The sequence below is a fragment of the Dipteris shenzhenensis genome, chromosome 8 (genome assembly GCF_047967505.1).
Source record: "Dipteris shenzhenensis isolate YYH24624 ecotype China chromosome 8, Dip_SZ_1.0, whole genome shotgun sequence".
NCBI classification, from domain to species: Eukaryota; Viridiplantae; Streptophyta; class Polypodiopsida; order Gleicheniales; family Dipteridaceae; genus Dipteris; species Dipteris shenzhenensis.
The window spans coordinates 36,125,198-36,196,894 of NC_141603.1; the positions used below are offsets into that span (position 1 = coordinate 36,125,198).

A 71,697-nucleotide genomic window follows, 5' to 3' on the forward strand; every position below is an offset into this window, starting at 1 on the left:
CAAACTTTTCCCCAAAATAATTCCAAATTTTCAATTCTTATATGAGTGCTTCACATATAAACTCGACTTAATCCTAAGAAGAACATTTTGCAAACTCACACCCATAGATCATACTAGGCAAGGTAACAAATCAAAATACAGGTTGGCCATGCCATATACAATTAGGGGGGCTGTGCATAATTCCTAGTCCAAGACTTGTTGAACATAGTGTAACCAATGCAAATTAGGGGAATATGCCTTAAATTAATCCCTTTTGACCAAGATTAGTCAATAAAGGTGATGACCATACTGTATCACTATATTACTCCAATCCAAATTTTCATGGAAGTCATAAATCACAACCAATGTATCCCCATCTTCCCAATATACACCCAAATCTAGATTATGATGTTAAGCAGTTGTGCATATGGGAGTGGGTTCAGTAGCCAAAGTGAATCATCCCCACCACTTCCCTATGTAAGGGGACACGTGTGTGTGGTTCAGTAGCCAAAGTGAATCATCCCCACCACTTCCCTATGTAAGGGGACGTGTGTGTGCGCGCGCACACGCACGTGCATGGGAGGGAGGTTTGAATTCCAACAAATAGTTGTACATCACATAAAGCTTGAAATGCATGATTGAGAGAGAGAGAGAGAGAGAGAGAGAGAGAGAGAGAGAGAGAGAGAGAGAGAGAGAGAGAGAGAGAGAGAGAGAGAGAGAGAGAGAGAGAGAGAATGGAAGAAAAAGGTGGCTAACCTAGGTATCGCAAAGATGTCAGTACCGTGGGTTGTCCGAAAGAGTGTGCAATGTAAACTTGGACTGAGCAAAATCTTGTAGCAACCTTGAAACCATGCAAAGTCACCAGAAAGTTTATATGCTATAGATCTTGTTGACCTGATGATGGACGCAATTGATGACATGGAATCTATATTCAAATTGATGATGTGGAATCCAAGATGTGTGGTATAGGATCCAAGATTCAGCATAATGCAAAACAAGAGTTTGAGTTTTGAGAATGAATATCTAGAATGAGCTGGCCCCACGTGTGAGAAACTCACAGAGGAATTGTGATGGTCTTAGAGTATAGCTCATGAAAGGTTACTTAAAACTTGGAAGTTGGCCACTGTAGAATATTTGTTAACCCTGTGGCAACAAGGGCCAGAAGTGCAGTCTAGAGCAACAATGATGATATCATTGTGTGTGCAGAGTAGCGGCAAATCTCTGCTTGTAATATCTTGATCCTAGAATATGGTATGGTGAATCTTAAAGGATGAGGATATCCAAAATCCTCTGTAGAAAAAATCCAATAATACTTGCAAAATCAAGATCTAGAGACCAAGTGGAAGAACATTACCAATGCGTGCCCCTTGTGTAGATTTGGAAAAGAGGACACCTCTTTTAGAATAGCTCCAATGGTGGGTCAGTTTGCGAAAAGATGTCGTTTGCAAAGAAAAGGACCCTCCCGGAAGAAATCACAAAAAAAATTGTAGTAAGAGCTGCTACACTGCCAAATGTTGCATCAGAGCTCTTTGTGATCGAGGTCTGGAGGCAGAATTTGAAGTGGTAATCTTCCCACAATTTGGGAAGCCTGGCATGCGCCAAGCTTTCCAAATTGTTTAAAACATCTGGAATTGCAGCACCATCGTCTGCTTAGCAACAGAGCTTTAGTTGAGATCCATTCCGCAAACCCATCTATGCAGCAAGTGCTGCTACACTGGCAAATGTCACATATTGGAGCTCTTTGTGATCCACTCATAAAGCAAAGTTTGAATTGGCGGAATACAAACAAATTAGAGAGTGGGATCGATCGGAGGGAGAAAGCTAGCAGAGGAAGGAGAGGGAGCAAGCGAGTGGAGGAAAGAGAGGCACAGAGGGGGTGGAATGAATTGGAGGGAGGAGGTGAGGGAGGGAAAGGGGTAGTGAATTCACCAACAGAGGGGGAGCTCAAAGCAGATGTTGCAGTATAAGCTTCAATAGTCGCCTGTCGCCAATAGAGAAAGGAGAGGTAGCGGGGGTGGGATCGATTGGAGGGAGGGGATGAGGGAGGGAAAGGAGCATACAATTAACCACCGGAGGGGAAGTTATGGGCATCGGCCATAGCCAGGGGAACAAATGAAAACCAAATAGAGGATGAATGCAAAGGGCTTCAAAGACTTACTAGGCGATGACGATGGAGAAAACAGGAGCAGGATCAGGAGCAGCAAGTGCTATGGTGATGGCGAAGTAGGACGCCAATGTACACCAGAATAGCAAGATTTGGTGATTGTCGCAATGAATATGAGCATGGAAGCGATGAGATGAGAATTGAAAGGAATTGAGCACAAGACAAGCAAGATTCGGTCAATTCAATGGTTGACATCCACAGGCCACCTCCATAGTTGTTGAGGTTGGCATGCAAAAAGAAGCAGAGGTAGAAAAGGCTTGAAGGGATGGAGAAGCAGACTAACAGGCCAAGAAGAGGGATGCCAACGTTTGATTTGGAGGCAGTTTCTTGTGTCATTATAATTATAATCAATCAATATTTATTATCTTTAAAATGGAATTTTAATAATGACATGTGGCTTCAAGAGAGGGCAGATTTCTGTTTCATGGCACAATGCTGGGCTAACCAAATGAATTAGAAAACATATTAATTAATTTAAATTCTCAAGTGTGTGAACCAAATGTATACCCATGAGAGGGGGGGGATTAAGGTGAGGATTAGAAGGATTAAGAAGAAATATATATATACCAAGAGCATTCAAATGAGTAGAAGAAAGGGGTGAGAGAGAAGTTCCCGCCCCCCCCCCCTCTTCCTTTCGTCTTCTTCTCTTGTTTCTTTCCAAAGCTCTCAATTTTGGTTGCCATGATCGGAGCCCCCTCCCCCGTTGCCGCCTCCGGCCGTGAGCTTTCCTCTCCCCCCTCCGACGGCATCTCCAACCTTCGCTTCTCCAACCATAGTGACCACCTCCTCGTCTCCTCCTGGGACTGCGTACGCTCCTTCCCTCTACCTCCACATTCGTCTTTTCTTCCTTGCTTATGCACTTGACATCACGCCTGCTTTCTGAATAGTCACGGTCCTGACTTTGTTACCACGAAATTGCTAGAGAGGCTTGCTGTGCACCCTTTAAATTAAATTGAGCTCAAGCGTCATCCCTCGCCAATAATGCCTCTCGATTTCATGAGTGTCTCCAAATTGCACAGGACAAATAGATCGGGCTTATAAGAGCACGGTACATGCGGCGGTCTGCAAGATTACAATCAAAGATCACATTCATGTGGCGGGTCAATTCCATACTGCATTCATTTAAAGTCGGGTCAATTTCATAATGCGATCGCTTATACCACTGGGGTTATGATTCTATTTTCGATTAAGAGCTGGTTGTAGGTCCACATGGATTGCATCGCTTACACCACCGGGATTATGATAAACGCTAGTTGTAGCTCCACATGGATTGCAAATAACCTCGTAGGTTAAAGGCCCCCAAGCATACTTCGTTATACGAACCTGCTCAAGGTGGAATGACTGATTTACATAGTTTTTTTGGTGGCTGACCGCTGCAATTTGCTAGTGTGTTAACACACGTGTCCACCTGGATGCATGTGGGGCTTTACTTTGGGGCTGTGCAACTAGCAAGAACAGGCACGTTGATAGGGTTGACTTATAACTGCCCTTTGGATATAAGATCTTAACGGCAGGTAAATCCAAGGAGCACATACATCATTCTTTTGTGTTTGATTCACACATGGGATTTCATGAGACGGGAGCATACTTAAAGAAAGAGCAGAAGGGCAATATTTTTGAGGCCCAACGTCACTTCCTTTCTGTTGATTTGTTTTAGACGTGGCTTTCAATCAACCAGAAGTTTTATTCTTCCGAGTTATGTTTTGGGACATAACATGTCACTACTTTTAATCACTCGTTCTTGACTTGATTATGTGCATGCAGAAAGTTCGGCTATATGATGCAAGTGCAAATGTTTTGAAGGGCCAGTTTGGACAGAGTGCACCGGTATTGGATTGTTGCTTTCATGATGACAACTCTGGATTCAGTGTTGGTGCAGACACCTCTGTCAGAAGGTACACGGTTTAAGCTGTGTCATGATTGTCTACAAGTGTGCGTTGGAACTTCGTGTTGTTCAGTTTTGTTGTTTGCAACAAGTTCTTGGTTCTTCAGTGAGCTTTAACAATTTTGTATGTGGTATTAGCTTTACTGAGCCTGCCATGCAGTCGAGCCATCTGTTCTGTCGGTCACCTTCCAGATGAAAACAATTGTGTTCGTTTAATTCAAAGTGGGTCTTTTGAGGAACTTTGAAGTTTGAAATTTTGGATTCTTCCTCATCCATAATGGCCATTATTTTGTCCCAAATCTAGTTCAATGAACCAAATCATGTCAAATGTAGAGAGCACCAAATCTTATCAAATGAACAGGGTAAAGTCTGGAATAGATTTCAGAATTATTTTGCTGTGAAGAGAGCGCAGCTGAGACAGGCTGAGACACTAAACAAGAGTGCACAAGTGCTAATGGACACCAGCTTTATTAGAGAGCGACGGCATGGACTTGTGATCTGGATGGATCATAGCGAAGGCAGAGCGATTTCCGGAGAACATGTTGGTCCTTAATCAGTTGGGATATGTCAAGGTTCAATGCCACATCATCAAAGAGTTGGACTTGTGAATGCAGGAGAGAACAAGGGTGGAGTGACATTTTCAAGAACTTGGGGTTTGGAATGCCACAGTGGTGGCTCTTGTTAGGGCATGGGAGATTGTTATAAGGGTTGAGAAAGAGCATGCCTCGTGGGCAGATCTGGAGCCTACAAGGGCTGCAACATGGGGCAGCAATCATTTGGAGCGATGTGTGCAGCAGATAATGGAAGGAGCTGGCTGCACAGGAAACTATGATGACAGACATGGGAGCTTGGTAGGCCTGCAATAGGGCAGGTATATGCTAGGTTAATAGGGGCTGGAGGGCCCTTGACAAGGCCTGATCAAGGGTTGTATAGTTGCCTCCATATCAGGCAAGTATTTGGTCAGGTTGGCCAATTATTGAGGTTGCTGATACAACCATGACACAAGTTAGGGGTGAGCAGTAGGGCTAGGGTCAGCCCGAGCAAAATAGAGCCTTCTTGGTTGGTTTTGCTGAAAGGTCAGCCAGCCTCTAGATGGGGTGGACTTCAGTTATGCAAGGAGGGAAAGCACCCAGCCTCTTCCTTAAATAGAACCTTGAGCCATCGTTGAGCATCATCTTGAGCTCACCCAGCGGCCATTGAAGCCTTCAGGAGATTGCAAGAGTAGAGCAAGAAATGCCCTCATTTTGGTACCAGATTCTGTTTGGGAAATCTTTACTTGTCTTATTGCATGGTAGATTTGGAGATTGAGATCACAGTGGTCTTAGTTGGGACTTCGACCTATGCCTCTCAGTCACTCTCAATGATCTGGTATTATATTGTATACACCATTATGACCACTTGGGGCAGGATTCAGGGCTCCTCATGTGCTGCTTTGGCCATGATGGTGTTAGAGATTAGGGTCAACTCCCTGCCCCATATGAGGAGAGCTTGGGGGAGTGACGGCTGTAGGATGATAGGGGTAGAATGGAGGAAGGAGAGGCTATCATGTGGGCAGCACACAGGCTGCCACATGTACAGCATTCAGACAGTCTTCTTAAGGTTACTTATACTCACCCTTCAGGCAAGATCTGTCATTGCACAGACAGCCATGGTGTTGCCATGCATTGGCCCAGACATGTAGGGCAGGTCTGTAGGCTGCACATAGGCCTGGGAGAGGGGCTTATTGACTGCAGAAGAAGTCCAGTGTTTGGGCTGTGGAGCTGGGCAAAGACCGAGCAAAAGATGCAGGTAAGGAGGGCTTTTATAAGCCTCAAAGGCCTGGTCTGGTCTGCCAGCAGAATAGGCTGGTCAGGTGTACAGCAGGCTGCCAGATTGGTAGATCAGGTCCAGGGGCATCACACCCTCTATATAAAGCCCCATTGTAGAGGGCATTTGCAATCAGAAAGGGCCATCTGCACGCTGTGTTCCAGCCCTCCAGAAGTGTACAGCAGACACTAGAGGAGGCAGCAGCAGCAAGGCAGTAGATCCAGCTCATGTTCCAGCCAGCAGTGGTGCATCAGAGTGCTAGAAAGAAAGAAATTTTATATTAGTCTTCGGAAGACCGATGGGTCTATGAGACTGAAAGAAAACCTGATACAAATCACAGTAAGGGTGGAGCTACTGAAACGAGCATCATCACCTGTGCCGAACCCTAAGTCTGATCATACTTAATCAAATACATCTGGATGTAACAATGAAAAGAAAAGAAAAGGATTGGAGCGGAGCGGAATCCTCTGTATGTCATGTCGCCTTGGTTGGTGCATAGCCGGTGATGGGACATTGGCGCCCGTCAAGGTGTGCCGTGCGTCTCGGTCTCTTGGACGAGGCTCGACACAAGACCAGAGCGACCATGACTCCCATGGGACGTATCCCGGGTCTAAACAATGACGGGAGGTCCCCCAGAGTGATGTGTCCCCCCTTGATGTGTTGTGTGTCGTGTTGCGATTGTCGGGTCGGGGTCTCTGTCACGTCTGCGGCTAGAGACTGGACGATTAATGTCACTTGATGGGAAGAACTTTGTGATCTTGCTCTGAGAGGTGTCTGATGATGTGGCCAAGCCTCGTTGCCTGAGTAAGTACTCTCTGTGTCGGACCCCCTCGTGAATGAAGGCCGTGAGGCATTTCTGATCTGGGTAGGCAAGGAATCTGGAAAGGAGCTCGGAGCCGTCTCTGAAGAGGCAGTGGTAGCGACCTCGGATCTCGTAGTACACTGGGCACCTGAAAATAAAATGCTCATTTGACTCAACCTTCTGACAGTCGCACAATATGCATAAGCGATGCTCCCTAGGAATCCCCTCTGCTCTGCCGCTCTCTATGCGGAGGCGGTGTGATGATACCCGAAAATGGAGATCCGTAGTGAGTGAGGCATATGAAGCTCAGTGTACCCCGGTGGTGTGATGAATCCCTCCTCCGAAATACGAAGACAGTAATCTCTCTAGAAACTCAGCTTCACTGGGAGCTCCCTCGGCTCCAACCAGGTCCTAAAGGTGTGTAGTTGCAGGAGATCCTCTTGAATGACCTGGTTGGTGTGTGGCCCAATCGGGATGGTGGGTGGGAGTACCGGAGGGGCATCTAAACTGTACTGAAAAGGAGGTATCCTATCGATGTGGAACCCTAGTCTCACAAACCATCTGTGAGTCCGTGCATACCAGCATCGTTCGTCTCCCTTTGTTGCCAACCTCATGGAGGAATCGAGAGCCAATCATGGCAACGTCTGTGTCCCTGATGTGCAGTCTCCATATGATCTAACCCGGTGTAGATATGTGATGGTCTGAAAGGTTGCATCTAGCTGGAGTGGAGAAGCACCAAACTCGGCTTGAATGATGTGATGTGGTACAGACGGTTTCCCCCGGATCATCTGTGAGAGCATGAGGATCTGCAGGCGCTCCACCCGTGTCCACTCTATCTTTGACATGCCAGGCCCCCAACAAGGGCTGCCATACATACCGGCTGGTCGGACCAAGGAGTCGAAGAGAAGAGCCTTGGTCCGAGGGTCCTGGAAGTGGGAGTGAAAGCATTGTCTCTCTAGTCGATCCAGTGAGGTGTATCCCTTGCTCAGTCTGGCCTGCATCGCTAGTCTCATCGTGAAGATCGGGCCGGAGAAGATGACCCCCAAGTAAGTGTATGAGGATACGATCTTAATTGGTGACCCACCGAAAGTAAAAGTAACCTGCTTCCGTTGCATGTTTGCTCGAGAGGTGTTAAAGATCATGACCTTGGTCTTGCCAAGGTTGACCTCCAAATCATGGGATAAACAAAAAGCCTGCAGTGCATCCAGGTGTCGCTGGAGCCCCTCGGGTGTGGACGACAAGAGTGCCACGTCATCTGCATAAAGAAGAATCCTGATGATGATCCCGGCAAGTGAGCAACCGGTCCCTCCGAACGTCCCTATGAAAGTCTCAAGCTCATCGATGTAGAGGCCAAACATGGTCGGTGATAAGGGACAACCTTGTTTGACCCCTATGGTACTCAAGATCTCATTTGTCCAACTTGCGCCTGTTCGAACTCGGCCTGAGACTCTCTCACACAGTGCCATGATTGCTCAGATGATCTCTTGATCAAATCCCAGTGTTTGTAGGCGTGTGATGAGACGAGCCCGAGGTACTGTGTCAAAGGCTTTGCGAAAATCCACAAAGCAACAATATACCCTCTCCTTCCGTCATCTGGCCTCCTCAATGACACTCCTGAATGTGAGTATGTGATCCATAGTCCCATGGTCTCGCCTGAAACTGGCTTGACCCTCTGCTCTGAGCCCTCTCATCTTTGCGAACAGGTTGACCGATGCATCCAATACAGCTGCATAGATCTTGGACATCACATGTCCAATCATGATAGTCTTGTAGTTACTCGGGTCCATGGGATCCCCCTGCCTTGTGGATGGGGGTGATGGTGTTAAGTGTCCAGGTGCGGGGGAAGCCAAGGCAAACAGCGTCATTGATTAGCTTGGCTAGGATCGGGGCTAACGTGTCGATCCCATATGCGATAAACTCAGTGCATAGCCCCTCGCGATCCTTCGCTCGGCCATTGTGGAGTTTCAATGTCGCGTCCTTGACTCCCCCTCTGGTGAACAACGTGCAAGTGGTGGGGCGAGGTGTGTGTATGAGATCTGGAGTGGGCTGGTGTGGGACATCATAAAGATGGTGTGCATACGTGTGCCAGACTCTCGTGTTGGTGAGGGGTGATGGGGACCTATGCTCAAGGAATCTCCGCAAAAAATCCTTAGAGTTGCTGTTGTACAAGATGTGCAGCAGCTCCTCCTCATTTCGACGAAGAAATGCCCGCTTCTTCCGACGTACGAGATGTCGGTACTTGCGTATCGTGTCTGGTGTGTTTGGGAGGTGACATTTGGTTTCAAATTGGAGCTGTCGGCGATAAGCCTTGCACTCCGCATTGTACCAAATGTTGCAGGGTACAGAACCAAGAGGTGGTGGTCTAGTGGACCGTGTGGTGTGGGGAAAGATTTGGAGGGCAGCCTTGTGGAGTGTGCGACTAATCAGGGCAGCACGGTCCTCTATGAGTGGTATGTGATTGATGTAGGTTAGGAGTCTGTTTAGGCGTCCAGAGTAGGCCGGTGAGAGGCTGTGATCAAAGTGTATGTCGTGGTAGGTGTCGTGCTTCCTATGCGGTGTGTGTGGTGTGGCGATAGTGAAGAATAGGTATGTGTGATCAGCTCCTGGAGGGAGTGGTGCTACGGTGAAGTCGGTGATACATGAAGTGAAGGTAGGGGATCCCATGATGTAATCTACTACACTAGTGCCCCCCTTGTGTGGGAAGCAAGTAAAACCACATGAGGAGGGCCATAGGTCGAGCCCGTTTGTAGATGATGAGATCATGCATCCTGCCCAAATCAAGGAGCGCGTGTCCATATGGTGTAATAGGCCCGTGTCGGTCCGATGAGGTCTTGGTCATACCTGCTCCGTCTAGGTCCATGTCTAGTAGCATGATAGAGTCGTCTCGGAAGTCCAAGAGTGGTGCCTGGCGCGTGCTCGTCCTGGCGTTGAAGTCCCCAATGAGGAGAACTTCCCCACGGGCTGAAAGGTCTGGGATATCCTGATGTAAGGGTGCATATGGCGATGTCTCACCCTCCTCTCGTGCTCACCCTCCTCTCGTGCCACTCTGGCAAAGTGGGATGTGTGGCGGGAAGTAGCATATTGCTATGAAAAGGTCACGGGTGTTTGTGCGTCGGATCCGGATCCACATGAATCGGGAGTGTGCGTCCTTCCTCTCAATGGAGATGGCTCCAACGAGGGAAGACCTGTACAATACTGTGACCCCGCCTGATCCTCGGACTCCACCTGTATCCCTCGTCTCATCCCTGAAGGCTGACTCCCATGTATAGCCACTGACTATCGGTAGTGGATGCTCTGGGCTCTGGTGTGTCTCCGTGTAAAAGACTATGTCTCATCTTGTATAAGACTCCGAGAAGTTTCCCGGGTTTGACCATAAGGTACCATTACAGTTCCAAATGGTGCAGTCTAGGGTCTTGGAAACCTGAGTCTCATAGGCCCCGTCTCCCTAGGAGGTACGGGTGGGAGCCCGACGGGTGCCGGTCAACAACCTACCATCTCGGACCACGGCCCATTTCTCCTCCTTGCGGGCAACATCCCGTTGCTGCAGAAGAACTCGTCGCTCCTTAATCTGTAGTGGTGTCAAATCCTCGTCCATGGACATGGTGGGATGCTCTCGTAGAGACTCGGCGTCGGAGTGTCGCTAGTCGAGCATGTGAATCTTTGAAGCGAATGACTAGGGTCTGCTCTCGGTTGGGATCTCTCCCAACACGCCATGCTCCCTCTATGCCATGGTCGGGGACTCCCATGGTGTTAGTCACAAAGGTGATCGCCTCCTCCATGGGCGTCGTAGTGGTGCTGGTGCTGTCTCGCGTGATCCCTCGTACTCGGATGTTGAGGGTCTTTGAAGCCCTCTACTGCTGTTCCTGTATGGCGGCTGAAACGGTTGCCTTTGCGGGCTCCCGTTTCGCCACGTCCACCCATCTAGTCGTCTTTGCTATAGTCGATTGTATCGTGGCTATCTGTGCCTCCATCTCTGTGACTGGGGTCCCTTCGGGCGCTGCTTTGAGGGTCCCGAGCTCCTCTCGAAGTTGTGTGATGTCGTGTCTGAGTCCCTGGATAAGGGTGCCCTGCTCTTGTATAATGTGGGCCCTGCTCCTGGGTGTATTGGGCTTGCTCTTGGGTGTAATGTGTCAGCTCTGCCTGACGGGCCCGGATGCTGTGTATCTCAGCCAATAGGGAGTCCCAAGCATCTGGCGGGGGCCTAAGATGTCCTGGTCTAGGTGGGAACTGGATCTCGAGAGGGGTTGGAATGAAGGTGGGCTGCTGAGGTTGTACTGAGGGTGGGGGCAGCATCTGAGCGGGGGAGTGATATGTAGGAGTAGCGAGGCCGGACGAGGTGATGAAGGGTGGCTGACTGAGAGGTAGAGGTGATACGAGGGGAAAGTACTATGGAGCCGTGGCTAGTGGGGCCAGTGGTGAGGCTACTGGAGAGGAGACCTGTGATGATGATGCAGGAGAGGGGGAGGAGAGAGGTGGCGTAGATGATGAGGCACCATAGAGGTCGAGGATGTGGTGAGCGGCATGGGCTTTGGGTGGGCCCTTTTCTTCTGGGCCGCAATGCTGTCCACTGTCAAACCGCTCTGGTTGCTGTGTTTGTTGAAGTCCTCCAGACTGAGTTGCTTTTGTGTTTTTGCCTTGTCACTGTTCCCCTTCCCCATCTCCACGCGTATGCAGATTTGGATCGAAGGGTCTCCCGCCTAGTCTCCTGTCCTCATCCCTCTGTTCCCTCATATGGGGGAAACAGCAGTGGGCAAAGAAGGGATTGCAGGAGGTCGAAGCTGCTTCTCTTTTTTTTTTTCTTTTTTAGTCGGAGCTGAGAGCGGGGGTTTTTTTTTTGGCAAAAAAGAAAGAAAAAGAAAAAGAAAAAGAAAAAGAAAAAGAAAAAGAAAAAACGGGGGGGGGGTTAGCGGGGGGTTAGCGGAGGGGGTAGCGGGGGGGTAGAGAGGGGTAGCGAGGTAGCGGGGGGGGTAGCGGGGGTAGCGGAGGGGATTAGCGAGGGGTAGCGGAGGGGGTAGCAGAGTTAGCGGGAGGGGGTAGCAAAGGTAGCGAGGGGGGTAGCGGGAGGAGGTAGCGGGAGGGGTGAGCGGGGGGCTGAGCAGGGGGGTTGAGCGAGGGGCTGTGGGGGCTGAGTGAGGGGGCGGAGTAGGGGGGCGGGCTAAGAGGGAGAGGGACAGACGGCAGGGAAGGGGGAAGGAGGGAGGGGCTGAGGGAGAGGGAAACAGAGGTAGCAGCAGGATATATCAGAGAAATCAGCAGCAACAGCAGCAGTAGCAGCCCATAGCCTTTGTGGAGAGCTCATCTAGTGAGCAGACCATCCCTTAGCAGAAAGGGTGCTGGCTGGTAAAGAGTTTTGGGCTCTTCCCATAGTCACTGAAGTTTTCATCAGAGGTACATGGCAGGAGGAGGGAGCAGCGGATTAGGGCAACACTATGTGGCCTCAGATCCAGTACTAGTGGGCAGCGCCCTGCTATCCATGTATGTGGTTTGTGACTGCACCATTTTGTAGCACATTTTGGGTCGTCTCTTGGACATTCTTATTCAAGTACTGATTGTCATATCTTGCTTCTATTCCAGTTCTTAGCGTGGTTTACATTTATGTGCATGTGTGCACATCTTGAGTAGGATCTAGAGTTCTTAGGTGTCATCTTGGAGGCGATTCATTTTCCAATGCGTATTCTAACATGGTACCAAAGCTAGGACTTGATCTAGACGTACATGTTCAGATATTACCCCAACAGATGGCTTCTTTCAATGAAGAAAGAGGTTTTATACATAGATGCCTCCAGATTAAAACTTATCTATCATGGGGAATCATACATGTGAAAAATTTCAGAAGAGAATCTCAGTCAAGAAGGTGATAAACTACGTAGTCTAATCATAGATGACAAAGCATATTTTCCTACATTTATAAATGATCATTTAAGGAGGACACATATTTAAAAAATGAGTAAAAGAGAAATACATGGATGTACTTCAGAAAAGAGAAATTTGAGGCTTGATAGTAAAGAGAGTTTTTTGCTGTAGATGATAAAATGTATTCTCTTACATTTATAGATTATTAAAGAAAGACATGGAGTTTAAAAAACAAAAAGAAAGGCATGGATGCACTTTCAATGAGAAAATTTTATAATACTGAAAAGAGTTCGTTGCTGTGATTGAAAAAAACTTGCAAAAGTTTAAAGACTCTCAGATGAGCTAAAGGGGATGAGTATAAGTCAATGGAATTTATTGCAAAGGAAGGATATGAGTAGACATCATATGACATCTTATACTTTCCAAATTCCAACAACATGATAATGCTGAATGGATGTATAGAACATTGGGAGACCTAGCTAGGAACACACAAAAACGAGCAAGTTTGAAAATTTGCTCCTCTAATACCACTTTATATGTCTCAGACCTTCAATCCAATGGAAGGCGGTGGTAACAAAGACACTACAAGCCTTTCTCGCAATACATGCCACCTTGACTGATACATTTTCTTGTCTTTTCCCAATTCGCAATGCATTGTGAGAATGGCATGCCAACAGTCATTCTTTATGTGTGCTGGTTATTTGGCTACGATCTTAGAGCTCTATCCCTGCACAAACACTCCTGACTCCAATCTACCTGGGTGCAGCTCTGTTGAAGGAATCTCATCATGCGAGTGTGAAACACACATCTATGCTTTGTTTTAATTGATTGTCATCCTGTCTGTCTGATAACTGATTTAATTAATAAGTCATTTAAGGCACTTGGAGGGTCTCTCAGTTCTTAACTAACATTTTCGTTTTGCTAGTCCTTAACTAATTCTGGTTTCTCCAGTCTCATAGACCTTTTTGGTCTTTTGTAGACTATAATGCACGCGCGCGCGCGCACACACACACACACACACACTCTCTCTTTTTTTTAATAGTGAAATCCATGTAACTTTATATTACAAAAAAGACTGTCTCCAAAGCAGAGATCAGCCAATACAAAATCAGAAAATCTCAGGATAAGACAAGTAGACAGCATAGTCTATCTGCTGAACACACACACACACACACTCTCTCTCTCTCTGGTTAGGATTTCAATAACATAATATATTGTTTGTGTGTTTTCCAGGTATGACTTCAACACAGGGAAAGAAGATCGGCTAGGCTCACATGAGGCGCCTGTCCGCTGTGTAGAATACTCACATGCAACAGGTTGGTTATGTGTTTTTTGTTGACTGATGCCATGCGAAATTAGCATTGTCCTATCTAATCCAAGCATGTCAATACTGTGTTTCTTGGCATTCACTACCTTTTACTGACTGATGCCATGTAAAGCGAGCATTGTCCTATCATATTTAGTCATTTTAAGCAGAAGTTGCTATGCTTTTGGCATTTGCAGTTGATCTACATTTAACAAACCTGGAGTCTACTTTCGCAATTCCCTTCGTCTTGTATATAGATATTTTTGGCATTATTTCTTTATTTATCTTCAGTTGTTTAAAGATTTGTTTTGCATTCACTAGGTATGCCCCCATTCGTCTGATCAAGTTTTTTGACCACTCTATCTGGTGAGGTTATTCAGGACCTTGTTGATGGCCCGGATGTTCAGTTTAGGATCGGCTTAGTAATTAGAAAGGTATATTAGAAGCCCTATTCTAGTCTTACAAAGGTATATTAGAAGCCCTATTATGAAGAACGCAGAGCAGCCTAGGAGTTGACAAGACTGACAATGCTGAAACATACAAGAAAGTGTAGGAGGAGGTCAGCCTATAGGGCAATGCAGGGGGCTGGATTCCTCACGCAATGAGGCCAAGCCATTAGCTCTGATTCACATAGCTGAAGTGCCCTCCACTTACAATATGGAAGCATTCTACAGTCTTGTAGCTCATGTAATGCATTTCTTTGCAACAGTTGTATGACATTGTTTCAGATATCCAAGAAATCACAGCATCTACTTGTGGTGGATAGTCTTTTTTCCCCCTCCCAGAGAAGAGAAACTTCTAATGCTTGAACCCCCCCCCCCCGGTGCTTTCAGCCTCTATAAGGAGCTCTAAAATTGTATGATTGGACTTATTCTAGTCTTACAAAGGTATATATAATTACAATTGAAAGGCTGTTAGAAGAAAAAACCAGGCTGTTCCTAGGGCACCGGCTCATTGCCTAGGTTGCCTTTGGAATAAGAGCTAACAGCCATAGTGGTGGTCTATAGATCCAGTGGAGATCTCCTGCAGAAAGAGTGTAGAAAATCCCTGCAGGTCAAACGTTGCAGAAGCGGTCCTGCCTTTTGGCAGTCCATCTCAAACCTGGAGTGCCACGTTCCCAAGTAGCGCAAAGCATGAAAATGATGTCCTGCTAGATGGCCACTAGGGTAGCTGGCGGCTAGATCCCGCCTCTCGTACTCCTAGAGAGCTTGCCTCCGTTGTAGGGCTTGAGACTGGAGCTCCATGCTGCTCCTTTGGATTGCCTCTGCAACCCATGTTGCCCATCCCTCCTTGGGCCCGACCTCCGGCGACGGCCAAATCTCTGCAACTGCCTGTTGGACCTCTTCTTCGGTCCACAATATGGATGTGAGAGTACTGATACAAATTCATTTTCATATATTGGAGCTGGGCGCAAATCATTATGAACATTTGGCCAAAATAAATTGCATTCTTCCTCGACATCCTTTGAGCCTCGTATTCTCTCAAGGTCCTTTATTAATTTGCTAGTCTTGTTAATTACAGTGGTAGTGTGTTCTCTCCAAGAAGGCTTGGAATCAAGATATCTCCAAAGGATTTTCTTTTTGTATGTAATAAATGCTTTTAATCCTTCTATTTCACGCTTAGACCTCTCATTGACTTCTTGTATAGGAGCCCATGTTGGATACATTTCCTTGCTGGGAATTGAAGTTAAGAGATTGTAAGTTTCTTCAGGTTCCCATTTTGTATCATGCGAATATTGTTGCCATTGCAGTGCTGGTCCACCACACTAATCGAACCCCCTTTCCGGGGTTGCAGGATCAATAGCGTAAGCTCCAATGGCAAGGGATAGGAATCTGGTATCTCGAGGTAGTTCCAAGGCCCCAATCTCCAGAAATCTCTTGGTAGAGGGTGCCCTGATTGAAGTTGAGGAACTAAGGAGGACTGGGAGGACGAACCGCCACCCATTGGAGCCCGCCTAGAAGATGGGTTTGAGAAGGGAGGGGGACCGTCTGCTGCGACGATGAGGAGGCCGAGGAGGACGCACCCTTGTCCTTGCCGGAAAGCAAGGGATCCTAGATGGGTGGGGGGGAGGGGGGATGGGAGGAGGGTGGAACTGATGAGCTTGCTAGGGTGGAGGAAGGAGGGGCGGGGGGAGGAGGATTGCGGGTGGTAAGGGTGACCATAGCAAGAGGGGCAGGAGGTGGAGGGGGGGCGGTGAGGGGAGCTCGGGGGGGAGGTGGTGGGGGAGGGATGTGGACGGCGAGGAGCGGGAGAGGGAGGAGGCATCGCTGGATCCCCTTGCTGTCTAGGTGAACCAGAACTCTAGGCCTCCTCTGCTATCGTGGCTAGGTGTTTTGTCGGAGCATCGGTGATCAGAACGTGTGGAGTTTGCTGCTGGCGTGCGTGCGGCTACGGGCGCTCTACCTCTGCTCTAGCGGGATCCACTGGAGGTTGGAGGGGTCCCTTGGCTGTTCCTTCGTGGATGCCTCTTGCTCCGCTCTCGCTCTCTCCCTCCACCGAGCGCGCTGCTTTCGTGCCCACTTGTTGGGCTTTTTCTTAACCACCTTGGTCCAATCCCTCTGAAGGTGTCACCCAAGGGGTCTGGGACTCCTACTGCTGATGCGGCCTGATGGGTTGCTGGATCGTTTGGAAAAGTCACCTCCCCATTTGTAAGCCCTCAAATGAGGAGAGTGTGGGGGAGGGAGACCTAGGGCAGAAGATGCCCAAAGAAGAGAGAGAGAGGGGGCTGGCACATGGCAGCACCTCACAGAAGAAAAAGACTGCAACAGATGCTGCCAAGTACAAAACATGGAACTGGTTTGGAAGGGGGCAGATCTGGAGCAGCAGTAAAGGGCTAGAAGCGCGTGGGATGAGCCAGCCTATGGGCAGGTTAGGGGTGGCTGGCTAGGGCTGGTCAAGCCAACCAATAAAAGGGGGGGTCAGGCACACACAACTAGGCAAGCAGGGCCCCCATTTATAGGAGCTGTGGGGGGTGGTTTGAGGGCCTGTTCCAGTCGGCCAGCAAAGGGGCTGACCAGTCGGTATTTTTGAGGGGTATATAAGGGAGGCTATTGTGCCTCAGTTTTGCATCCAGCAAGTCAGCATACAAGGGAGCAGAAGGAGCATCTAGAGTCCCTTCCTTGAGCCTACATCCAAGAGGCAACGGGAGAGCAAAGGTGCTGCGGACTTAGCTCTACACAGGGCTGAGCCCTAAGGGCAGCAAGGAGCTGAGATCTGGACACAGAGTCTACACACGCTCGAGGTGGAGCACGCGGGCTCAAGTTCTAGAGATATCCGGCAGGTAGTAGAAGTACATGGTGGTAAGATCAAAGGACCACGCTTTGGTGGAACTTTGGATCTCTCTCTCTTTGTATTGTGTCCATGGGTTTGGACGGAAATATATATTCTTTTGGTAGCTTCTATATTTGGCTGGATCATTGTCTATTGATGAGTCTGCACTTCTATTTGAAGCACATAAGTTTAAGAAGTTTGTGATTCCACTCCCCACACACACTGTGTGAGCTCCTGGGCTATTCTACAGTCTTCCGCTGGGCATACTACAGTCTTTCGCTGGGCATACCCTCTGTTGGTTGATTTCTAACATGGTATCAAAGCCCAAGTAGGAGGCTCACAAGTGTGGGAGCCTGAAGGTAGGAACCTTGTTGAAGGATGACCCTGATTTAGAGGCTCTTGGGAATCAACTTCCACAACTGGAGGACAGTGCCCTTGCGAGAAGGAGGGTGACTCAGGTTCAATTAGGTGCGTATGGAGTTCTGGTCTACAGAAGGTTGAGTTTGCTTTTGGATGTTGTTGTGTGGTTTAGCATCACCCCTTCCAAACCAGTTCCATGCTTGTACTTGGCAGCATCTGTTGCAGTCTTTTTCTTTTGTGAGGTGCTGCCCATGTGGCAGCCCCCTCTCTCTCTCTTCTTTGGGCATCTTCTGCCCTAGGTCTCCCTCCCCCACGCTCTCCTCATTTGGGGGCTTACAGATGGGGAGGTGACCTTTCCAACACACCCTCTCACCGACACATCTCGGCCCAACGCCAACACGTCGATGACATTTCTCCAGCGGCTCGCATGATTGGAACCCTTTGGAACAATTCGGTTTTCGATTCTGGTTCCTGGCTTTCCAACAAGTGGCTCCTGCTCCTCCAAGTCCGGTCTTGCACCAGCAAACCATCTTGGTACACAAATCCATTCCACGACCGCATTCCATGGCAGTGAAGGAAAATACTAAAGCATGGTTTCCTTTGGTTATGCTTGCTAGATGGAAGAGATAATTTAAAGAATGGTTTTCCATCTATCTGCATCAAGACTGGAGGTTGACTTATCATATGGGAGTATTTCCATGCATGATTGGGGCCCCTCTCCAGCTTCCTCTCTTACCTGGATCAAAGATGCCTTTCTACTTCATCCACAAGATCGTCAGACACAAAGAGCACTTGCTTTGGATACAGAGGAGTGGTCAGGGTACCAGATGGCACCACCACCTTTAGTCACGTTCCCGCCTTCGAACTCAAGGAGTCCAAATGCCACGATCTTCCAGTCCCCCTCATAATGAGTGAACCACCTGGAGTCTTCCAAGCACTGTTCCAACCCTTTGACTTAGGATATTTACATTGTGGTGACAACTCGTGCCAATCGGCCTTGATGGTATTGAGGAGGCTACCTCGGAGTTTCAAAAGCTTTGTTACAACTGTGACAATAGGACAAAGGACCAAACCTCTGACTTTTGAGGAGTTGGGTCCATTATTGCTCTACAATGACAACGACAACAACAAGACATTGCTGGCAAACGATAACGCTAGCAAAGGAAAGGTCAAGCCTAATGGTAGCAAGCCCAAGAAGGATGAATCTGGAGATGACGAAGACACTTCCAAGAAGAGGAAGCAAGGAAAAAGTGTTTCTATTGTGACACACCAAGCCATTTTGTGAAGGATTGCAGAAAGAAGAAGGCGGATCAGAAAAACAAGAAGGAGGAGTCTGATTCAGATTCAGATGGTGACACAGAAGCCAAAGCTAATGTGGCAATCGAAGAACTATTCTTGGTGACATCTCCATGTGTTATTGAGGTTAGATATGCCGACCTAGAAGCCACAGTGAAGAAACGAGGAGTCACAAACCCTTGTGAAGGTGAAGGACAGCATGGAGTGCTTGGAATCTTCCAGGTGCGAGGCTATTGATAGTGACACAAGGGTGGATTCCATGGAGTGCCCTAGAGTTTCATGTTCAAATGGTTATTGTAATTCAGAAGGGGACAGTACAAGACTGCACAGCCTAGCACAGGTTATTGGTATGTGCCTTGATGAGGTGCATGGTTTGCTTTTAGAGCAAACACACAGACAGTAGGACGGTCTGCTATGTACTTGATGTTGTTAATTTAAGCCTTAAAAGCATGTTGTGGAGAGAATGTGCTCTTCATATGTCTCATGTAATATGAGATTGGAAGTAATGTGCCTTCTTCGAAGGCAGAAGGGAAAGTGTGGGTGCTTCTTCAAGTCTCAGACACAGATTGCTGGAAGGTGATGGACAAGGTGTACTGAAGCCAAAAGAGTACTTGCATGAGAGCTCAGTGAGAGTTTGTGCTCTAAGTTATGTGGAGATATTCTTGTGATTTCATTTCTCGAGATGGTTCTTTCCACAGAAGACAGATTCTTCTTCGAAGCCAAACGGTGGGACTTTTCCAAAGAAAGAAATAAGGTTTTTCAAATGCAACAAGCTAGGACACATAGCCACTGAGTGTCCTAAAAGAAAGAAGACCCCGACGGCGAAAGTGCACATGATTGATGACAAAGCAGCCAAGCAAGAGGGAGGTAAGTATAATTGTCATGCTGTAGTTGACCATTTATCTGATCATAATTAAAGAGTTTTCATATGTGTTAATTATGGTCAAAGAGTTCTTTTAATGGTCAAAGAATTGACTATGGTCAAAGATACTTGACTCTGGTCAAGTAAGCTTGACTTCGGTCGGGGAGACTTGGTTTATTGTCAAGAGGGTTAACTATGGCTAACTAAGATGTGCCAACTTCGGTTGGAGAGTTGTGCCAACCTTTGGTTAGTGGATTGGTTAGAGGTCCAGTTAGTTGACCCAACCAGACCAGTTTGGTCACTGTAACCAGATTGTGACCAGTCCAGTTAGTCTAGTTGCATACTAACCAAACCAAAACCAGTCAGTCTGGTTAGAATAACCAACAGTTACCCATCTGGTTACTGTTCCCACAAAAAAAAGGATAGTTGCAGAGACTGTTTCTGCTAGCAGTTTTCACTTATCTGAGAGAGTATTTACTGTCAGAAAAAGAAGAAATCAGAGAAAATTTAGAGATTTGCACAAGGAATGCATGCCTTTGTGCTTAGAAAAAGGGAATCAGATGCATACTTAGTGCTTTTTGCAGCAGCCTGAAAAGGGGCAATATAGTTATTGATGCCTTGGCAACTTTGTGGGTATATGCCTTGAGTTGACAGCCCGGTACTGGCATAGATTGTGAATGCAAGACACCTCTTGTTGAGGTAATTTTTCTCTTTGAAAAGCAAAGATAGTGTGCATCAGTTGCATACATAGTGTGTGTGAGAAACTTGCAGATCTCAGACGAGTTGTAAGAAAATGGCCCAATCACCTATCCAGTGGGATTCACAAGATAGGGATGCACATCCAAGACAGAGAAGTGTGCAGCAAAATCAGCAAGAATTTGAGTAGATGGTACGCACCCGTATGCAAGAGATGGAAAATCTTAGAAGGGATCCAAGAGCTCAGCATTTGTTTCAAGTAGAAAATATGCCTAATGCAGCTTATGATGTGCCAATGCCAGAGGCACACTCTTGTGTACAGCCCGAGAGAGAGGGATTTCATAGGGGACGGTCTCATAGCAGGAAGAGATCGAGGCAGCATCACCGATCTCCAAGTCCTTCACCCTCTACCTCGAGCTCGACTTCTGTATCTTCTTCTTTATCAGATAAACCATCCAGGAAAAGAAGGAAACACAAGAAGTCTAGGAAGAGCAAGTCTTCCAGAGAGACCAAGGAATTCAAAGATGGAGGTAAATCTGTCAAGTTTATGACGTATAATGGACAATATGGTCATATAGATAAAGCATTGCAGTTCATCAGGCAGTTTGATGCTGTATTTGGTACATAAAAGTTTTCAGAATCCTCCAAGTTAAGAATGGTCAGTTTGCACTTGATAGCGACAGCTAGTGCATGGTGGAGTGCACAGACCACAGATGGGTCAGCCCCAAAGAGGTGGAAGGACTTCAAGAAAGCCTTCTACCAGCAGTTTATGCCTAAATAGTTTAGAGATCATGTTCTTCAAGATTGGGACAGTTTGCATATGGATGCAGGAGATACAGTGGATGTGTACAACCAAAAGTTTTGGGATGCTTATTTGCAGGTTGCACCTTTCAAAAAGATCTCCAAAAGAACCCAAATGAGAAACTACGGAGCAGGTCTCAGTCCAAGAATTCAGGTAGTAGTAAATGCTTTGGGGGCAAAGAACATTCAAGACCTTATGCATTCAGCTTCAGTAGCTAGTCTTGTGCTGTTACAAGATCCATCCATAGTACTATCCTTGCATGCAGGAGGTGTTAAAAGAAAGAAAACTGATTGTTCAAAATCAGAAAAGAAAGAGTATCCCAAGGTTGAAAAGAAAGGGTTTCAGCCTCAGAAGCCCCCAAATCCCCATTCACTCTTGAACAGATAGCTGAATTCCGCAGAGATGGGAAATGCTTTAGATGTGGGAAAGAGGGGCATATGGCTGCCTAGTGCCCTGAGAAGCCTTCGGGTTCTAAGGAGCAGAAAAAGCCACAAGTACCACCGAGGCCAATGGTGGAAGCAATCCCAGATGTTTTGGGGAGTACCTCAAACCCAAAGGAAGAGCTTTTGCTATCATGGGGAAATAAGAGATCAGCAAGTATTAATCTTATTTGATCCAGGGTCTACAGACAATTTCATATCTGAAGATTTAGCCTTGAGATTAGGGATAAAAACTGAAGAGCTAGGCAGAGCTCTTGATGCTGATCAAATGTTCCAAGGGAATCCAGTGCAAGTTACTCCTTTGATTGGAAAGCTTCGTGTCCATGTGCAGAGCTATGTAGATCAGGAGGACTTCTTAATCTCTTCTCTCAAGCAACATGATGTTGTACTTGGTACACTGTGGCTCCATCGAAAGGAAGTAATAATAGAATACCCTGAGAGGGTGCTGAGTTTTATCCATAGGGGGAAAAACCAGCGTTTAGTTGCCAGGAATAAGGGGGAACTTGAAGTCCGTAGTTTTTTGGGACTTTGCTCCTACTATAGGAGATTCATCAGGCATTTTGCTGATATCGCAGCTCCATTACATGACCTTACTATGAAAAATGCAGCCTTTACATGGGGAATATCACAGAAGAAAGCATTCAATACACTCAAGGAGAAGTTGACTACAGAGCCTATTCTTGTAGTCCCAGATCTTTATCAACTTTTTGATGTTGATTGCGATGCTTGTGCAGAGTGTGTTGGGGCTGCATTACATTAGCCGAAGATTGCGTGATGTTGAAAGATATTTGGGAATCTATGAAAAAGAATTGTTGGCTGTAGTTCATGCTGTGAACACATGGAAGCACTATCTTTTGGGTGCAGATTTTACTCTTAAAATAGACCACCAAAGTCTGAGATATTTTCTAACTCAGACAAAACTTTTCGAGAAGCATATGAAATGGGCAAATATGCTGTCAATGTATCATTTTCAGATTGTCCATACCCCAGGAATTCGGAACAGAGTGGCAGATGCCTTGTCCCGAAGACCCCAGGTCAACAATGTGACTATTGCTTATCATTAGGAGCTGGAAGCATGAGGGAGCAATATGCTAATGATGCAGATTTTGGCGAGATTTTACAGCAAATGCAAGAGGGGCAGTCCACCAGTCACTATTCCCTGAAAGATGGGTATCTAATGAAAGATGACTGCCTATGCATCACCCAGGAGATGAGGAAAAAGATTTTGGAGGAATGCCATGCACCTCCCTATGCTGGACATAGAGGAATTACAGCAACAACTCTAGCACTAGAGAGGTATTTCTTTTGGCCAGGGATGCGGAAAGATATACATCAGTTTGTTACTGAATGCGTTACGTGTCAGAATGTGAAGTATGATAGACGGAAAGCACCTGGCCTGCTTATGCCTCTTTCCGTGTCTCAGGCATTGTGGGAAAGTATTACAATGGACTTCATTTTTGATTTGCCAAGATCAAAGTCAAGGAATGATGGGATTTGGACTATCATTGATAGATTCAGCAAGCAAGCTCATTTCATTCCGGTTCGCAAAACCATAAAGTCAGATCATATGGCTAAACTTTTCGTGGCACAGATCTTTAAGCATCATGGTATGCCTAAGTCCATTGTCAGTGATTGAGATCCCAAAATGACCAGTCTATTCCGGAGAGCTTTATTTGATAATATGGGGACGAATCTGAATTTTTCTTCTTCTTTCTATCCCCAGACAGATGGTCAAAGTGAAGTAGCAAATTCTACAGCATTGGATATGCTGAAATGCTACGTGGGTGACCAAGGTTCAGACTAGGAAAAGTACCTACCATTGGTAGAGTTTGCTTACAATAATACAGTACACAGCTCTACAGGGAAAGCCCCCTTTGAGGTCATCTATGGAAAGGTGATTCCGCCACCGATCCTGAGGACCAAGGATGAAATATTTGCAGCTGATCAGTTTGTGAGAGATCTCCAGACAGCTTACAACCAAGTCCGGACAGCAATTGAAAGGTCTCAAGAGAAGCATAAAAGAGCTGCAGATAAGCATAGGAGACAGTTAAATCTCAAGGAAGGAGATTGGGTACTTTTAAAGTTCGAGAAAGCTAGGCTCCGCAAGTTTAAAGGCAAACAGAAAGTGTATGCAAAGTTATCTTCCAGCATTATGGCCCTTTCAGAGTTACAGAAAGAATAAATGAAGTTGCATACAGGTTGGCATTGCCAGAGCATTGGAGGATTCACAATGCATTCCATGTGAGTCCGAGCAGATTGTGTACGGATGGATTAAGACATGTTGTCCGATCATCCACAACTTTTGGATGTATGCATTGGATGAGTGGATCCCTTGCACCTACAGCTTAAATGACTGGACAGTGATGAAAGGATCGGCCAAAGGTCCACATAAGTTTCCCAATAACTTACCGCCCTCCCACTCTTTGCCCCTTCGTACCTATCGTTGCTAAGAGCACACAATCCACTCGCTCGATTTTGTTGGTAGCTCAGCCTAGCGTAGGCAGTCATATACATCATCGTATAGCCATGATGTGTGATTAGATGGTTTCCATGGGAGAATTTCTTGGTCATCGGAGCCAAGATCACAATAATTCAATGGGATGAGGGGGGAGGAACGGTGGCACATGCATTAGGAAGAAAAGGAGCTCATTTTGGGGCCTTTTAGGGTTTGGAAAAATAGGCTCTTGACCAATCAGAAGAGGGCCAACGTAACATTGGAAAAATACCAAAAACCATGTAAAATAAAGCAGCACCAAAGAGGGGATGGCATGAGCCCTTAATTAGGGCAGGAGAGCCAGCCAACCAGGCCAACCAGCAGGTTAGCTGGTTAGGGCTGGTTAAGCCAACCATTAAAAGGGGGGGCCATGCACACACAACTAGGCAAGCAGGGCCCCCACTTATAGAAGCTGTGGGGGGTGGTTTGAGGGCCTGTTCCAGTCGGCCAGCAAAGGGGCTGACCAGTCGGTATTTTTGAGGGGCCTTGGGTCCTATATAAGAGAGGCCATTGTGCCTCAGTTTTGCATCCAGCAGGCTGTTCCAACAGGAGGAACAGCTCGCAAAGGGCTTCCTATGAAAACCTCTAATTGGGAGGGCTGAACTGGCCCAAAAAAACTCAGACGAGCTTTGAGAAAATGCACACCAAGCCTTTGTGGGCTGTCAAAGACCAAAACTGCGGCCTCTTCAAAGGCTCCTCGTAGCTCCACTTATGGGACGAACAGCTCCCTGCAAATCCCGTTGCTCTAGGCTGAGCAAAACACCTGCAAGTCTCTTGCGTGCCAAGGAACGGGTAGGGCAAAGAGGGCCCAAGTGGAAGGCCTTCGAACATCAAAAAACGGACTGCAAACGGCTGCAAACGCAACTCCAAAGGGGTCGTAGCAAGGCTTGTCACGGGGATGTGATGGTGAAGTGATCAAACTAACTGTCATTGAATTTGGCCAACGGGTGCCAGGCTAGGGGCATTAGTTAATGTCCAAAGGGTACCTATGATTTTATGTGCAACAAGTGCAACTCCTAGTGCTATTAGCTTGGTCCTATTCTATAGGGTCATTGGTTTAGTTCACTAGGGTCATGCTTTAAAAATTGACCCACTAGAGGTCCTATATACTAGATCTGAAGCCATATTCTTGGACGCCTCTCTCCTGGTTTCTGTCTGCTGCAAGGCACACTGAATTCTGAGCTTCCAGTGAGCTGGAATCTTCATTCTGGTGGATGAATTCATGGCGGATTTGCTGCTGATTGCTGGACGCCTTCTTCTGTGACCTTTTCTGCTGTTGGAAGGCAGTAAAGGATGGCTCCCTCTTGCCAGAGTCTGCTATTTGCTGTTCAACCATCTTCAAAGGCTGTTTCGAGCTGAAACAGGACTCAATGTTGATTGCAGAAGGTATAAATTGTTTCGAGCAGTAAAGGGTTAAGGTTATTGAAGCCATGCATGAGTTTGACTAGGGAGCTTTACGAGGGAGCCTTCTATTTTAAAAAAGCTAACTTTTGAATTTGTAACTTCTTTGTTATTTGAGATCTTTGCAGTTATTTGGGTTGCAGGTATTTCCATAGTATAAGGAAATGGCATTGGTTTTGGCTGTTGTCAATTTATAGCCTTATAGTTTTGGAGCTTTGGACAATTTCGGGTACTTGGATTATGCCTGTACAGCAATGGTTTTGGGGTCTGGTTTATGCGATTGTAGCTAAAGTTTTGGACAGTGTGTATTTAAAAAGGAACATAATAGAATTGTTAGACCCAGCTTTGGGAACTCTATGGATAGAGGGAAAGTAGTGGAAATGGAGGTTGAAGAGAAGCCTCACGTGTGGATCCCATAGAATCAGAAGTCCAGCCGACACAGTAGGTGTCGTGTCTCTGAGTTCTTCCAAGCAAACTTAAGTGCTGCATTCTCATCCTTCAGCAACTCCCTTGTTTTGTGATCGAGTTGAATCAGGTCTACCCTTAAATCTTGTCCTTCAAGCTGAAGGACCTTTAGACTTGATGCTTGGTCCTCAGTTTCCCTTGAGAAAGAGAAAGTCTACTGTCTATTAATGTCCACGGGAGACCAACAGGTCTATGGGACAGCAATAAACCAACTAGTACATCTGCTTAGGGAGGACACATGGTGGCTCCCAGGGAGTGCAAAAAAGCAACTCCAGTCATTTAGAGTACCTACATAATAGTCTGAAAAAATCATAAGTAGCCATACATCAGTTTAAGACTGAGAGTCTTTTGGCTTGGATTTAAATTCTTTGATGAGTGTTATGCCTTCACGGTATACTGACCATTTTCATCCTTCCTAGCAGCCTTGACCGTTGCTAATTTCGTTGCCTTCAATTGAGCTCGTGTTAAGTTCCTCGGCTATCCATACCTTGGTCCCTTTCAGCTTGTAAGATTGTTGGAGAAGTTTGATCTGTAAATCTTGCAAGTTGAGCGTAATGAGAGAGAGAGAGAGAGAGAGAGAGAGAGAGAGTATGCACGTTTGTGTTCTATCTATCTATCTGCTATCTTATGATCTATCTCTAGAGAGTGCTTGTGTGTATGTGCTTGTCCGCATGCGTGCGCGCACGTGTGTGTGTGTGTTTATTGCAGCTTAATACACAGGTACGATGTATGAAAATATGCTAATATATTTCGTCCTCAGGACAAGTTATCACAGGCAGTTGGGACAAGACTTTGAAATGTTGGGACCCACGTGCTACAAGTGGCCAGGAAGCCAGCCTTATCATCACCTGTGCTCAGCCTGAACGGGTTTATTCAATGTCTCTTGTTGGCCATCGCCTTGTTGTAGCAACAGCAGGCAGGCATGTAAATGTGTATGACCTTAGGAACATGTCTCAGCCAGAACAAAAGCGGGAGTCTTCTCTAAAATATCAGACGAGATGTGTACGCTGCTACCCTAATGGAACAGGTAGCCATATAGAGTCTTCTTGGGTTTCAGAGTTGAAAGTGGTGAATTTGTTGGCATCTGGAGAAATATGTTTGATGGTCTAGAAGAAACTAATTTCCATGAAATCGTCTTTGTATAGGCTTTGCCTTGAGTTCTGTTGAAGGTCGAGTTGCGATGGAGTTCTTTGATATGACTGAGGCAGGCCAGGCAAAGAAGTAAGCCTTGACAGTGCTTTTTTGAGTTCTTGCCCTCATTATATTTTGTTTATTTTTCTTCATAACTTGGAATTGATTTTCAATATTGTTGACAACTACATTATTATAAACACACATCAAAGTTAGTAAAGCTTGTCTGCGCTGAGTATTTTTCATAAGGCAAATTTAGATAATATACTTCAAATTGTTTTACAGAGAGCTAGGTTTGCCACTGCATTATTAACTGGTGTAAGTTTGTTTTAAACATTATTCCAGGGTTACCAAGATCTTCCTGAAATGCAACTTCCCAGAATATTTAATACAAGCCATGCCAGCAATTTTAGTTTTCTATGGAACTGATAACTGAGAGAGAGAGAGAGAGAGAGAGAGAGAGAGAGAGAGATTGTATGGAAGTCCTCTTAAGACCCTACAGGATCTATGGGACTGGTGACTACTATTAAACTGAATAGTGACCAGTTACATCCAGTGATAGACAATTCTCACAAAATTTTCCTACGTTGTGAGTATTTACTGAGCTATTTTGTGTGCTAATCCAAGAACTTTGCCACGGTGTTCCAAGATTTCTTTTATGTAGCCTGCAAGCTTGTGGGCTGGCTGTTCCAATAGACTCTTCAGATTATTGCTTCTATCTCCATACCTCTCTCTGATGTGTCAGTATTCCAAGCACGTGCTGCTCATCTTCTATTTCCCCTGTTGGACAGATTTTGCATAATCTTTCCTCTCTTGGAATTCTGGACCGCATCCATCTGCCTCTTACCACTTCTAGCGCATGTGAGCTGGTCCTTAGTTTGCACATTAAATGCCTTTCCAATATTGAGATGTCTTCCCCAAGATATTTTTGCATTGCATAGCTGTCCATCGGGCTGATTTCCTGCTTGTAAAACCGTATTTATGTTCTTGGGTCGTGCCATATCTTCTATAGCATTTTGTGCGTTACGAAGTCCGTGATTTCATCTGAATTTTCTGGTATTTCAGTAGCTTTTATTCCCTAGCTCCATCCATTCCTCCCCATCTCTGTTATAGCCTGTGGTCTTAGTGGCCTCCATTGCATTGTGTGGTATTCGGTGTGCATCCATCTTCTTAATCTTGTTGAGGTTTCCCAAATATTGGCATTGTGCTTCTCCCTCTAGTGGGATCATACCTGTTTCAGCTAGTAAGATGGGGTATGGTGTCTGTGCCTTTACCCCCAGCTCTCCTATGATAAGGTGTTTGTGGACTGTTTCTATTCTTTTCCAATAAGATCTAGAGAGCCCGGGTGCCCAGGCTGGGCATCCATGGAGAACCACTGTTTGCACAAGCATAGTATATAAGAATTTCCTCATCTTGCAAGTGGCTGTCTACATTTATTTTGGAAGCTGTACAATGCTTTTAAACCTCCCCAAATTCTCTGTTCCAACATGCATTCCATCTGTAAAATCCACTCCTAGATATTTGTATGAAGTGATTGTAAACAAAGTCTCTCCTTTGAGTGTGAAATTTATCTGTTTGTTTCGTGACCCAATCACCTTGACTTTGGTTTTCAATAAGTTGACCTGCGTGTTTGAGTATTGGCAGAAATTGCTCAAAGCATCCAAGTATGCTTGCATGTGGCTCTTGTCTTTAGCGAAGAGAACCACATCATCCACATAAATTAGATTACTGCTCCGCGTCTATTCCTCTCTCACAGCTAATCCTGCTACTCTTTGTCCCTCTCCTAGTGTGAGAGAGAGACTAGATGCTTCTTGTTTGTTTCTCTCGCGGCCAAGCTTAGAAATGGGGTGCTAGAGTTGACAGTGCCCAAGATTATAGATCTGCCAGAGAACGTGGAGACAGACAAGGTGTCCAGCTACTTCTGCTTCTTGTGTGTCCCTTGTGCCCCCCCACTCTCCAAGCTATGTTCTGCCATGTCTCCCCTTCTTACAAGCTCCTTCAACAGACAGCTAGCTGTTGTCAGAAATGGGGTGATGGAGGAGAGTGGAGTGAGTAGTAGTGAAGCAAAATGAGCTGTTGCTATTGCAAACAGAGTAACTGAAGTACAAAAAAACTTAGGGTTATGTAAAATAAAATCCCTAACTAGCCCTTCGGTGGGGGGGGGGAGCCCTAACAAGAGATAAAAGTGCCCCTTTGTTAAGGTGTCCACAGTAACCCACTACTAACATCATACTTGTAGAGATATATGAGGCATCCAACAGGCTGACTATATGTAACAAGTTACAACATCAAAGGTTCACCTCCGTAATAGTCCCTGAATACATTTGTTGAACAAGCTCTTAGAATAGGATGGACTCGTAACTGGGAGAGGGTCCAGAGATTACTCAGTTGATCGAGGGGCTCTTATGAGCCTTGGATGGGAGCCTCTGGCGCCTGCGAGATATTAACGTCTTTGAGAGGCCTTGTAGGCCTATGAGACAAAGTACAATCCAAGGATAACTCATACAAGACACTGTGGGCTGAGGCAAAGGGATCGCTAGGGCCCTTGCTGAATGCTATGCTAATAAGCTCAGAAAACTCAAAACTCAAAAACTACTGACAGCTGGTCTTGTTAGAAAAGTAACCTCTCTCACACAGAGGGTATCCTGCAGCGGAAGACTGATAGTTAGCCCAGGAATTACACGCTGAATTGTTCACTATGGAATCAATGCCTCATCAAGTCACAACATTCATGTGTATGTGCTGACTAGCAAATAGCCCTGCTATGCGTGATGGAGTTTATGGTTTTCAATCTGATGAGTGACTCTCGTGAGATTGAAACTGCACTATGTTGTGTTTTTAGAGGATGAGTTTGGGAATGTTCCTGGATTCATCTAGGTATGTAAATGCCCATAGACAAATATATAGAAGCGACACTTTATATTTCTGTCCATCCACAAACTGGACAAGATACAATACTAAAAGGTTCTCCTGCTTAATGCATAGCACCTCTAGATCTCTGAGCTCACGTGCTGTCACCAAGCTATAAATACTTCAAAGTCAAATATCTAGTTGACCATTTATTGATCATAATTAATGAGTTCTTGATTTATTTAATTGTGTTCAAAGAGTTATTTTTATTTGGTCAAAGTCTTGACTTCGGTCAAATATACTTGACCTTGGTTAAGTAAGCCTAACCTCGGTTAGGAAGATTTGGCTTCAGCCAAGATGGTTAACCACAGTTAACCAAGGAACCAAAGCGCTAACTTCGGTCAGAGAGTGTTGACTTTGGTCAACGAGACTTGGCTTACGCCAAGAGGGTTAACCTCGTTAACCAAGGTGTGCCAACTTCGGTTGAAGAGACTTGGTCATTTTGATTGATGGTCAAGCCCATTAATTACGACCAAGAGGGTTGACCTCGGTCGACCAAGAATTGTGTTCTATCTTTTGTTCACATGTTTGCTTGGTGGGGACGCCCACAGTGACTAGGATTAGTCCACATATCATTATTTGCATGCAAATTGCTAACCTTTAATGGGTGCCATGGTTGTGTGCTTTAGTTTATTATTGCAATTTGCAGGTACCAAGCGGGTTTGAGAACCCAAGCGCTCTGGAGCTCTACGCTCAGCTAAAGGTGTCCATGTGACCAAGGGGCTATGAAGGACCTAGAGTTTTGCCCTTTGTGGCATGCAACTATAGTTTAGTAGTTATTTTGACAAGTGGCATGTTGCCAAATGAATGAGCTTTGAGCTCTTTGTAAAATGGATTCACGTTTCGAATTTTTGAAGAATCACCTCAACGCAGAACTTTGTACTCAACAAGGTCTTGTGAAAGCGGCTAGGTGAATGCACAAACGCCTGGGTGATAATCGATGAACATACTACCAGAGCTGACAAGCTTTGTGTAGGCGTGATTTGGTCTCGGTGCTGCCAACCAGGTGTCTGATGAATTCATGAAGAATCTCTAGGATTGTCGTGGATTACATTCGGGTTTCCTACGTGCAAGCCTTACAACACCGTGGACCTACGGGGAATGACCTCTATACATCGAATTCCAAGCAAAGCATGAAGGTGTGGACGCGCCTTCGCGATGGGGGATTCCGAGCTTGTGATGAACGTGTGCGCCTCTGTTGCGCCAATATTTGGGCCTCGTGATGCTAATGGAGTGCTGCCTGCTAGGCGTCGATGAAAATCCCCCTTAAGCTTTGCTGTTTGAGACAGACCCGACACACCTTCACCAGAGTTAGCGCGGACATGCCTTCATGTGCGGTGATCCCTCCACGCAGACGCACGCTCGATGGAAGTCTTCGTGATGTGGGGCTCTCGCTGTGAGCGGAAGGTTCCGTCCATCGTTTGGACACGTCATCAAGTGGTAAACGCTTGCAAGGCGATAACGTCATGTGATGTTGACGTGGCACACAACACATGCGGGTGATGACGTGGCATGCACCTGCGAGTTGACTTGGCCTTGACAGTGACACGTTTCAATTGATGTGGCAAGTGGCAAGGTGCTGACGTGGCATTCAGGGAACATGCTGATGTGGCAGTCATGGAACATGCTGATATGTCAGTTGAATTGGCAGACCTGTGGTTAGTGTAACCTTGGTCTAGTTAACTGCAATTAGTTAATCCTGGTTTGGTGGACCTTGGTTAAAGACCTAGTCAGTTTGACTCGACTGTACTATTCTGGTTAATGGAACCGGTACTCAATTACTTCCATTCTCGTTTAGTTGAGGTCAACTGGTTAGAGGTTTAGTTCCAGTTGACTACACTGTTCTTCCAACTAGTCCAGAAGAAGATTAGTTTGGTTAGTGTAACCAGCCGGTAACTCATCTAGTTATTGAAAAAAAAAAGGACAGTTGCAGAGACAGCTTTTGCCATCAGTTTCCACCTATCTGTCAGTCTTTTCTTGTCAGAAAATCAGCAGAAAATCAGAGTTTTGCTAAGGAGAGAAATGTATGCTTTTGCACGGAAAAAGGAGAAAATAGATGCATTTTGAGTGCTTTCTGCAGCAGCCAGAAAAGGGGCAATACAATAAGTGAATGCTCAAGCAACTTTGGGATTTTATGCATTGTACTGACAGCCTGTCATTGGCGCAAGTGTGAATGCAATACACCTCTTGTTGAGGTACTTTCTCCTAGAAAACAAAGGTTGAATGCATCAGTTGTATACATAGTGTGTGTGAGAGTTTGCAAATCTCAGACAAGTTGCAGTGATGGCTTCACAGCAGCATGCCCAATCATCCCATGAGGGAATGGCAGAGTCTGATCAGGTACGTCAGGCAGAGGGTATGCAGTCAAATAAAGAGAATGCTACAGGGAACTGATTACTCAGTTAGCAGAGGCAAGAAGCGACCCTTTGTTTCGCAGGATGGTACAACCTTTCTTTGAGGAAGAGCTAGAGAAGCCTCCCTCTGGAGCAGGAAGTGATGGGCAAAAAGAGATCCTTGAGTCCTACTCCTCTTTCCACAGATGATGCATTGGGGAAGAGTAAGAAGTCGCGCTATAAGGACATCAAAAAGAGGAAAAGAGAAGATTCTCTTTCCAAGAAGAAAAAGGCTAAGCATTATCATAGTTCATCTAGTTCGTCTTCTTCTTCTAGCTCTATCTCTTTATCCTCGTCATTATCTTCTTCTTCTGGATCATCAAAGCCAAAGCATAAGAAGAAGAAGAAGTCTGGCAAGAGAGCAAAGACAAAAGAGTTCAACGATGGTGGGAAGTGAGTGAGATTTGCCACTTACAATGGCCAGTATGGTCAAGCCGAGAAGGCAATGCAATTCATAAGGCAATTTGATGTTGCATTTAGTCTAGAAAATTTCAGTGAGTCTTCGAAACTTCGTATGGTTGGTTTGCACTTGACTAGTACAGCCAGTGCGTGGTGGATAGCTCAAACTGTTAACTACATAGCTCCCAAGAAATGGAAGGGCTTCAAGAAAGCCTTTTATAAATAGTTCATTCCCAAGCAGTTTCGGGACCATGTCCTCCTTGGTTGGGAAAGTATGCATATGGATGCACAAGCTACAGTTGAGTCTTATAATCAGAAATTTTGGGACTCATATTTGCAGGTCTCACCTTTCAAGAAAGTCTCAGACAATAACGTCATATCAGAAGATTTAGCCTTGAGGTTGGGAATAAAGACAGAGGAGTTGGACAGTGCTGTGGATGCTGACCAGATGTTCTGTGACCCTGTGCCAGTCACTCCCTTGATAGGGAAGCTTCATCTTGATGTACAGAGTTATGTAGATCAGGAAGACTTCTTCATCTCTCGACTGAAACATCACGATGTGGTTTTGGGTATGCCTTGGTTTCATCGCAAGGCATTGAAGTTGACTCTTCCTGAGAGAGTGTTGGAGTTTGTACATATGGGCAAAGTACAACGTGTGGTTGTCAAGAATAGAGGGGAAACTATTCCCATTGTATCAAATAGTTCTATTGGAAAGAAATAAAGTCTGTAGTTTCAGCTTACATGGTTTTTGTAAAAGAGAGAGATGTTGAAATGCATGTTGAAATAAGTGAGGAAGATCAAAATAAATTTCAGTTTCTTGAAAATTTTAAAGATTGCTTTTCTGATGCTTTGCCAAGGGGGTTATCCTATGAGAGACTTGAAGATCATGGCATAGAGCTCATTCCTGGTAGTGAGCCACCAAATAGGGCCCCATACAAAGTTAGTGCAACTTAGTGAGAAGAAATTATGGCCCAGGTGCAGGACTTGCTGTCCAAGGGACTGATTCAGCCTAGTTCTTCTTCTTTTTGCTTCCTTGTACTGCTTGTACAGAAAAAAGATGGTTCATTCCGTATGTGCGTCGATTATCGCACACTAAACAAAATGACCATCAAGAATAGATTTCCTATTTCGGACATTGATGATGTGCTGGATCAGTTAAATGGGGCTTCAATTTTCAGTAGGATAGACTTATAGAGTGGCTATTACCAAGTGAGGATACAACCTCAGGATGTGCATAAGACATCGTTCCGCACTACTTTTAGGTTGTATGAGTATCTGGTGATGTCTTTTGGATGGACTAATGCCCCAGCTACTTTCAATAGAATGATGGATCGTATCTTTCGACCCTATAGACAGTTCACGGGTACCTTCTTCGATGGCATTATTATCTTTTCTAAATCGGAAGAAGAGTACAAGGAACATCTTGCTACAGTTTTCCAAGAGCTGCAAAATCACCAGCTCTTTGCAAACAGCAAGAAGAGTGAATTTTTCCTGGGAGAGATGAATATCCAAAGATGGAATATGGATGGATTCAGCAAAAATCCAAGCCATTCAGGAAAGGCCAGAGCTACAGACTGTGCATGAAGTTCGTAGTTTCCTAGGCCTGTGTTCTTACTACAGAAGATTTATGAGGCATTTTGCGGACATAGCTGCTCCACTTCATGACCTTACTAAGAAAAATGTAGCTTTCAGATGGGGGATCCCACAGAAGAAAAGCATTCACCACACTCAATGAGAAGCTGACCACAAAGCCGATTCTCATAGTTCCATATTTGTATCAACCATTTGATGTGAATTGTGATGCTTGTGGGGAATGTGTTGGGGCTGCATTATATCAGATGGTCATGTAGTGGTCTATGAGAGCAGGAGACTCCGAGATGCAGAAAGATATCTCGGAATCTATGAGAAAGAGTTGCTGGCTGTAATTCATGCCATCCATACATGGAAGCATTATCTACTGGGTGCAGACTTTATACTTAAAACAGATAACCAAAGTCTGAGATTCGGACAAAGCTCTCTGAGAAGCACATGAAATGGGCAAATATGCTGTCAATGTATCATTTTCAGATTGTCCATACTCCAGGAGTTCGGAACAGAGTGGCAGAAGCATTGTCCCGAAGAGCCCAGGTCAACAATGTGACTATTGGTTATCATCAGGATCTGGAAGACATGAGGGAGCAATATGCTAATGATGCAGATTTTGGTGAGAGGAATTATAGCAACAACTCAAGCACTAGAGGTATTTCTTTTGACCAGCAATGCGGAAAGATATACATTAGGTTGTTACAGAATGCCTTATCTGTCAGAAAGTGAAATATGATAGACGGAAGGCACTTGGCCTACTTATGCCTCTTCCTGTGCCTCATGCACCGTGGGAAAGTATTGCAATGGATTTCATTTTTGATTTGCCAAGATCAAAGTTAGGGAATGATGGGATTTGGACTATCATTGATCGATTCAGCAAGCAAGCTTATTTCATTCCGGTTCGCAAAACTATTAAGGCAGATCATATGGCTAAGCTTTTCATGGCGCAGATCTTTAAGCACCATGTTATGCCAAGTCCATTGTTAGTGATCGAGATCCTAGAAAGACCAATCTATTTTGGAATAATATGGAGATGACGAATCTGAATTTTTCTTCTTCCTTCCATCCCTAGACAGATGGTCAAAGTGAGGTAGCAAATTCTACAGTGTTGGATATGTTGAAATGGTACGTGGGTGACCAAGGTTGAGACTAGGAAAAATATCTACCATTGGTGGAGTTTGCTTACAATAATATAGTTCACAGCTCTACAGGGAAAGCTCCCTTTGAGGTCATCTATGGGAAGGTGATTCTACCACCTACCCTGAGGACCAAAGATGAAATATTTGCAACTGATGAGTTTGTTAGTGATCGAGATCCTAGAAGGACCAATCTATTCTGGAATAATATGGAGACGAATGTGAATTTTTCTTCTTCCTTCCATCCCTAGACAGATGGTCAAAGTGAGGTAGCAAATTCTAGAGTGTTGGATATGTTGAAATGGTACGTGGGTGACCAAGGTTGAGACTAGGAAAAATATCTACCATTGGTGGAGTTTGCTTACAATAATATAGTTCACAGCTTTACAGGGAAAGCTCCCTTTGAGGTCATCTATGGGAAGGTGATTCTACCACCTACCCTGAGGACCAAAGATGAAATATTTGCAGTTGATGAGTTTGTTAGAGACCTCCAGATAGCTTTCAGCCAAGTTCGGACATCAATTGAAAGGTCTCAAGAAAAGCATAAAAGAGCTGCAAATAAACATAGGAGACAATAGATCTCAAGGAAGGGGATTGGGTGCTTTTGAAGTTTGAGAAGGCTAGGCTCCGCAAGCTAAAGGGCAAACAAAAGGTGTATGCAAAGTTATCTCTTGGATACTATGGCCCTTTCAGGGTTATAGAAGAGATTAATGAAGTTGCATACAGGTTGGCACTGCGAGAGCTTTGGAGGATTCACAATGCCTTTCATGCGAGTCTTCTAAAGTAATTTCAAGGGCCAGAGCCTACATAGTACAGAGCCAGTAACAGAGGATCCACCAGAAGTGGATGAGCTGGAGAAGGTCCTTCAGCTAGGGCAGATTGTGTATCATACTATACGCAAAGGCCTTTAGGACAAGGAATTTTATAGGTACCTTGTAAAATTCAAGAATTATTCGGCATTGGATGCCAAGTCGCTGGATGAAGACACATTGTATGATCATTCACAGCTTTTGGATATTTACAGGGAAGCTTTTCAGTTGAGGTCAAGCTGTACATACTCCAAAGTCAAAGCTCTAGTTGACCATTTATTGATCATAATTAATGAATTCTTCATTTACTTAATTATGTTCAAAGAGTTATTTTTATTAGGTTAAAGTCTTGACTTCGGTTAAAGATACTTAACCTTGGTTAAGTAAGCCTAACCCCGGTTTGGAAGATCTGGCTTCAGCCAAGATGGTTAACCACAGGTAACTAAGGAACGAAAGCACTGACTTAGGTCAGAGAGTGTCGACTTCGGTCAACGAGACTTGGCTTACGCCAAGAGGGTTAACCTCGACTTGGCTTACACCAAGAGGGTCAACCTCATTAACCAAGGTGTGCCAACTTCGGTTGGAGAGACTTGGCCATAATTAAGGCGCTTTGACTGATGGTCAAGCCCCTTAATTGTGACCAAGAGGGTTGACCTCGGTCGACCAAGAATTGTGTTCTATGTTTTGTTCACATGTTTGCTTGGTGGGGACGCCCAGTGACTAGGATTAGTCCACAGATCATTATTTGCATGCAAAGCGCTAACCTTTAATGGGTGCCATGGTTGTGCACTTTAGTTTATTATTGCAGGTACCAAGCGGGGTTGAGAACCCAAGCGCTTTGGAGCTCTACACTCAGCTAGAAGGTGTCCATTTGACCAAGGGGCTACGAAGACCCTAGAGTTTTGCCCTTTGTGGCATGTAACTATAGTTTAGTAGTAATTTTGACAGGTGGCATGTTGCCAAATGAATGAGCTTTGAGCTCTTTGTTAAAATGGATTCACGTTTTGAATTTTTGAAGAGTCAGCTCTACGCAGAACTTTGTACTCAGATTATTTGTTCATGAATAAAAACCTTGTGGGGGGGCCAGCCCGACAACTTGTCCTGGGCCCTAGTGCTGTGAGAGTGAGAGAGAGAGAGAGAGAGTTTCTGAGAAATGTTTGCAGTGAGTGAAAAATGGAGTTTGCTGTAATTAAGGTTTCATGCTCCACTGGGCGTATGTAGATTCTCTGTTGAAAGGATCTTTCCACCTTGCTGTCCAGAACCTTAGCCTAGGTGGGTTGCCACTCAAGCTCAGTCTGCAGCTCCTTCAGGGTCATGTTCACCTCCTTTGGATAGTCCAAAGGCTTGCCTTAATGCTGCTCCTGTCTGCTCTCTGAGGGCTGCTCTAGAAGATGTCAAATGAGGCCACAAGGGCCTGCCCAAAAAACTGACCCAGCAGGGGGCTGAACTGACCCCCTTGCTGGCTGACCTGTCTGCCAGATAACTGCCCCTTAGGGGCTCTCAAAACTAGGGTCTTTGGCCCACACTTACATGTATAGCCCAGCCTTGTACCCAGCCTATAAGTAGGCCTGGTTGGCTGGCTATACCCATCTCAACCAGCCTGTCTAAACCGGCATGTCCGCTGCTGTCCCTGCCTTCATTGCGCCAATTCCAATGCATGTCGCAGGCCAGTTTTGCCATGTGGCACTGCTCCATTTAGCACCGTACCCTGCTGATGTCACTTGCCAGCTCATTGCCTCTGTTCCAGCCTGGCTCTCCTGCGCAGATCTGCGTCAGCCGATTGCAGACAGCTATGTGGCCTTTCCAAGCCCCTGTTGTCCTCCATGGTGGCTTCCATCTGCCAGGTTCTTTCTTTGGCTTGTTGCCCACATGGCAGCCCATGTGCTTCCCAGGTGGCAGCCCCATTCTTTTCTTCTCTCTTTGGTCCACCCCCCCCGATGCACACCTTATTTGGGGGCTCACAAGTGGGTAGGTGACCGTTCATTTTCCAATAGTTTGGTGCATCAAGCTTGTAGCGAGGGGATGGGAGAGAGAGAGAGAGAGAGAGAGAGAGAGAGAGTTTATTAATGTCTATGAAAGACCAAGGGTCTATGAGACTGAAAAGAAACCAGATACAACGAGACCTAAGGTGGGGGCCACTAAAATGGGCACGCCTACCAAGGCTGATGCCAGAGAGAGAGAGAAAGAGAGGGGGGGGGGGGAGGGGGAGGTTTATTAACACCTATGAAAGACCGGAGGGTCTATTAGACTGAAAAACCAGATACAATGGAAGCTAAGGGATGGGGCCGCTAAATGGGCACACACCCAAGGATCATGTCTGTGAGAGAGATTATACAACTTTTGTTATTTTGTAGGTATGCATTCAAATGCCATCGCAGGACTGAGGGCGGCAAAGATACAGTGTTCCCAGTGAATGCCATAGCATTTCATCCAATGTGAGCTCCACCCTCTTCTTTCTTTCCCATTTTTTAAACCATTCTCCCCTCCCTGCATTTGTTATCATCTTTTGTAATGACTTGATTGATGACTAATAAATGTTTGATTATCAAGTACGCATGACCTGTGATGAATTGACGTGTGAGTTGCAGATATGGTACATTTGCTACTGGAGGTTGTGATGGATATGTCAATGTATGGGATGGGAACAATAAGAAACGTCTTTATCAGGTGCTGCAGAGTGCCTCATGGATTTTGAAGCCTCTCAATCTATTTTGCAAGTGCAGGGCTACAGCCTACAATTGAATTGGAAATTATTACACACGACTGATGATGTTTGGAATATGACATTCTGGTTTGTTTGAACAAATTTTGTAACAGTAATTGATTGTAAAATATTAGCTTATTTCAATAACTTCGCTTGTGGGTGTAGTATTCAAGGTATCCATCGAGTATTGCAGCACTTTCATTCAGTAGAGATGGTCGGTTATTGGCTGTTGCATCCAGCTACACTTTTGAAGAGGGCCAAAAACAGTAAGATCTATTTTCTTTCAACTTTCGAATTGCTAGTTTCAGGTATCAATGTTTATTTTTGTTGCTTCAAAAGTCATTGAATGCATGTGTTGTAAAGGATGAGGTGTCTGTCCTAAAAAATCTCTCCAAATTATCAAGTACTTTCGTATGTCTCTTGTTTCGGCTTCATGATTGTTTTAGAAAGCCGAATACACAATTAAACTTCTTTTACATAATACCCCCCCCCAAACGCCCCACACGCCCCACATCTTACTTTCTCCCACTCTGAAAGATGCACTAAAGAAGATTGTAGGGACAAAGGCTTTTCACTGTTTGTGGGAGTTGTGGAGGGCCTATCTTGTCTCAAAGATGTCGTCATGTAATGCATAGTATGTCGGAAACATTTGATGCAGAGCAGAACGCACTGGAAGATCATGGGATGCCTGAAATGCAGGGTTAACATGTTGATGCCATGAAAACTTGCCAAAGTTGAATTGCATGGTCACAACTTGCACTGGTAGTTTAATAGCTATAGCACATAAATGCCCCTCCTACACAAAGACAGTAAGTCAGATAAAGCATGTGGCAAACTGAGAATTGTGTTGTGCTAGAAGCAGAGATTAAATTCTAGTGATGAATGGGGATGTTAAAAATTCAAAAGAGGATGTCTAGAAGTCAAATGCCAATCTATCAGAGTTGAGGATGAAAATGCAGCGTCGTGTGATAATGATGGACTTGGCATGAGGCATCATGGAAGGAGAGCTGCAAGCTTAAGAAGACCAAACAAATAGTAGGAGGAAGTCTACAATGTTGGAAGCTATGCCCACACAATCGGAGGCCCAGTTCAAGGTTGGGAAGCTAGTTAAGACAAAGGATATGAAGGAGACCATTGTGACTAGGAATTTGAAAGTGATGAGACCAACATCATCTTGACCGTCACGTATCAAGACCAAAAGCTCACTGCAATTCTTGATGGTAGGGTAGGCAGTAAGCATCAGCGTTATGGGGAAAAACCAACATGGGGAATAACTCACTAATGTTTTTAATTAGTGTATCTATATGTTTTTGGTAACTTGGTTCTCCTAATCTGTGATACATGCATGCTCTAGGGCATTTGCATTTCATGGCATTATTTCACATACATGTTGCAAAGTTTTGCAAATTTCGACAATTCGTATGCCAGCCAAAATCTTCCCAAACCAGCAAGATTGACCTTGAAATTTATACACGTGAATTTAACATGCATTTAGGTTTTCTTCAAATTGTACGGACCCACTCTTGTGGGGGGGGGGGGGTGACACTGGAAGGGTGTCTTGCAGACACTTAATTTCTTTGTTTGTTTCTTTTTGTTGAAATTGCCTGCAGCTACCTCAACTTCACAAAAATTGTGATTAGATGCTGGAGCCATTGCCAAAATCTAAGAGAAATTTGGGAAAGATAAGACTTTTGGGGGGGGGGGGGGGGGGGGGGGGCAAAAGAAGGAAGGGAATTAATGTGCAACATCTTCTACTGTTTGCTTCACTCAAGATAAAAAACAAGCTACACATGGCAGGTCAATTATTTTATTGACTTATCCCATAAGTTGTCCTATTGGTTGGCTTGACATTGAGACCGAACAACATATTAAAGGTGAGCATTAATTCTAATAGCTTACATGAAGAAAAAGCTCTTTTGAAAAGGTAGTGAGTGTTTAGACCATGGGAATCTAAATCGTATGTTTGGAGAGTCATGCTCTTGTAGATTCCTATCGTCACCATACCGCAAGTCACCATCTTGTTGCAAATCTCTTGCTGAAAATTTCCATCATTTTGCAAATTGTGATGCGGAAATTTGTCTAGTTGCATATATCGTCACCTTATTGCGATGATTATCTTGTGTCCCATTTCGTTAGCTTTCGACAATCATCACCATATTCCCATAAAATTGTTAGTTTGTTATGAAGCAACACAAACAAATTTCAGCTTGTCTTATAGCAATTGCATTTGTTATTGTTACTTTTAGCTCCTTCCTATGGAGCTATCGCAGCTGATATTATTGCAGCTTGTCAATTACGTCTCGAAACCTTCGGCTACTTCCTACTGAACAACACCTAGAACAAGTACGTAGGTTTCTTGGTAGAGCGGATTTTCCTATGGACATGCTAGCAGTTCTCAAAAGGTGTCTCCTTGGAACAAGAGAGTAGAACCTCCGAGGAGATTGGGAAGTTAGCTTGTGATGATGAGGATAGCTAGCTTGTTCATGATGATCAAAGTGGGATATGAGCAGTCCAAATCATATATATTTTTTGAGAAAAAAGAGAGTAGTTATATTAAACTTGAAAAACTTTGTACATCATCAGAGTTTATCCATAGGAGTTCATCTAGTCCATCATCCTTACAAAAACTATCTGCATGCAGACAAAAAAAGAGAGAAGTACTCCAGGTCCTTCTGTAGATACAGGAGGGGACCTGAAAAGAAAGCCAGCAGCCTCTTCATTGTATTCTGTACTCTGTTTGACAGCAGCAGCAGAAGGAACACCCTGTAAAGAGTCCAAGAGATCTCTCATACACGTGGCATCTCTCAGAAGTGTGAAAAATATAATTTGTAGAGGGGGGCTGAGTGGAAGGACCAGCAGCCACTTTGCTTTGGACAGCTAAGTGCTGAGCCTCAACATGGGATGGAGGCTTCCTGTGAAGATATTGGGGCAGCTTGCCATGTTCTTCTACTAAGGTACATCTGCTCTTATGCTCTGCCAGGTCTGCACTCAACCTTTTATGTTCAAGATTATAGGCATCTATATGAAATTCCATCCTTCTTTTTTCCTGTCCCACCATAGCAGCAAACAAGGCATCAGTACACATTTCAATATCATTAAACTGAAGACATCCAGATAAACCATAAAGCATGTGCCCTTATTTGGAACCAAAGCTCTTGCTTGGTTTTGAGTGCATCCCCTAGTAATATAGCCTTCTAGCTGATTGGCTCACCACATTCAATCTGACCATGAGGGCAGGCAACAAATAAGTGAAAAATATCCTCACGAACACCAGGACACCTTCTACATTTCCCATCTTTCTTACCTATTTTGAGTCCTATAACATTGGTCCACACAACTTTCTGAAGAATGACATCGGTCCCATCTTCCTTCCCTATTCTGAGTCCTCTGACATAGGTCCACACGGCTTTTTGAAGAATGAGCCAAGTTAGGCAGGACTTCTCAGGGACCTGCTTGATCCATAATTTGTCAAACCTTTCATACCATTTATCCCTGTTGTCCGGCAAAGACCATCTAGAGTTCAGGGTTCTAAAGAGATTCTCCATGTCAGCAGCTGCAGTGGGTATAGGAAGGATTGAAGAGCTTCCTATCCAGCTGAACTTCTTGTGAAAAATTAACACAGAGCCCCCTTTCCATCTGATATCTCCCTGCGATAATTCCATCCTGCTTAAGATAGATAAAGCAAATTCTTTCCTAATCTCCTCCCAGGTCTTCCATCTGAACTGATCTCTTTTTCAAGAGTTGGCCCCAGGTCTGCAATCCTTTCTTGAACAGAGTACTAGCTAGAGCAAACTGTTCATCAGTGAGTTGGGAATTTCTAAAGATAGCTAAGACCCAAATGGAGTCATTAGCCATAAAGGCTCCTTTACCAGAAAACTGAAAAAACGCTTTTACCTCCTCAAAAGGTCTCCAAATAGATTGCCATAGTGAACTACCTGACACGACCACGATCGCTCTCGGATATCCGGACTTGCACATAAGCACAAACCAACGATCATTGAACCACAAAGAGAGGCACAGGTAGGGTCACCACGCGACCATGATGCTCACGGGTCTAGGACCCGTAGAATCCGAGCATCCCTCCCTGAGCCACATGCATGAAAATCTACATTCAACCAGTTCACAACCTCCTGGTGTCCCATACCACCAGAAGGTGTCCATAAGGCCTCAGGATTGCGCTGGAAGTCTGGGCTACGCTAGAAACAAGTGTGCGTCTGCAACACGATTCATGATCCATACCAGCAAGGAAGAGCTAGACCTACTTTGACTTGTGTGAATGAAAATTGAACCCTTGGGTCCCTTATCTTCACTGGCCTAGTACTGCTAAAAATAGCTGGAACCCTAACTCGTCTATTGCCCTTGCAACCCAACTTGAGAATCGCTTGCCTAGCCACTAGCCTCCCCAAGCTATCAAAGCTAGTCCTGTGCGCCTAAGCACACGTTAGATACAATCCGTGCACAATCCGTGCACATGACACTACCCTTAGCCTTACAGGACTCAAGATTACAAACAGCAAATATTAAGGGATAGTTCTTCCATTTGGGGGCCCTATCTGCCTAATTTGTTTCATGTTTCTCAGTAAAAGTTGAGCCGAGTCACACTCTGGATTTAGAATAGCTTTAATGACCCAAGTTGTAGATAGCTTTCTGGTTGCCATAGCAATATCTGTGACTCCTATCCCTCCTTTTATAATCTTAGTACAATAAGACCATCTTACTTTAGAGATTTTTGATCTACCTCCTTATAGAAAAGACCTGCAAACTCTAATAAATCTATCTAGACCAGGCTTGGATGTTGTCCAACAAGAAATATAAAAAATAGAGATGGGATAGATGCAATGATTGAGAACCAGTCTCCTTCCTGCCAGATTGGCTTGAAATCCCCTCCACTTGTCAATCCTCTTTTGAAACTTGTCCATAAACCAATTCCACCTTTGCTTCAGGGATATGTCAAAAGCCATTGGAATCCCTAAGAGCCTAAGAACTGTACTCTTTTTGATTTGTGACATCCCAGATTCTGAAAATATAACTGCTCCTTCCCATTGAGAGTGGCATACCTTGTTTTTGTATGATTAATTCTAGAGCAAGATGCTTTATAGAAGATGTTTAGACAGCCCATTATGTAGCTAACATCTTGCTCAGTATTCCTGGGGGTAAGGGTAGTGCCATCAGCAACTTGCTTACACACTAATTGCTTGCCTGACATGAGTTTAATCCCTCTAAGGTTACCTTCTTGAATCTGACTCCTGAGAAGCCACCCAAGAGGGCAACTTTGCTTAATTGACCTCTTTAAAAGAAAAGGGGCACTCATGTCTCCATTGACACATATCTTGGCTGAAGCATTAGCGAGTAATAGCTTAACATAAGAAATAAAAGACCCACATCTTGCAAAGATTGTAAGAGAAAGTCCCATTCCAGCCTGTCATAGGCTTTATCAAAGTCTATCTTTAGGAAGCATATATCTTGTTTAGTCTCCTTGGCATACTCACACCCCTCCCAAATATTTATAATTGCCTCCAAAAGGTGGCGTCCCTTTATAAAGCCTTTCTGTTCTTGAAGGATTCAGTCCTTCATCTTTCTTAGAATCCTGAGAGCTAGAGCCTTAGCAAATATCTTGTAACTGCAGCTAAGCATTGTGAGAGGTCTCCAGTTCCTAAGCTCATCTTTGGAGCCTTCCTTGGGGATGAGCTTGATGATTCTTTCATGAACATAAGAGGGGACAGCACCCTTGGCTGTACTTTCTTACCACAACAACAGCAAGTTAAGGTCCTACTAGGTCCCAAAATATCTTATAGAATTCAATGGGCAGACCATCATCTCCTCGTGTTTTTCCATCTGTCATCACTGTGACTGCTTCCTTCAACTCATCAGTGGTGAAAGGCTTCTCTAAATAGACCTGGTCAAATCTCTCTACTGCTTTGTCTCTAACAACTTGATACAACTCTTTGGCTCTCTATACCTCTTTATCTGTGATTACTGCAGAAGAGAGTAGTGCCTGGAATTGACTTTGTATCAGCTTAATATTCTGCTCTGTGGATGTAACCAAAGTGCCATCAGCCCTTTTTAAAAGAGGGATGTCCTCCTTGACTCTTTTTCTTCTGATAAGCTTGAAGGTTTCCTTGGTAGGTCTATCAATCTTACTTGCCCACCAATCTCTGAAGTAGACCTTGGTGTCATTCAATCTAATTTGTTCTTGTTTTTTGAGCTCTTTTTTGGCAGTTAACAAATCCATTTGAGTATCTAAATCTCCTAATCTAGACTGCTGCTCTAATCTCTCAATCCTGCTCTGAATCATGTCCATTCTTTGAGCACTTACTTTGGCTCTATTCTTTCTAGCTACCTTGAGAATTTTTTGAGTATTCTCAACTGCAACAGCCCAAGCATCTGCAATAGAACTGCCCTCAACAAAAACATTCTCCCAAGTTGTCTTTATCATGGATTGAACACTCTTCAAATCAAACAGTTTTGGGTCTGCTTTAAACCAAGAGGTTCCTCTGTGTCCAGATCCAAAATCACAGCATAGAAAGACATGCTTGTGGTCTGACATAGTTAGGGAGGAGAAAGTCTTAGTCCTTAAAGAGTTGAGATTATTCCTAAGACCCTAGGAAAGATAAAATCTGTCTAATTTGGCTTCTCTCCTGTACTCACCCAATTGACTGTTGCACCAAGTGAGATCCCCATCTGCACATGCATCCACCATCTGCCAGTGCTCTTTGAGTTCCTCCCAGGCATCCAGTTCAGCTCCTCTGATAACAGTGCCCTTTTCCAACAATCTATCCCTCTTCCCCTCTACCATATTGAAATCCCCCATAGCAAAACAATTGCCATCTGCACACAAAAGGGATTCCCATAAAACCTTTCTTTTTGCTGCTGAATTAGGAGCATACATAGAGATTGCTGCAAATTTATTCCCTTAAGGTCTTGCAAGGCTTGTGGAGCCAACTTACAGAGTAGGTTAAAAACTGTAGACAAAAGAAGAGTCTGTTATAATACTTCCATGTGGAAGGGAAGGGAGGGACTACTATTGGAGTCCTCTCTCATTATAATGGAGGAGTCACCCAAGTGGTCATAGATGGGCAAAACAGAGGGGTGCTTCTTAAATGCTTTATCCTTGTAATGCTAGAAAAGTAGGGGAGAGAGAGTTAGCCCTCAACCAATGAGATATCTCTTCTCCTCTTCTAGGGTCCGTCAACCCTCTAACATTAGGAGTCAAGAAGGAGACTGATTTATCTGACAATTCTTTTTCTGCCCTTTCTTAGCTGTGGGGTTGGGGCTATTCAGTTAGTAGTGGTAGCTTTAGATTGCCTTCCTTTATGCTGGACAATAGTGAAAGCTTTACCTTGTCTGTTGTCTCCTTGGCTTCTCGGGGTGCCCTTGACTTGCTCTTCTTCTGAATCCTCTTCACTGATATCTTCCCCATCCATGGCATCTTCTCTATTAACATCATATTGACTTCCATGTCATTCCCTTTATCTTTGAGATGTTCAAAAGGATTTTTATTTACTGCAAGGGCCAGCACAATTTTCTTTCCTTTCTACACTGCTCTTAGAAGTTTGTCCCTCCTACTGAGTACTCAAGGGCACTGAAGGAGTCTTGGGAACCCATTTCTCCATAGAAACAACCTGCTTTTGAATAGTAGGGGCAGCCTTTTTGGGCTAAGGACAAATTTTCACCACATGTTTAGAAAGTCCACACAAGAAGCAATAATTGGGCAAATTCTTGTAAACCAGAGGTTGCTCCCTAAAGGTACTACCATTTCTATTTAGAATTATGAGGGTCTTAGGCATTTCCTCTGCAATATATAATTCTCCTGTTCCACCCCAAGGACTTCTCCTAGACCACATTATAATAAAGGTAATTGATTGCAAAGATAAAGAGGAAGGTTAGGTAGCTCTACTCAGATTGGAATCCTAGTGGATCTAGGGGCATCTGAAGAAAAATCCTTGGACCACCATTCCAAGTATAAAGGCTGATTTCTAATGGTCCACTGACCATGCTATAGAGCTCTTGCTGCCATCTCAAGCTTTTCAAAGATGAAGACAAAGAAACCTTTCTTCACATTCAACACATTCATGCCCTTCGTTACCCAATTTGTTCTGATCCAAGTCTCAATAAAGGCAATTGGGGATCTGATTGCAGGAAGGAAACTACTAAGGCATGAGTACGCAGCCACATTAGTGAATCATTGAGGAGTTTATCACCTAGGAAGGCCATTATTGATTTTCTTGCACCATGTGGTTCACCCTCACCCGTAGCTTGGCATGCTCCTCGAGCAGTTGATTGCGCATGAGCTCCTATTGCTTGATTGTCCTGGGGCGCCGACACATTCGTTTTCGTCTCGCTAGCTGAGGTGGGCTCCTACTCATTCAAAGTCTTCCCAGTAGATGCGTGATCAGCTCTTACTCATGGTTTCATGCATAGTAGAGAAAGTGTTGTTGGGATATTTGTGATCAAGGGCTTGCTCTGAGGTGCACATGTGCATCTAGCAGTCACATGTTTGTGTGTGTGTAGTATAGCATGCTTAGTGCTATGAGGTGTCTAGGATCATGACACAGGTGGTGATGCCATACAAGGCGCCCTCTTGAGTAGGTGCCAAAGTTTAGTAAGTTCCTATGATGTAGGGCTGATTGCCTTAGATGTAGGAGAGGTGCCTATGATCTAGGACACCCTCTCTCTTACTCTATAAATGGGAGGCTTCTCTCTCACAATCAATAGAACACACATTTTGGTCTTCTCTTGTGTTCTCAACTCTTGTTATGATGCATCTCTTCCCTCCCACAACTTCCCAACATGTGGTGTGAGAGCTGTAGGTTCTAGAAAGCTCCTTAGCCTCCTATTTTGCCACATCATCATCTTCTTCCTCACCTCCACCTTCTCTCCATTTTGCCTTTTTCTTGAAAATTCTTATGAGAGCTGGTTCTCTTCACCAACTATTCTCCGAGCCCTCTAGGCTAAAGAACCTTCTCACCTCCAGCACCAAGCTTGGCATGGAATTGTCCTCCTATCAGCCTGTCCCTCGTCTATTTTCTATTCTCCCCTTGTTGGATCGGCAGTTTGATCATGAGACTCCAGGTCACTCCTTTTCATTTGCGGATCTTTTTGCCAAGAAGGCATATCACTTCTTGCTTCCACAGCCTTGGATTCATGATTATGGCAATCATTTTTGGCACTTGATTAAGTCTCTTTCTTGGTGGAGAACTTCTCTTCTGTACATTTGGAGCAGCAAACTCCCTCTCAAGCAAAGAGTATTCCTATGGCGCTCTTTGGTTGGCGCTTTACTGGTGGGATCTATTACATACCAAATCACGTATTCGTAAAGTCTTCAAACCAGATCTGTTTGCTAGAAATCATGGGTGAGGGCACGTTGTAGTTCCACTCAGCCTTTTCTTTGTGTTCATAAGCTCGAATCACTAATCCACGTTTAAGTTCCTGCTTTCTTCATTCACAGAGCCCACAATTCCCTAGAGGGATCTAGTTTGCCACATGTCCTCATTCTAGGGTACCTCTTAAATGCTTCATTATACCCTTGTCTTGGGATATCAGTTAATTCACTTGCCCCTAGGCACATTTACACATTTAATGCATTTAAGACCCATAGCCTTAGACCCATCTAGTTCGTGCCCTATCACCCTTATCAAGGACCTTGACATTAATTCCTTTGACCATTTACCAATAAAATATAATACAAACGTTGATCCTCTAAAGGAAAATGTTCACTGACCCTTCCGAGGTCATGTTATCTCAACTTGAGCGTAACATTCCTTCTCTCTTCAGGCATCAGCGTCCTCGATGATAAAATTTGGGAATGCTCTCTGCATTTGATACACGGATTCCCAAGTAGCCTCAGATAGAGGTAAACCATACCATGCAACCAATACCGTGGGTATCTTCCGATTGCGTACTTGCATTGTTCCTCGGTCTAGGATTCTTGTTGGTTTGCGCGTTGCATTATCCTCTATCTCTTGAAACAAAACAACACCCTCGATTAATGATAGTTGGATTTGCTAGTCTATAACCATAGTTCAGTTCAAACGGAAAAACCCTGTAGAGGAATGCTTTCTATCATTGTAGGCAAATTCTAACAGTGACAACCACTTGTCCCATGTATGTTGCCTCAATGAAACATATGCTCTAATCATATCCTCTAAAGTTTGGTTAACTATTTTCGTCTGACCATCTGTTTCTGGATGATTCCCACTACTCATTCCCAACTTAGTCCTTAGTGTCTCAAACATTGCAGTCCAAAAATGACTAGTAAATTTAACATTCTTGTCTGACACTATGGATTTGGAAATATATATTTAATAAAGAAATCCGCCACTTGCGGAGCACTACAGACTCTTTAGTTGGAATGAAGTGAGCCATCTTGGTAAGATGATCAACTACCACAAGGATAGAATCATATCCATCTTGTGTCGTAGGCAGACCTACAATAAAGTCCATGGAAATGCTCTCCTACCTACCTAGTGGTATTTCCAAGGGTTGTAAAAGTTCGGGTGGTTTCACTCGTTCTGCCTTACTTGACATGAAAAACGTCACATATTCATGAATATGTTTTTTTATTTTTGGCCAAAAGAAATCTCATTTCACGAGATCATACGTCTTCTCGACTCCTGGATGTCGTGCACATGGGATATCGTGACACTGTTGAATGACTCTTTGCATGAGATCATTCTGATTAGGTACTACTACCTTGCCATTTCTTTTCAGCATACCATCTCTTATGGTATATCTTGCATAAGTTTGGCCTTTTCTGGATGCCTAGTCATCCTTTTTCCCGGGTTCAAGTACTTGAGCCTTAGGTCAAAGGCTCTAGACAAACTCGTCCATCTTTCGAGTTTCTCTAAGCTCGGCTATTAGAGCACTCTCTAATATTGTGAAACTCATATTATGTATAATGCGTGACAACGCACTAGCAACTTTATTATCCTTTCCTCTTCAGTATCGAATCGTTAAGTTAAACTCCTGCATGAGTTCTGTCTACCTAGCTTGGCGGCCTCTCAAGTCGAGATGTTTACAAAAATGTTTCAGTGTATCATGGTCAACATCAACATTAACATCAAAATAAAACTCTGATCCATATAAATAATGTCTCCATGTTTTCAAAGCATGAACAACAGCATATAAGTCCAATTCATGAGTTGGCCAATTTGATTGAGAGGGAGAAAGCTTCTTGCTTTGAAAGGCTACTGGTCTTCCCTCTTGGAGGAGAATTGCTCCCACTGCAATGCCACTTGCATCAGTTTCAATGAAAAACGGTTTCTGGGGATTAACTATTTTTAACACCGGTCTTGAGACCACAACTTGTTTTACCGTGTTAAAACTTTCTTGTTGATTCTGTACCCATATAAAAGGTACTTTATCTGAGTTCAAATTAGTCAATGGTGATACTATCTCGGAATATCCCTTCATATGCCTTCGATAAAATTGGACAAATCCCAAGAATGATCGCAAAGCGATCAAGCTCTGAGGGATAGGCCAAGTCAGTATCGTAACCACTTTCTTTGGATCCATTTCCACCCCCTCAAGAGTAACAATGAATCCTAAATATTTAAGTCTTACCATACACAGTACAATTTTCTTTTTATTTACATACAGATTGGCTTTCTTCAAAGTACTGAATACTATTCTTAAGTGTTCATGATGCTCAGCAATACTTTTGCTGAAAATAAGTTCGTCAATAAAATGTACTACAAACTTCTCATATACGATCGTAGTAGATCGTTCATTAGCATGGCGAATGTAGTGAGAGCATTGGTAAGTCCAAACAGCATTACCCAAAAACTCATAATGTCCAAACTTGCTTCTAAAAGCGGTTTTATGCACATCCTCGGCTCTAATACGGATTTGATGGTAGCTACATTTAAGATCTATCTTACTGAAAATTATGGCCCTATGTAATGCATCAAGCAAATCATCGATGCGAGCCATCGGATACGTGTGCTTGAATAAAAAAGAGTGATATATTCCATTCAAAACAAATCATACAACAGGTGGGAGAGAAAGTACTCTATCCCTAGCCTCAACAATGTGGCAAAAAAGCCATGGAGGTGGTCTAAAATGCCACGACATCCCAAAAGGGGTCAAATGAAAAAATAATGAGCAGTCCCATGTCCTCATGAAGGATATAAGTCTCCCACAAGCTGCCAAAGAGATGCCTGTACACCGCTCCCACTGACTCTTGAGAGTGAAGATAATCTCCGCCCAAATGGAAGCGAGAGTGTCAGCCTCCGTGCATAAATGGCCCCCAAGGACAAAAGAACATTACGAACATCATATCCGCCATAGGGTAATGGTGGAAATCATCTCCCAGGCTGACCCTGCAGCTGAAGTAGGCATGGAATCCTGAGCTGGTACCGGTATCAAAAGTAAATCCTGGGACTCCATGATGCTGGCCTCTGTGGGACCCTGTCTCTGGCGACGCTGCATGAAGAAACTGTGGTCTCCTGGCTGTGACTCAAAGAGAGTAAAGGCTCCAGATCCTCTCTCCCAAAGGGCAGCGCCCCAAGTCATCAGAAAGGACTTAGATGTAACATATGAGAACAACATGAAGATACCTGTCCATACCACTCTAGAGCTGGTGCAACTCCATAAACAATGCTTGCTAGATTTCTCTGCAAGCTGACAACGCATACACAAGGAGGGTCTACCCATCTGCTGAAGCCAAGTACCCACAGGTATGCCCCTATGTATAGTGAGCCAAAGAAAGTAGGAGAATTTCTTGGCTCTACTGATACCCCAAAAGTGGATCTAGTAGCTCTGCAAGAGCTCTGCAGTAAGTCCCTGTGCGTGCCAATGCTGGGAAGTAGATGGTAGGTGATGAGAGTCTCTCTGCTGAAGCGTGTAACCTGCCCTCGTCGAGTATTGGAAAAATGAAAGAGGACGAACGCCTGCCACCGGAGCAAGCCATGCCTTCTCACCTGGGTCCCAGTCAAGCTCCGCAAGAGGTCGACCCTGAAAAATCCAAAGTCTCCATCTAGTATCCTCTGCAATGGTTAGCCTGGAAGGATCTGTGGCCCATTCCTTACCCAGGCAACCAATGACCCTGACTCTCTGCCAAAGGGGCTCCTGTCGATCCAAGAGTTGAGTGGGATACAATCTGTGAGAGGAGTCCGTCTCAAAATAAATAAATGGTGCCGGTCCTAAACGAACTCCAATGCATAGCCTAGCCTCACTAAAACAACATGACCAAGTAGAGATGGGATGAACATAGGCTTGATCTGTAAGTATATTCCTCCACTCTTGAGGAATAGCTCTCATGATCAGTAATCTGGTGGCAGCAATCTGTCCAAGTGGCCCATGTCTATCTCTGATCACCTCCTCTGACATCTCCACACCTCCCCTGAACCAATCTCCGACTGTCACAACCCCCTGAGCATGCCATCTGGCCAAGGGAGTCCTAAGTTCTGGACTAGGGGAAGATCCCTGGTACCGAACCAGGGGGTTATAGTAAAGTGGTTGTTTGGCAATTTTCTCTCTGGAGGAGGGAACTGCTCTGATGAGGTGTTGCCGAAAATGATCCCATATCTGAATAAGCCTTTTCACAAGTGGTGAGGAAGGCTGAGAATGCTGGTCCGTCAGGAAGATCCAATTGACTCTACCTGTCCACTGACCTGCTGCTCTGGGGGTGCATTGGTGAATCCCATGCAGTAGGAATTGCTTCCAGGGCTGATCTCCTGGAGTCAAACCTCTAACAAGAAGTTTGACTAAAAGGGCTCTGCTCTACATCTCCGGATCAAGAACCCCAAGTCCTCCCTGCGAGAAGGGTAAAGTGATAGTATCCCATGAAACTCTGGCCCTAGTGTCCTCAGAACCATCACCACCACTCCATAGAATGTTCCGAAGCAATCTCCTCACCTGACGGATGGAGTCAGCATGAAAGCACCAACATGACGCAACGTACCACATAGTCGCTAGTAGAACCTGGTTGAGTACCAGCGCTCTTCCGGCCAAAGAAAGTCTAGCCGTACTTCAGTAGGCTAGCTTTCTTCGGATACTCTCAAGAACTGGGGCAAACAGTTACATCGGGGACACCTCAATGCCAACCTGGAAGCCTAGATATCTTGTGGAGGTACCTCTGGGTATCCATACAAAGCCTCTGTCTCCTCCCCATGCTGGGTATCCTGCTGAGCACCAGTCCAGATGCCTTTTGATTTGTTCCAATTGACAAGTCCCCCTGAGGCTAGGCAGAACTTGTCAATTGAATCCGCAGCAGTAGTAAGACTATATGCATCTCCTCTGACTGTCAGTGCCGTGTCATCAACAAACCTGTGCTTAAGAGTGAAATTATTCAATGCTCTGTAATCTATACAGAGGCAGAAAATATTGTCTTTCTTTTTCTTCCATATCAGTGGCGAAACAAAAGGTGAGAAACTGGGCTGAATTTGCCCCAGCTTGAGGTATTCTTCCAGTTGTCTTCGCACATCCGCTTCTTCGGCAAAACGTAACCTATAGGGAGGTCTATTGTAATTGTTGGGTCAAAATCTGTTGCAAAGCATCTTCCAATAATGCAATTCTACCAGACAGTGTATGGCCTGCTGGGCGCGACACCTGAGGGGTCGGCCGGACTCCCGACTCTACGGGATCCACTCTAGAAGCTTCTTCTTCAATTTCATTTAAGTCGATTAGTTTTTTTTCCCCTTCAGCACACCTAAACTGTATCTACAATCAAAAGTCCAACTTTCAAAATTACAGCTTACGAGACATTTACCAAACTGCAAGCCAAAACCGCTTTCCCCTATGCTAGGGAAACTCTTGCAATCTCAGAAACCTCAAATCCTAAGGCAAAATGAATGAACATATATCACAGTTGATCTTAAAAAGCATAGAAAGCTCCCTAGTCATTCACGTTGCATGGAAATATCAATTTGTCCCTATAAGCCACCCCAGTACGTATTATAATTTGCTTTGTGACCACGAACATGTGGGACTGCCAACCCCTTCCACGTGCTCACACACCAACGAAACAAACATTTCGATCAAGCGCAGTGCTCCTCAAAACTCAATTATGTTCATGGTCTAGCTCACCGTACGCAAGGATTACACGTAACCCTGTACGTAATCCTTGTAGAATTATCTCGTTGTTTGCAGCCATCAGTCGTATCCCTTCAAATTGAACGAGCGCTATCCTCCATGGCTCTCTTCAATTAGATATCAATATATGATTCTGCTTTGTTGAGCCACCATACGAAGGCTCTCTGAGATCGTCAACTAACCAATGGAACCCGTAGTGCTGTTGTGTTGACTCGCCATGCGTCTTCGTTAACGTCCATTATCCCAATGCACACCCAACGCTAACGAACCAGAAACGAACGATCAGTTAGTCAAGGAGCTCTCAACACGTGAACCAGCGTGTAACACCAACCATCGGGTGACTAACTGTAGAGACCCGTTTGGGCATCGTTGGATATGATCTACAATTTGGTTCGACGCTGATTGGGAGGAGTCACTTCACTTGTACACCACAACCACCCTTAGATCCTTTACGATCGTAACAGCCTCAAACGTAATCTACACTTCTAAGCAAAGCGTCGCTCCAGCTTCCTTCTTCAACCACGACTTTGATACCAAATATTACATACCAAATCACGTATTCGTAAAGTCTTCAAACCAGATTTGTTTGCTAGAAAACACAGATGAGGGCACGCTGTAGTTCCACCCAACCTTTTCTCTGTGTTCAAAAGTTCGAATCACTAATCCACGTTAAAGTTCCTGCTTCCTTAATCCACAGAGCCCACAATTCCGTAGAGGGATCTAGTTTGCCACATGTCCTCATTCTAGGGTACCTCTTAAATGCATCATTATACCCCTCTCTTGGGATATCAGTTAATTCACTTGCCCCTAGGCACATTTACACATTTAATGCATTGAAGACCCATAGCCTTAGAGCCATCTAGTCCGTGCCCTATCGCCCTCATCAAGGACCTTGACATTAATTCCTTTGACCATTTACTTGAAGCCCAATAAAATATAATACAAACATTGATCCTCTAAAGGACAATGTTCATTGACCCTTCCGAGGTCACGTTGCCTCAACGTGAGCGTAACAGGGTCTTTCTTGGCTTACAAGTTCATTGCTTCTTCGACTTGCCCCACTTGCTCTCATGCAAGGGAGACGATCTTTCATCTCTTATGGTGTTAACCCATTTCCAGGGTTAACATATTGGCCACTCATGTCAGATCCAGCTAGGCATATGTGTACATTTTGAACTACATTTCTGTTGCATTTAGGTGTGCATATAAATATATGGTTTGGACCATAGGGTAGGAGGATATGATCCACCTCCACATCCGATTGGTTGCTATCCATTCAGACTCTTGTATGACACATGGCTTAGAGGTTACTCTCTTCTATCTATATATTGAGAGCATAGTGGGAGGAGTCCACTACTTTTGTCTGCTTGCATGAGTATGTACATAGATGGAGTCTTATTCTCACATTGCTTTCTAGAAACATGCTAGCATTGTGCTCTTTCTTTTGTGTGAGAGGCTTTGGGATTTGCACGTTCTTGTAGTGTTTGGTTGAGGTTCCTCCTTTCGTAGTCTAGATGTAGATGCGGTGGAGTGACATACCTTTCTTCTTTTCTAGGGTAACTTGAGTGTGGTCATGGTACCTAGCCATCCTCAAGTGTAAGATCCGGCAATCAAGCAACCATGAGTGAGTAGTGCTTGCTGAAAGCTTGTGTACCGTGAGGTGTCTACAGGCCCATAACCTCATGCGAAGGCGTGGTGTAGGGATAAGGGTGAGAGCAAGAGAGTTATCTCCAAATTTATTTGCTATTTGTGGCTTTCTTAGGCTATGATAGATATTGGGTTGTTTTCCATTGTAGGATAAATTCCTTTTCATAGATTAGTTTGCTAGTTTTTGCTGGTTTTCAGTCTGTGATTTTCAGCCTCTTACGTGACTTCTATCGTCACGCGGACACGTGGCAGTGTTACTAGGCTAAACATAGGGACTTGTCCTTTTGCATGAGATTTCTTTTTCCGATTGATGACCTTGTTTTCCATCCACGACCTTTGGAAAGTAGTTTTGCTTGTTTGGAAGATCTACTTCTATCCCGGAGTATGATCAATTCTTCTCCTAGTGTCGATATTGGGCTCTTTGATTGTTGTATCGTGCTCGTACCGTTCGACTGTATGAGCACTCTTTAGTGACCGTCTTCCCATATTTTTGAGCTTCTTGCTTCGGTCTTTGTGGGATGCACATTCCTTTGGAGACGTTAGTTGGAAGTTTTTTTGCGTTGTGAGTAGTAGCTGTCCCACTCTGGGACAACTATGAGTGTAAATGCTTTCTTAATGCAAAATCTGTTCTACAAAAAAAAAGTGCTTTGTGTGTGTGCCAACAAAAAAAAAAAAGTTTGTGTGTGTGCCACCAGTCCAGCCCTAGCTCTCCCAGCTTCAACTAGGCTTATCTATCTAGCAGCTCAAGCCTCCATTCAGCTTTAGCTTACTCCAGGTTGTGATGAACCCCTGGCCCAACTTGGGGGTGGGGACCAACTCCACTGGTCGGTTGAGGGTAGACAAGAAGAGGTTGTCTGACAACGGCTTTGGATCTGGTGATGGTTGGCATCATCGAGGAAGAAAATCAGTGATGGATCGCTGTTGCTACTCAGCACGAATAGATGTCCATGTTCCCATGTCAAAGTGTAGAGAGGAGATGCCTACGATCCTCATGTGAGTGTCCACTCGACTCTCGAGGTTGAGTCTATCGAGTCATGTACTTTGGCTCTCTACGTCTAGTCCCCTGTTGTCTCTTGCTGAGTTCACTCATCGGGCTTTGACGGTCTCTCCTGTGCTCTCCTCTATGCTCGCATGAGGTGGACTCTGCGTCTTTGGGCTTTGAGGAGAAAAATAGCCCCACGGTCGCTGATCTGGGTGTACATGAACTCTCTGAGTGGGTAAGGGAAAAAGCGCTCCTGAAAAGACAGTGATGCCGTCCATGGATCTGAGTACACAGGGCATCTGAATGCAACGTGCTCACCTTGTTTTAATTGTCTGCATATCACGTAAAGTATAGACATGGGATGCCCTCTACCCATCCTGTCTATCCAAAAATCGTCTCGTCAGTGCATGTGGAGATGAATCTGGTCCGGTAAACGCCTCCTCTGAAATCTGCAAGCAGTGATCTCTATAGAAGCTGATATTTACCAAAAGCTCAGGATTTGCAAGCTAAGTCATGTACGTGTATAAGTGCAATAAATCCTCTCCGATGACCCGTGTACATGAGTAGAATAGATGGAGCCTCAAGGCTACAATGAAATGGTGGCAATCTATCCATCTGTAGTCCCAAGCTTGCAAATCTTGTGTATGTCCTAGCATACCAGTTCCTCTGATCTCTCTTGGCCTCCAATGCCATAGATGAATTCAAGGTCAGCCATGGCAATCAGTTTTTCGGATGTCGTGGTTGTTGGAGAATTAGGGTCAATGCCCCAACTGTGAGCCCCCAATGAAGAGAGCTAGGGGGGTTGACACCTCAGCATCTATGAGAGTAGATGAACCTGTATGGGGATGGGCTGAGGTTGCCATGTGAGCAGCAAGATGGCTGCCACATGGACAGCAGACAGAGATCCTGTTTAGGGTTTATTTAGGGCAGCACTCATAGTTAGAAGTAAGGCCTGATATACGGCTACATGCAGCTAACCATGGACCTGTGGAGAAGGGCCAATGGGCTGGTGCAGGACAGCAACAGAAGCAGCTGTCAAGGGCTGCCAACGGGTAGTGCGAGGGACTGCACCAGGCTGGCAGAGGCTAGAGCGGTCAACGTGGCAGCATGGGACAGTTCTTGGAATTTTATATAGGCCCCAGATCTGGGTCTGTAGGGCAGAAAACCACAGACTGGGTTGGCCCAGTCTGTCACAGGCCAGTCGGCCAGTCTGTGAGCAGATCACAAGTCTGTGGGGCTTTCCATCCCTATAAAGGGTCCCTTGGGGGGCATTCTGTAATTCAGTCTCTGGGCAAAACAGCCGCCTCCTTGGTGTCAAGTGTTTTGGCAAGGCCCCATATGGGCCCTATTTATAGACGGGGAGGCGATCTCAGTTTGTCCTCCTTATGCAGGCCGACTGGGGTGTATGTAGAAGACCGACTTAGTCTGTCCATCCATGGATCCCTTCCAGGCCTCAAATGGATGACTTAAAGGGCCGACCTTACCCACTACACACCAGACCCAGGGGGTTGATTTCTGGCTGCATGTGACAGGACTTTGAGGGAGCGTCTGTGTATGGTTTTGGCCGGCAGTTTGGTGCTATATATTTGGAGATATCTTGATGCTCATTACTGCTGTGTAAATCTCTGATCTGAGTGTATGTGAGGTAATTCTTGTGCACACATGTCAATTGATGTTTTGATCTACATCAGTGTTCCCCTTTGGCTCAATATTTTTCCATTGGTTCTTCATTCTTCCAGAGATTACCTTCCCTTCCAGGCTTGATAGTTCCAAAATCACAGACGAGGAGATGCTGAGGAAACTGAACTGCAAAACATATATATCTAGATGAGTCCAGGAACATGCCCAAACTCATCCTCTGAAAACACAACATAGTGCAGTTTCCATGAACTCCAAAACATAGCAATCTGAGCTATAGATAAAGTTGGAACTGATTGGCCATTCATGCATGTTTTTATTGCATCTCAATGTAGACCGCTGGCATTTTCTCCAGGATATTTTCCAGATTCTGCCTTTGTATCAATGCAACTACTGATTATCAGGAATTGGTTGGAAACACTATTTTAGCATGTGTGGAATTCATTGTTGATAAATTGAAAGACCTAAGCTAGAGCCTATGATTTTCAGGTATCATTTCCAGGTGTGACGGTATGATGGGTAATAAGACTGAGAGAATATTTCTAGCATGACCTGAAGTGATTGGATTTAGTGTGATAGATACAAGTTAATACTAGTGCTGAGGTTGCTTGAATGTATGGAAAGGTTGCCAATTAGAATAATAGGTGCAAGGATACTTATAACTTTTAGTTATTCCATGCATTTGGGGAAGGGGGCTCTCTCCATATTTTCTTGCATTTCTGGACCCCCACCCCCACCTGCCCCGGCCCCCGCACCCCCCACCAAACCACCATTCTTCCCTCTCTGTATTCCAGCATATAATTGAAATTGATCCTTTTTCACTTTTTTTCTCGTTTTTTCTTTTGGGGTTGGGTGTGGTGGCTGCAGGCATGAACCAGATGCTATCTTTGTTCGCAGTATCAATGAAGCTGAAGTTAAACCCAAGCCTAAAGCATATGTAAATCCTCCATAAGGATACTTTCAGATTGGGTGTGCTTAATCACAGCATTTGCAAAAGATTGTCTGTCATTTGATGGAAATGTTAATTGCTCACCCCCCCCGCCCCCGCTTTCCCCCTTTGTTTTTTATCATTTTGCTATCCAAGTATTCTCAATATGCAAGTTTTGGTTTCCAGGTATAAGCTGTGGTACGGCACTCTGTGCCTCCTAGCTGATTTGCAAGCGTGCTTGGTCTTTACAATCGTGAAAACTTGCTAGCAGTTGATCGAAATCTATTTCATGCTAGTTATAATTTCAGTACAAGTCCAAAGCTGCATATTCACACAGCAATCAGCCTTCACTATAATCGGGTAGTTTACCATGAATGTTGAATCATGCACAATACAAATGGAAAAACTGAGTTCAGGATCAGAGAAAGTATCTAGGTAAAGGCTCTTTCATCAGCAATGGGGAGATACACTTGAAATGTTATTTTTTGAAGCACTTCTTGATGGGCCTGTTGTAAGATAAGCTTGGTCTCAAATTTTAATTCAACTGGGCTGCATGGAATGTCTGTTTTGTGCAAAACCTTGTTTTAAAGGATTCCATCGAGGCACTAAGTTCTGAAAGCCCAGCTGATTACTATTTAATACTGGTCGGTTCCTGAGATCTGATGAACTCATTCAATCAGTATTGGGACAAAACAGCAGCACAATAGGCTGCATCAATATGCTGTCTTGCACTAAAGAGTCCATTTTAGTTTGACATCACCTATGAAGAAGAGCTCCATGGCGGGAGAGAGAGAGAGAGAGAGAGAGAAAGAGAGGGAGAGAGAGTATCTATTAATTTTACTAATGTCCACCAAGGCACATGAGATGGATCTAATATTCTGTCACTGAGTATTCCTGATAACAGCAATGTGAATAGTGCTTAAAAATTTGTTTCAGTGCCCCAATACTTCAAATGTGATCAAAGCTGTTTGGCTAGTTGTTGATAAAAACTTCTTTGTAGGTTGTTGGACGAAATGGGCAGGCTATTGTCTCTCCCCTTGATGTGTGTGTAGGCTTTACAAAACGTAGGTTTATTTTCAGTTTGTATTTCACCTATTGGGCTCAACTTGCAAGTCTTTTTCTTCTCAGAGTGAGCTGGTCCTCATTGTGCATGTTATGGATCTTTCAAATAGAGTACCCTTGCCTTCTGCAGTTAAGCACAGGGTCGATCTCCTTCATCGAGAATGCTATAGCATCTCCCACATGATCTTTGTTACCGATTCTCCAGCTTCTTCCTAGTTGTCAGGGAGATCTATATGGCCTTTAGCCCTCAATACTCCAACCATTTAATTCCATCTTGGTATCACCAATTGCAACGTGCAAGAGTCTATGGCATCTCTGGTTCTATCTAGATATTGAATGTGTACTCCCGTTCCATAGGTATCGTTCTTGCCTTTGAACGCATGATGGGGTAAAGGGGTTTGGGAAAATATTTTGTATAATGTTTGCATTCTTCTTTGTTGGAGAGTCTAGGTGCCCAGGCTTCACATATGTAGAGAGTCGGTGTTTGCACTAGCATTGTGTACAATGAACTTTCTTATGTCCTTATTGCACGAGTGTAACTTTTTGTATATAATTTGGACACCAAGTGGGGCTTTCAAACCTCCCATAACTCTTTCCTCCATTCATATTTTCCATTTATCATTGTGTTCAAGATTTAGACCCAAGCATTTGTATGATGCTTGCTTCTAGTGCTCATCTTAAAAAACAAAGATAATTTGCTTTCCTAGCGTCTCCATGATCATGATCTTTGTCAATCAATATTTACCCAATTTTTTGAGTGCTTATAAAACCCGCTTAGTGCATCAAGGTGCATTTGTAGGCCATCTTTATCTTTTGCAAAGAGAACTAGAGGATTGCATTTAGTAGTAGAAGTAGAAGCGAGGGATAACAAACAATTTGTGCACCCTCTCAATTGTGGAAACTTGGAGCTGAAAGAAATACACTAAAAGGAGTTGGTGAAAGCATGGATCCTTGTTAGATTCATGTCACTACTATGATTATCTATTGCTCTAAGTTTCATCCATCTATGACGTTATGATTATCTATTGCTCTAAGTTTCATCCATCTATAAAGCCTTGTTAGTTTAACTAATCTCGCTTTATACACTTTGAATGTGGCTTTTGTTAATTCTTGAGGTATTGTTAGTTTCTTACTCATTCTCGTTTCTTATGGGTGGTGTCTCAAAGGTTTTGTTGAAGTTTGTAAAGCATATTGTAATGCTCATTCTTGTTGTTAGTCTCTGCTTTTGCATGATGTGTTTGGGTTTGACAACAGCTTGAGATAACGTAATGGCGATAGCTTCTTTTGTATATTTGTTCATTTTTTGCTTTATGATGGTTCCAGAGCTTGCCCCATTGAGCAACTTAGAGTCCATGTTTCCTCTTGTTTCCCTTCGAATTATTTTATTGACTTGCCACTCCTTGGGAATTTGGCTTGATGCCTTGAGCATTTTTGCTTAGAGGCCTTGTAGGTTGTGGCCTTTTCCAAAATGCTAATTTGCTCTATAGCTCCTTGGTGATTTGCTAATTTTGAGTATGGCCAAGTGATTATGATCCACCTTTTGGCGAACTAGTCTTAGGTAATCCACCTCTAGTAAGTAACGAGGTTCACCCATATACATTGTCAACATCAACATCTAATTCTACAATGTATTAAATATCTAATTCTAAAGAGTAACTACCTATGTTATATTAATGAAAGTTTCAATCATCATTGATAGTATGTTAGAATTATGTATCTAGATTTTTGATAGCCTAACCCTAAGCAAAAGCCACTATGGAAATACACATATAGCATATGCTACAATAATATAGGGGTCTTTTCTAGCTTGTCACCTCCTTTGTCTATTGTGTGCTCTTGGGAGAGCTTCAATGGCTCAATTGTGTGGATAGCTAAGGCATAATGTGCCCCTTTATATAAAGAAGTGGGGAGAGCTTCAATGGCTCAATTGTGTGGATAGCTAAGGCATAATGTGCCCCTTTATTTACCCAATACTTTGGTCTACATCATAATCCTCATACACTCAATTGTGGTGCAACTCTTGCGTTGAACCACATTAGTTTGTTGTGTTTTAGGTAAATATAAATCCTTGGAGTTTCCTACTATCTTCCCCATTATGTAACAACATTTGATGTAGCAATTTGATTGAGCCTTTATGATGGTGTTGAATTGTTGGAAATTCTTGGAAAATTCGGGCCCATTCTTCATAAGGTAGACAAATATTATCATTTATGAAAGTTACAACATTTACCACATGCTTGTGATGGGGTGTCCATATGTAGCCCCAAAAGATCAATATGCATCAATTCCAAAGGTTCTTATAATTGCATGGTATGCTTCTTTGGAAATGGTCATTGATGCTACTCACACAAGTAATCGATCAAAGTCCATTAAGAACCTTTGCTACCACAAGTTAGGGTCAATATGAGTTACCATGCATACACATTCACCCTATGATTCTATCTACAAGCTTGTAGAATATGCCATCTCTAATCTATGCCCAATGATCCCTTTCTAAAAAATCATCTTGTCATCAAAGTTCACCTTGACCTTTTAATTAGAATAAGAGATTCAGTCATTTTCCTTGATTTGTAGTGGTCAACTACATGAACATTTTGGTGAGACCTTGGCTAGAGAAGTGTCTTAAAGCACTCAATCTTGCATCACATGTATTGTGATGTACCTAAATCCATTATTCATGTCTTTTTTAGACTCTTTTATTGTAAGCAATGCTATAGGTTCTATATCTTTGTATGCCCTTGTGGGCTCTATAGGTTCTTTTGACAACACTCATTCCAGATTTGTTTGACCCCTCTTAGCGATGGCACAACACATCGTGCGAGATGTGTCCTCAGGTATGCCTTGCATCCACTACATTGCTTAATTGTTGCTTCTTTCCCTTGTTGTCATGCTACAATAATCTTTGGCAATTTGGCTTAGCTTGCCAGAGATGTAGCACTTCACCTAGTCTTTTGCTTGACTCAAGAGTTGCGAGGAGCACTCCATGAGTTGGTACATCTAATGCAATAACATAGAAGTGCATATTCGTACTTTGGAAGTCAAAATGTAGAAGCTTTATAAGTCGTAGTCTATGATTGAGCTTATGGAAGGTTGCACTATAATTTTGGAAGACATGCACCTGGGGCCTTGTTTATTGGGAAGATCCTAGAAGCTTAGAAATCTACTCAAATCTACTTTAGTACATTAATTGAGAAGCTACTCAATGGTACATGACATTGCCACCAGTTTTTCCCCCGTGACTTGATCCACATAGGCCTCAGTTGGGAAGATGCCTCAAAACCCTTGGTTCGATGATGAGTGCAAATAGATGAGAGACTACCTCATAGGGGAGCAAGCCCTGACTACTTGACGTCACCTGAGGCACAACAGATCTTTTGATGATTAACATGTCATAAGAGGTGGCCCTTCCTCACACTCAAGATGGATGAGACGATCATGTCATTTCACAGGGGAGCTCCTAACACTAGATGGGGACTTTTTATCGGTGGGGAAGCTAGGCATTCCCATTATAGATCCAGATGTTTGGCTCACAAATGCATGCTTTCTCTATGATGTCCCCATGCAGGCACCACCTTATATGTCTTCTATCCCTAGGCCCATTACTTGTCACCTATTCACTACATGGAATGTACGGGATGCACTTTGAAGGCTACATAACCGAAAAGCATAGGATGATTAGGGATTATGGATTAAGAATTTTGCACATGGATAGGAGGTCTTGGCTCCGGTTCTATCACATATGTTCAACCATGCTGTCTGCCATGGCTTCCCATTTGCTTGGAGCACTATCACTATTGTACCGTTACATAAAGCAAGAGACCCCATGGACACTGGGAAGTATTGTACTCTCATGATTGGCCACACATTGTCCAAGATTTATGGATTGATATTGGAGAGGGAGATCAACAATCATACATAGGCTCGAGGGAAGCGGGCTCTAGGACAAGCAAGATTCCAGACGTAGCACTCCATCCTAGACCACATCTCCACCTTGAGGACTATCATTGAGAAGGCGAGGTTCAAACGCTTGAAATTCTGTGCTTGCTTTGTAGATTTTTGGAAGGCCTTTAACCTCGTCCCACGATCTCACATGATCAGAAGGAGGTTATAGGAGATGCGAATTCCAAAATACTGATTTGGGGTGTGATGAGCCTATATGAGTCTGTTAGAGGTAGAGTTCGTGCCCTGGAGGTTGATTGGATTGGGCCGAGAGCACGATTAGAGTGAAGTAGAATTCCCCCCTTCACCGACTCTCTTTGGACTCTACATTGATGTGATCATGTCCTTCATAGACCGCCTAGGAGGCGAGGGATCACTATTGGCTGACCTCATGATAGGGATGCTATATGCAAATGATTTAGTCCTCATATCATCTTTAGTGGAGGGACTACAGAGGGATATGGAGGCCCTAGGGGTGTTCTACATTAAGAGAGACTTGACAGGCAACCTTGGGAAGACCAAGTTATGATCTTCAACACCTCGCGCACAATGCAAGATCTTGAAAGAAAGCCTACATCATAATGTTAACCTTGAGAAAGGATGTTGAGAATCAATCTCAACACCGTGTTACATGGTTAAAAACCCTAACCCTAACATTTGTGTGTGGGGGGGGGGGGAGGGGAGGCGAGATTAGTGGGCCCCAAAAAAGACTTTTACAAAAGATTTGGCTACTTATTATGGGCACATTGTCATCGCCTACTTTGCTAAAGCAGTACATCATATCCAAGAATTGCCTATTTCCAATAGAGATGAACTAACTAGTGAATCATTCCTAACACCGAGATCGATCAATTGAGATTTCAAATGACCTACAACACTATCCTCACGATTTCCCTTCCTCACACCTTGATTAAATACAACCTAATTGCAAACAACCCATAGTCTGTGAACCAGGAACTGGAAGGTGGGGCCTCAACCTCAAACTCAAGACCTTGGCCAAGATCTTGCAAAACTTGTCTAAAAGGGTAGTCGTTGGATGTCAGAGATGTCCTACCCTTTGAGGAGTAAGTAGATCCAACCACGACTCATGGACGAAAAAAGGGAACCTATGTTAATAATCTCCTAGTTCGCTTGATGGACTAGGGTGCAAATATGCTTCCAAAAGAAACAAAAGAAAGTCGAAGACAAACCATCCTCTTGGAGGACTTATGGGGGAGGAAGGCCTTGAGGGCTTTCCGAAGCTCCTCCCCTATAAAAAGGGCCTCTAGGAATCTGCTCAGGCTGAGGGAGACCACCGCTTGAACCTTCTCCCACACTGCCTCTTTTGCCACAAGAGATGTCGAGGACTCCTCCTGTCTCTGGACAACTGACTGTAGAAATTCGTGGTCATCTCCAGAATCTTCTTAGGGTCTGTATGTATCTGTCCCTGTGCATCCCTTAGTCGTTACAGCTGTGACCCTATTGAGCGGGGTCTGGTGGCCTGAAAAACGGACGAGTCAGCTTGTCTCCCTATTGTGCTCATCTAGCAGGAGAAGAGTGGTATGAGAACTCGGCCCTCTGCGCCTCCGACTCCTACAAGATCAGCCTCGCAGGCTCATATTTTTCGCTGAGCCACTGCAAGCGTGGCTCCTGCTCTCTGAGGTGCTCTGTAGAGGCCCAATCCTTCTACAGAGCTCTCTCCCTCTCTTCTATGGTGAGCCTCCTCCTAAGTTCTTGGGACTATAATTTTGTGCTACGCCTGTGGATTTCCTCCGCTATCGAATCTGCCCATCCCGTTGGGGGGCCTCCCTCTAATTGCTGCCAGAACGCGGCTATGGAATGCTGGAGCTCTGCCTCGTGAAGCAAGCTATCTAGAATACGTAATCCCCTTTTGGGGACATCCGGATGGGACTGCTCGAGTTGAAGTATGATTGGAGAATGATCGGACATTGTGGTGCCCACAAGTATGCCCGTGGAACCCCCTCTGTATAGCGCCCTGTCTTCCACATAAAAAGGGTCCAGGCGCTCGAGTAGTCCATCATACCTCCTCTGCCCAAAAGAAACATGTAGGTTGCCTGGAGTCATAGTAACCTCCTCCTCGCGCTAGGGGTCTCTGCCTATGATTGCAAAGACAGACTGCTCCCTAGTGCTCCTCTCTGTTGCTCGCATCTCAGAGAAAGAAGTCCCCCCTTGCTTGTCCTCGACAAACTTAAGATTGTTGAAGTTGCCTCCAACAATCCATGGGTTGATATTTGGGAGGCACTCAGTCAGTCGGTGCTGTCTGCATGCTGGTGCATAAAAATTCAAGACCCCTACCTTGTGGTCCCGTGCGAGAAGACCCATCCACATTGCCCTGCCTGTGATCAGCTTGCCTAGGTCCAAGACCTCAGAGGCCATTGCTTGCCAAGCTGAAATACAAACCCCTCCACTTTTCCCCACTGCTACGGACCAAACCTTGGGCCCCCTTCTTGGGAGGAGGTGATGCCGACGTGCAAAATTAGCTGCCGCTGTGAACATGTGCTCTTGGACCAAGAAAAGGTCAACTGACGTTCCTACCGCTGCTCTCTACAACTCTTGCCAAAGAATTAGATACTGGGGTTGACTGCATGCACGGTCGTGAAGCCCATGCACGTTGCAACTCACCGTGGTCCAGCTTAAGACGAAAATGTTGAAGAGAACAAAGCTCGCCTATGTTTGGGAGCTTTTTTCAGGAAGTGGGACTTCTGCGATTTTGATGGGGCTTGGAGGGAGAGTACTCTGTGTGGCTGTTCGCCTACAAACTAGAGTTGCCACCGACTCGACACCCACCTTCTGAGCCCACTGCATCATGAATGAAAAATCTGGCTCAATAGCCTCTGCATATTGATGTAACGACCAATGCTCCTGCGTCGGATGAATCTTCGCCTCGGGTGGCAAGCGAATCACTCCTATTGCCAAACTTGCACCTAGTACGCTCTGAAGTGAAACCAAGCTAGAAGAAAGCCGAGGAGAAATAGGCGCACCACATGTCCAGACCATACGGCCCCATCCACTCATCCATCATACAAGATAGCTGCTCCTCTACCATGTCATCAAGCGTCCTCTTCTCCTCACCTGTAGAGGCGAACTCAATGCCCCAAAACGGGTGGGTATGGAATCCGATTACACTGAATGAGCCCCTCTTTGTTGGCTGCAGAATGAGAACTGTTAGCTTGAGAGACATAGGATAAGAATCCAGAACAGCCAGGTAGTTCCATGGCCCCAATCGCCACCAAAACTCCCTCGGTAGGGGACGTCCAGGCCGAGGGTCCAAAACCTGATAACAAGACCTGCTGTCCCCTGACTCGTCGTGAGGCCATGGTCCTTAGAGGGTGGGCTCCTTCCTGCTGTTCTGAGGGGGGGGGCTGAAGTAGAGGCCAACCCCTTGCCCTTGCCCGTAGGCAGAGGGACGAGAGGGGCTTGGGAGGAGGGGCTCTTGAGGTGACTCATGCTCCATCCGCTCCCTCGCCCTGCGTCTGGTTCTCTGTCTCCGATTCTTTCGAGTCCGCTTGCTTGTTTTTTTTTTAAATACCGAGATCCACTTGTCCGCAGAGGGCGTCACCCCCAAGGTGTCTGTGACTCCTGCTGGTGCTGCCTGGGAGATCCTCCTATGTCTCATGCTGCTTACCTTGACGAACCTATGAAGGAGGAGGAAGGGGAGGTTATGTCTGTCCTCTAGGGCAGTCTCGGGCGAGGTGCCCCACCTATCTGTACCGTAGGCACTGTCCAAGGAGTCTGGATATCTCCAGAAGAATCACCCCTGGAAGGAACTTCGGACTCCCCACCACTATCCTGAGCCTCATCATCGGCCAACTACTGAAGCTGCTGTAGCAAGAGGGGACTCCAACATGTGCCGAACATAGAAGGAAGGATGGACTTGTACTCCCTCGGGAGCCCAGGAAGCAGGGGAGATGATGTGTTGTATCCATATCCTCCACCGTGAAACCGTGGTACCAGGGGATGAGGTGGACCGAGTGTGGACGCAGGAAGATCGAACTCTACTCCGCGAGGGCCTGTGAGATGGCTGGGCAGCTCAGCTGAAGGAGAAAGACACCCCTGGCATAAATAGTGACCTCTTGGACATCGTCACCATCTAGCACTAAACTAGCCTGCAACCACTCTCGAATCTACCTCCTCGAGGGTGCCAATTCCATAATCCAGTTTACCACTGCTCTGACCTGAAGAGGTTGCACTGCATACTGAACCTGTTGCTTGTCTGATGGGAAGAGGCAAATCTTAACCTCTTAGGGAGTCGAGGATGCTACCGTAAGAGCTCCTCTGGCCAGACCAAATGGTCATCGTCAAGACTCTACTCCCCAAGAAACAACCACTAACGCTCTGTTGCCACCAAAGGAGGGAAAGAAAACCAAAGAAAACCCACTTGCAAGAGGAATGCAAGCTAGGCGGGCTGCAAGTGCAGTCCAAAAAAACAAGAACCTAAACCTGGCTTCAGGCCTGATCATGAGGTCTCTGCCACCCAAGAAATTGCTACTTGACATTGATGTAATACTGAGGTGTGAGCTCTCTGAACAAAACCACGATGTTGGGTCTATCTGGAGGCCTGTCACCTTCCCAATGCTGTCACAAGTCCGAAAAACCCTTGGGAGGGCTACTCCTGTACGTACAGTCTCCAGGCAACACGGAAAGGAGTGCTGTGAGCTACTCTCCCCTTCTCGATTGAAGCAGAGGCCTCAAGGGAATCCCTTGCAACCGTACGGCCTACAAGGGGTTTAGAGGATTGCCTGCACCTGCCTACTAGAAAACTGTCAATTGAGGCTATTTGCTAGCACGGAGCTGCTCGAATAGCGTGGATGGTTGAGGATCGAGGGCGAAACAACCACCTTCGACGTTGGCTGCTTAACTAGGCCCCTAGCAAGCTGGGCGATGTGCAAGGCGAGAGTAGAGGTCGCGATGGCACAAGGGGCGTGAGGGCGTGAAGGATATCCTTTGATTTTCCAATTACGATGGCTACTATTTTTTCAAGGACTTACGAGTGCCCATCTTGTAAAGTTTCGCCTTGGAGCTCAACTTTCACTAACACATAGCAAATGTCTATCATTACCACTTCTTGGCTTTAAAGTAAACCCTTATTTTTTATATCAGGTTGTGGGGTTAACCCTTATTTTTTATATCAGGTTGTGGGGTTTTCAATTTCCAAGCAGCTTTACCATGACATTAAAAGATTTTAATAAACGCTTATTTTCAAAAATTTCAAACTTTTATCCCTTCACAAGGTTGTGGGGCTGAAAATTTTCAAGCATTTTACCATGCCATCAAAAGATTGCACACTTCCATTAAAATCCTCTAGTCCTTTAGAGTAGTGGGGAACCAAAGATGAGATTATAAGAAAACCTGATGCGGGTAGAGTAACGGAGCATTTTTCTTCTGCCCTTCCCAATTGCCTTCTTAAGTGTTCCTTTGGTTGGTAGGTTCACTTTTTTTATCATCTCCATTTTGAGGAAAGAAAAACATAGAAGTACCCAAAATTAACCTACCTTAATGCTTTCTTCCCTTTTGCCAAAACCAAAGTATCTAAAAATATCCATCATGGAGAGAGAGTAAATAAGAAAGGTTGAGATCCGTGAAACCCAAAACTGATTTGCCGTTGCTTACAATGACGCTTGGTGGTACAACACATGTCAAAATTTCACAGTACAAACCATTCTTCAAAGCATTTCCAGGCATATTTTTACAAGCTCATTTACGAATCAAAGAATTTCTATTTTTAAAAAGTAGGATTTGATATTTGCCTTTATAAAAAGCCACTCAAAGCAACCATTATACACAATTTTCTCTCACAGTTGACCGATCGCACTTCTGCAGCAAAATTTCACGGTGGCATCCGTGTCATCTCCCCAAATTCTTCATGTGTATCGCCCTCCAAAATTACCCTTCCATGTCATCATCACTGTCTATCTCCTCAATCCTCAGCTTTTTAGTTGAATGAGAGTCAATTTTGCCATCAGGAATTCCTATCAAGATATCAGATTTTTTACCAGTTTTTTCATTCACAAGTCCACCTGTTTTTTCCACTTTGTAACTTAGCTCCTTTTTGCCTGGTTCGACATCAATGTAAACTGTGCAATTGTCATCTATCTCGTCATTGACCAGCATTCGAGATAGTTGGGTTACAACCCTTCGTTCTAGCCACCGACGAAGAGGCCTTGCTCCATAAACCTGAACCATTTTCAGCCATTATCACCCATGACACGTCACAAAAATATGCACAAAAAATTATCAAGGGCAGAACCAGCACAGTCCTGCAGTGACATAGCTTACCGGATCATAGGCTTCTGAAAGAACAAGGTCTAAAGCTGCATCAGTTACAGCTAGAGCAACTCCTCTATCTGCCAATCGAAGAGCAACATCTTTCATTTGCAATCGAGCAACCTTGCGAAGCTGATCAAAAGAAAGTGGTTCGAACACAACTATTTCATCCAGCCTGTTCAGCAGTTCTGGTCTGAAATGTATTCGAACCTGCAAAGATTATATCAGGGGCAGTCATAAGATCAATTTCATGTCACATGTATAGAAACTCACAATGATAACAGAGCTTTTAATGCCTTAATGATTTGAAGACAATTTTACACGTGTGCTACTCACCTCCTGCAGGACTTTCTCTTTTGCAGCATCCATGCTTTGCTGCCCAACCAAACCAGCAAGTAGATGCTCAGCACCGAGGTTTGATGTCAAAATCACCACTGTGTTAGAGAAACTAACAGTTCGGCCTTGCCCATCAGTCAACCGCCCATCATCCAGCATTTGTAGCAAGGTATTGAAGATAGCAGAGTGGGCTTTTTCCACTTCGTCAAATAACACTACACTGTATGGTCTTCGTCTTACAGCTTCTGTGAGCTGCCCACCTTCCTCATGTCCCACATATCTGAAGCATGTACATATACATCAACGTTGAAGCTACAGTAAGCATTGCATGTCTTCTGTCAACCATGCATATACATCTCAAATGAGGTGTTTAATAGAATTCATAGATCAATCATGCCTTTACAACTGAAACGAGGTGTTTTGTAGAATTCATAGATCAAACACAATTTACTTACCCTGGTGGAGCTCCGATGAGTCTTGAAACGGAATGCTGTTCCATGTACTCAGACATATCAATTCTGACAAGCTGATTCTCGTTGTCAAATAACTGTTCAGCAAGTGCCTTGGCTAGTTCAGTTTTACCAACCCCTGTAGGTCCTAAGAACAAGAAAGACCCAGTAGGTTGCTGAGGTCGCCCTAACCCTGCACGGGACCTAAGGACCGCTTCAGCAACTGCTTGGACTGCCTCATCTTGCCCAACCACACGCTGGTGCAATCTCTCAGCTAAGCCGATCAACCGTTCTTTCTCATTCTGCCCCAACCTAGTGACTGGGATACCCGTCCAACGGCTCACAACCTGCAGAAAAAGAAATCATAAAAGCTGAATCAATTATGGGGTCTCACAATAGCTGAGCTGATGATACGAATGTAAGACTAAACATGGGATAAACCATCACTTTAGATGCACATTCAAATGCTGCG

The 71,697-nt window shown here is 44.7% G+C and overlaps 2 protein-coding genes across 4 annotated transcripts in view; one reads left to right on the forward strand and one right to left on the reverse strand.

Annotated features, from left to right (window-relative positions):
* Positions 1-2,748: 2,748 nt before the first annotated feature.
* Positions 2,749-60,108, forward strand: LOC147899443 (mitotic checkpoint protein BUB3.2-like). 3 transcript variants are annotated; one of them, XM_087378535.1, is made up of 10 exons: positions 2,749-2,950; positions 3,908-4,038; positions 13,723-13,805; positions 26,642-26,908; positions 27,027-27,102; positions 38,598-38,678; positions 38,832-38,910; positions 39,113-39,213; positions 59,115-59,216; positions 59,362-60,108. In XM_087378535.1, the coding sequence occupies exons 1-9, from the start codon at positions 2,825-2,827 to the stop codon at positions 59,197-59,199; spliced, it is 1,029 nt and encodes a 342-aa protein (XP_087234661.1). In that variant the 5' UTR covers positions 2,749-2,824; the 3' UTR covers positions 59,200-59,216; positions 59,362-60,108. The 3 variants fall into 3 exon arrangements, with proteins under 3 accessions (XP_087234661.1, XP_087234662.1, XP_087234660.1); XM_087378536.1 differs by having other exon boundaries at positions 59,115-59,184; positions 59,362-60,107; XM_087378534.1 differs by lacking the exon at positions 59,362-60,108 and having other exon boundaries at positions 59,115-59,355.
* A 9,666-nt stretch (positions 60,109-69,774) lies between these two features.
* LOC147899444 (chaperone protein ClpB1-like) overlaps positions 69,775-71,697 on the reverse strand; it is a 4,686-nt gene continuing 2,763 nt past the window's right edge. Inside the window, exons 7-10 of the mRNA XM_087378671.1 lie at positions 71,232-71,572; positions 70,777-71,056; positions 70,453-70,650; positions 69,775-70,350 (exon numbers count right to left, since the gene is read on the reverse strand). Of these exons, the coding sequence (XP_087234797.1) occupies positions 70,060-70,350; positions 70,453-70,650; positions 70,777-71,056; positions 71,232-71,572 (1,110 nt within the window). The 3' untranslated portion in view covers positions 69,775-70,059. The remainder of the gene's footprint in view (positions 70,351-70,452; positions 70,651-70,776; positions 71,057-71,231; positions 71,573-71,697) is intronic.

Bases quoted from the DNA above. Each gene is read 5' to 3' on its own strand.
- LOC147899443 (XM_087378535.1), top strand. From the start codon at position 2,825: ATGATCGGAGCCCCCTCCCCCGTTGCCGCCTCCGGCCGTGAGCTTTCC. The intron at 13,806-26,641 runs GTTGGTTATGTG...TTTCGTCCTCAG, and splicing joins AGAATACTCACATGCAACAG to GACAAGTTATCACAGGCAGT. The intron at 27,103-38,597 runs GTAAGCCTTGAC...GTTATTTTGTAG, and splicing joins GAGGCAGGCCAGGCAAAGAA to GTATGCATTCAAATGCCATC.